Source organism: Sphaeramia orbicularis, chromosome 22, assembly GCF_902148855.1.
Source record: "Sphaeramia orbicularis chromosome 22, fSphaOr1.1, whole genome shotgun sequence".
Taxonomy (NCBI): Eukaryota; Metazoa; Chordata; class Actinopteri; order Kurtiformes; family Apogonidae; genus Sphaeramia; species Sphaeramia orbicularis.
In genome coordinates, this window is record NC_043978.1 from 41,839,710 (window position 1) to 41,911,798 (window position 72,089).

General features: G+C 37.7%; 4 protein-coding genes and 1 long non-coding RNA gene across 12 annotated transcripts in view; 2 read left to right on the forward strand and 3 right to left on the reverse strand.

Annotated features, from left to right (window-relative positions):
* Nucleotides 1-4,852: 4,852 nt before the first annotated feature.
* On the reverse strand, nt 4,853-23,166 carry wdr43 (WD repeat domain 43). Its single transcript, XM_030127198.1, has 18 exons — nt 22,960-23,166; nt 22,016-22,150; nt 21,718-21,839; nt 19,257-19,377; nt 18,207-18,325; nt 17,958-18,060; nt 16,754-16,818; nt 16,247-16,406; nt 12,589-12,675; nt 12,298-12,423; nt 11,331-11,480; nt 10,942-11,028; nt 10,705-10,736; nt 10,435-10,498; nt 9,685-9,798; nt 9,135-9,204; nt 5,885-5,943; nt 4,853-5,750 (listed from the first exon to the last, which is right to left on the reverse strand). Exons 1-18 carry the CDS (start codon nt 23,164-23,166, stop codon nt 5,607-5,609), a joined length of 1,965 nt encoding a protein of 654 aa, XP_029983058.1. The 3' UTR covers nt 4,853-5,606.
* A 971-nt stretch (nt 23,167-24,137) lies between these two features.
* trmt61b (tRNA methyltransferase 61B) lies at nt 24,138-30,335 on the forward strand. Of its 2 annotated transcripts, none has more exons than XM_030127558.1 (8): nt 24,138-24,203; nt 24,302-25,205; nt 25,297-25,399; nt 26,840-27,030; nt 28,269-28,360; nt 28,455-28,654; nt 28,740-28,808; nt 30,215-30,335. In XM_030127558.1, the coding sequence occupies exons 2-8, from the start codon at nt 24,393-24,395 to the stop codon at nt 30,247-30,249; spliced, it is 1,503 nt and encodes a 500-aa protein (XP_029983418.1). In that variant the 5' UTR covers nt 24,138-24,203; nt 24,302-24,392; the 3' UTR covers nt 30,250-30,335. The 2 variants fall into 2 exon arrangements, with proteins under 2 accessions (XP_029983418.1, XP_029983419.1); XM_030127559.1 differs by having other exon boundaries at nt 24,153-24,198.
* Nucleotides 30,336-30,682: 347 nt separating this feature from the next.
* On the reverse strand, nt 30,683-35,942 carry spdya (speedy/RINGO cell cycle regulator family member A). Of its 7 annotated transcripts, none has more exons than XM_030127562.1 (9): nt 35,767-35,942; nt 33,448-33,743; nt 33,284-33,342; nt 33,089-33,174; nt 32,807-32,978; nt 32,480-32,638; nt 32,279-32,384; nt 31,481-31,513; nt 30,683-31,248 (listed from the first exon to the last, which is right to left on the reverse strand). In XM_030127562.1, the coding sequence occupies exons 2-9, from the start codon at nt 33,698-33,700 to the stop codon at nt 31,187-31,189; spliced, it is 930 nt and encodes a 309-aa protein (XP_029983422.1). In that variant the 5' UTR covers nt 33,701-33,743; nt 35,767-35,942; the 3' UTR covers nt 30,683-31,186. The 7 variants fall into 7 exon arrangements, 6 of the variants coding, with proteins under 6 accessions (XP_029983422.1, XP_029983423.1, XP_029983421.1 ...); XM_030127563.1 differs by lacking the exon at nt 35,767-35,942 and adding an exon at nt 34,186-34,691; XR_003934599.1 differs by lacking the exon at nt 35,767-35,942 and having other exon boundaries at nt 31,481-31,757; nt 33,448-34,691.
* Nucleotides 35,943-41,457: 5,515 nt separating this feature from the next.
* On the forward strand, nt 41,458-46,559 carry pcare1 (photoreceptor cilium actin regulator 1). The gene is made up of 2 exons (XM_030126385.1): nt 41,458-45,178; nt 45,870-46,559. Exons 1-2 carry the CDS (start codon nt 41,826-41,828, stop codon nt 45,991-45,993), a joined length of 3,477 nt encoding a protein of 1,158 aa, XP_029982245.1. The 5' UTR covers nt 41,458-41,825; the 3' UTR covers nt 45,994-46,559.
* Nucleotides 46,560-69,527: 22,968 nt separating this feature from the next.
* Nucleotides 69,528-72,089, reverse strand: part of LOC115413344 (uncharacterized) — a 4,218-nt gene continuing 1,656 nt past the window's right edge. The window contains exons 2-3 of the long non-coding RNA XR_003934453.1: nt 71,516-71,521; nt 69,528-69,658 (exon numbers count right to left, since the gene is read on the reverse strand). This is a non-coding gene — a long non-coding RNA (uncharacterized LOC115413344). The remainder of the gene's footprint in view (nt 69,659-71,515; nt 71,522-72,089) is intronic.

The following is a 72,089-nucleotide window of genomic DNA, read 5'->3' on the forward strand; positions in this document are numbered from 1 at the left end:
TGTACACCCTCTACAGTAACATAAAAAAAACTGGACCTAAAATTCTTAAAGGTGTTAAGTTTAGGATGCTCAACTGTCTTGTCAGACCTGAAACACACACTTAGAACTTCTTGGATTCTCAGTTTTATCCAATATGCTCAAACCACATTCAATATTTTCAGACTTTCATTCCAATTTCTCAGTATTTAATATTTGTTACATCTGCCAATATTTGTTGGGCTTTCATTCCATAATCTCTAACTTTCTCTTTATATCTTCCTGCAATGAATCACTCTCAGTATTTGACAAACCTCACTGCTGTTGCTTTGTCAGATGGAGGATCTAATTCTTTCAACACTGGACTGACACTTTTACTTGTTTTCTTACTTTTGCTGAGCATCGGTGTCATATCATGACCCGTGGTCAGCTCACACAGCGCTGCTGAGGGTTTGTTGTTTTCAGTACACCTTTCCCTCACAGCAAAAATGCGATGATAAAGGGAGGGTTTCATGCCTAAAATGTACTGTTAAAAAGTTTGAACTATTGTAGCTGTAGCTTGAATTATGCATGGCATCCATTATTTATGATTACTCATAAATGCATTATTCAGTGTCCACAAGTTTGGTGTTCATTCACACAATTATAGCTTTAGTGGAACGCTGACATTTTATGTAATAGTTCATGAATGGTTAACCACTTACACCGGCATCTGATCATTTAGAAACGACAGAGTGGTTTTGTTTCCTGAGATGAACTCAGCCTAAACACAGTTAAAGCACGAGCAATGTTAATGAGCTAACTTCTCCTCTGTCCCAGGAAGTGGGGTCAGCAGTGTGACAGGTCCACTTCTCTCTTGGGGGGCTTTGATGGATAGTGTGGACAGCTCTTGCTCATGTCTAAAAGCATCAGGAAGAATTCAAGGACAAAGAGAAGACAGGAAGACAGAGGTCCTCAAACCTGCATCTGACAACAGAGGAGTCCCATGGGAGACTGGGAATAGACAATTATTATTATTATTATTATTATTATTATTATTATTATTAGTAGTAGTAGTAGTAGTAGTTGTAGTAGTAGTATCGTTATTAGTAGCAGCAGTAGTATTATTAGCATTAATATTATCATTATTATTATTATTATTATTATTATTAGTAGTAGTAGTAGTTGTAGTAGTAGTAGTAGTAGTTGTAGTAGTAGTATCGTTATTAGTAGCAGCAGTAGTATTATTAGCATTAATATTATCATTATTATTATTATTATTATAGTTGTAGTACTAGTATTAGAATTATTATTATTATGTTTATGTTTATGCATTTGGCAGACGCTTTTTTCCAAAGCGACTTACAGGGGAAAACCAATTAAATCACTGAATCAATCAAATTTTATTTATATAATGCCAGATCACAAAAAAAGTTATCTCATGACACTTTATATATAGAGTTGGTCAAAAACCAGACTTTAAGCCAATTTACAGAAACCCAACAGAATCCTCCAGGAGCAAACACTTGTGACTGGTGACAGTGGGGAGGAAAAACTTCCCTTTAACAGCAGAAACCTGGAGCAGACCCAGACTCCTGGAGGATGGACGTCTGCCTGGACCAGTTGGGGTTAAAGAGAGAGAGTAAAGAAAGAGAAAAAGAGAGAGCGATAGAGATAGAGACTGGGGGAGTAGGGGGAGACACATGGAGGCAGTTGAGGATAAGTGAGTGGTGATGATGAGGGCAGGGAAGAGGCAGGACCACCGCAGCAGGTCCAGCAATAACCCTGGAAGAATCTGTGATAATCCTGGGAAAAACCTTATTAGAATATTTAAGATGGAATGTTTGAAAGTGTTAGGATAGGAGGTGCTCTCGGAAGAGCTGGGTCTTCAGGAGCTTCTTGAAGATAGGCAGGGATGCCTCTGTTCTTGTAGCACTTGGTAAGGCCCATGAAATTATTAGTATTATTATGATTGTTATTATTATTATTTGTAGTAGTATTGTTATTTTTATGATTGTTATCATTAATATTATCATTATTATTAGTAGCAGTATTATGATTATTATTAGCTTACCGGCCAACAGGCCTTAAGCTATTGTCGTCATGCAGCGTCCGGCGTCATTGTCTGTCGTCGTCCGTTACAAAAATTTCAATCGTCTTCTTCTCCGAAACTACAATTCCGATTGACTTCAAACTTGGTATACAGCTTCTTTATGATGATGTCAACAAAAGTTAGAGAAATTATTTGGATCCGGATCTGATTCTGGATTTGGTGCCACTTGGAAAAATGTCCCCATTATAACAGATAGGAAGTGGATGGATGCAATAACTCAGTAAATATAAATGATATCCAGTGTAAATTTCTACAGTCCAGCCCTGATGGGGAGATGACCAAAACATAATGGCCACATGCTGATCAGGATCTTCTTCTGGATCTGGGAACTTACGGAAAATTTTACATGGGCTCTTATGGGGAAAAAATTTCAATCGTCTTCTTCTCCCAAACTCCAGTTCTGATTGACTTCAAACTTGGTATACAGCTTCTGTATGATGTCAACACAAGGTATTGACATTATTTCGATCCGGATCTCATTCTGGATTTGGTGCAACTTTGAAAAATTTTCCCATTATAACAGATAGGAAGTGGATTGATCCAATTAATCGGGAAGTATCAATGATATCAAGTTGGAATTTGAATTTTTTACAGATCTGATTGGAATATGACCAAAACATGGGCTATTTCTGTAATAGAATAAATACACAGAACTGGGTGATTATAAATGGAATCTGGATACATTTCCCAAAGCTTTTAAATTGGCCGGTAAGCTACAGGGTCATTGGTCCTATTTTTAGTATTATTATCATTCTTACTATTGTTAAAATTATTATTAGTAGTAGTAGTAGTATTATCATTATTATTCTTAGTATCATTATAATTATTACTATTAGTAGCAGTAGAATTATCGTTATTATTCATATTATTATCGTTATATTTATTAGCAGTAGTAGTATTATCGTTATTATTCATATTATTATTATCGTTATATTTATTATTAGCAGTAGTAGTATTATCATTATTATTATTATTATTATTATTAGTAGTAGTAGTAGTAGCAGTATTATTATTACTGCAGAAAAACTGCTGGTTCTATCCCTGTTTAAGAGGTGCAGTAAGGACTGGATGGTCAGTACACAGCTCACGATCCTCTGGAGGAGCACCGGGTGATAACACATGATGGATAAGTGAGAATCATCCAAAAATGACCCAAAAAAAAAAAAAAAGACTTCTCAGGACATTTGAAGCATTGAACCGGCCTACATTTCAGTGTGTCCTTATCCTTTCCAATAATGAATTCACTCTTCTCTAAATTAAATTTGGATATTGATCACTGGCAGGTATGATACAGGAACTTATTTTGAACTGAAAACAACCATTTAAGAAGAATAAAGCAAAAGAAAAAAAAAAGCATGTACATCACATCATATGACAATATTGACTTTTTTTTTTTTTTTTACTGCATGACTCTTTAAAGGTCATTCTGAATGAAACTAATGTTTATTAATGAGAGCCTCAAAGCACATCCTTTATTTCCTGTAAAGCCCCAATAGGCGGATCACTGTAACTCCTTCACAAACACACAACGGGAAGTGGACGTAATGATAATAACTGTAGCAGTGTGCCCCTGAACAGACATATACAATGGAAATGAAGCAATTACTTATTAATTATGCCTGTTCTTTTTCCTGCTGTAATAGATCCAAATGGCTGCTGCGTGAAAACCCCATTAATAACATTGTCTTCACACAATTCAGTTTCAAGCTGCAGGAACGATTTCCTGTTTTAATAAGCAAAGTTAAATTAGCCAATCATGATGTTGCCCCCCCCCAATTTACAAAAGAAGTTAGGAGCTGTTTAAAACTATACAGATTACAAAATCTCAACTTGTTCATGCAGGTTTGGAAAATTTCATTAGTTTTTTCTTTGGTTTGGTGATGAGACAGACCCATTTTATTCCATTTGCGTATCATTTGTCAGTTTGGTTCTATATTAATGTGACTACTGCGATAAATAGTTTGTATAATCCCAGAGTTTCATACATTTTAACAACCGTACTTCATGATTTTAAGAACAGACAATATCTTCCACCACCATAAACTGGGACTACACAAACAGAAGTGTACTGAAATTATTAAAAGAAAATGTTTATTCTCCAAGTGTTACTTTCATACTCATGAAAACTATGAAACTAATAAACTAAGTAAAAATACAAGTCATTTAGGCAAAAATGCATTTGGTTTAAGGCAAATAAGGACAACATAATCATCCCAGCTTCTAGTAACTCTCCAACTGTGGAAAATGAACACCAAACATTTTTCCATTAGCACTCATCTACATCTGACATTGCAGATATGAATTCAGGGTTGCAAACACATCAGGAGTGAAAAATGTGACAAAATTGGGTGGATTTCCAGTAGATATTTGGTTTAAATTGCAGGTAAACCTATGACCGATTTTACTCTCAAAAATGGCTGAAAATGTAATTCATTTTGCCAAAGCTTAATTTAAAGGACTACACAGGTATAGAAAATTACATTTTACTTGTGATTTTTATTGTGAACTAGTTATAGACATATTTGTGTCAATAAAACCAATTTGCATCTCTAATTTTAACTTAATGATTCTGTAAGAAATGTTTAATTCTTAACACAGTAACCCGTTAAAAAAACTATTCTCCTATTTGAGGAAATAACATTTCTCCTACAATTATGGGTTAAGGCAGTACACATTAGTACATGCCTATAAACCAAATCAGGAGTTCAACACAACATGAAGTCCATAAAACCCCCCAAAAATTATTAAAAAAAAAAAAAAAGAAAAAAAAAAAAAAACATTCAGGAGACTTTACAGGAGTTCATTTAATCCAAAGGGTCATTGGGGGGAGCTGTAGAGGGAAGAGCCCATACAAACACTTCACTGTACAAACAGATTTACATTGTGTGGGGACATGATGAATGGTCTTGCCTAGCAAGCCCATCTCTGGAAGCAAGCAGTATTCTGTACAACAGCCAGGGGTCTGAATCCCACCACGTCGCCTGCCTAGGTTTGCATTTTTTAGGCTCCACTGGACAAGGTGAGGGTGAGTTCCACATGGCCTACGGAGCTGGATAGGAACGAACCAATCAGTGACAGTGTGCCGTCTTGTCAACACACCGTATACTGTAATACTATTTGTTACATAATGACATCAGTTGGAATGCAGACTGCAGTGAAGGCAAACTGGAACGCCAGCAAATTATTGTTTCAGTCGTTTTCAATGCAAACTCAGGAGGAGACAGAACTGGGATGCAGACTGTCAAAGCAGGAAAACTTGCATCAATTACATTTAGCAGAATGTTTTTGCCATCCACCCCTAAACGCTGCATCTGTTTCTCAGTTGGAGGGGAGACAGGGGTGTGACTCATCCCCTGAGTGTCTGGATCGAGTGGGTGGTGGTGGGGTTGTACTGCTGGAGCTGCAACCTTTGTCCCTCGCTTCTGTAAAACCACACTTTGTTCTGATAATAAAATCAAAAGCATGAAAATAAAATGAAAGTATATATAACTCTTTCAGGTCCATTTTGTGTATGAACTGGCATTTTCCTCATTCATTCTCATTCCTCTTCACTCTCGTTTTCATGTTCCATGTCTTCCTCGCCGTTAGCTTTGGATTCCGTTCTGCTGTCTGGATCCTCTTCCTCGTCGTTGTCTGATTGCTTCTTCTCATCTTCCTCCATTGTCTCCTCCTCTTCCCAATTCTAAGGACAGAGAGAAAAGAGGAAGGAAAAAAAAAAAAATCAGCATCTTGGCACTCGACTCAAAAGCAAAGAGCTTCATTAAATGTGTACTACACTACTAATCAGGCAGCATTGCCAACTTCTTTGACCCTTACATCAGAGTCTGCATCTTGAAGACCTTCATCACCAGAGGCTTCATCTTCATCAGATGATTCTACAAAAGGGAAAAAAAAAAAAAAACAAGAACCAAATACATCAGTTCATGATCCTATAAACCTGTTTTATCACATTAAACAGAGGCAGGGAGGTTTGACAGCGAGGGCAATGTCAAGGAAAAGCTGTTCAAGGCTTCACTTGTATATAATGTATGTTGCTTATGGAGAATTGGAGGGTATTTGCATTTCAATACCGCAGTGAGGCCATGTGCTTAGGACGACAATACTGAGAGAAATGTCAGTGCAATTTACTGTGGCTGCCTGCCCCACTGGATTGACCAAACACCATCTGCTGCAAACTGTGACTGGTTACTGAATATTACACTTTTCAGATATAACTTAATATATTTATACATTACAGAACTGTAAAAATGAGCCAGAGGGTATTTCCAAATGCACATCTCCTGGGACATGAGGTCATTTTGGGGTAAAGCTACAGCCTCAGACTGGACATTAGCCTCATCCAGACAAAACTGAGAAACGATATACAACGGGGTCATCCAAGACCATTTTTCCATCTCTGAAAAGTAAACAGCAGTAGGAACACAAACAGCTTCAGCCCGGTCAACCTGAGCCCATTACAAATATCATCACGGTCCTACCGAGTCAGATTTACATCAGTGGAATTAGATTTGGTTATTCAATATCAAGATTACAGCCTTCGTTCTTTTTCTGGTATCAGATCATTCACAGTCAGGACAAATCCAGAGTCCTAGGAATATGTTCTAAAGCATTTAGAAATCCATAAAGAGACATGTGCTTATAATATTTGCCACCCCATCACAAACAGTTCCAAAGACACCCCTGCTGGGCAATTACCTGTCATTTTCATTAAGACCTGTGGTGCTCAGGCACCGTTAAATCTCAGAGGGATTCTAGCCTAGAGGTGTTCGGCTCTACAGGTGTCTGTCGCCTTCAGATACCTGTGGTACTGTTTGACAGGTGAACCACTGCAGCATGGCCTGGTACAGGCTCTCACAAGAAGCCAGGTTGGGTTAAAAGTCATTTGCTCTAGGGTTGGGCCAGTGTAAAATCTTTAAAACTGGTGTGATAATAAGCCAATAACAACACTGGACCAAATCGGTATACCAGACTTTACCACTAGGTGTTGTGCTTCTACTTTGAAGAGATAAAAAGAGGCTACAAAAGCCTGTATGTTAGTGCAGCGACTCTATTCCGAACAGTCTGCCAGTAGCGTGGCTTTAAGGTGCTTGGCTGACTGTCAGTTAACACAATATAATGAGAAAAGGCAGCAGGAGGGAAGGAGGACCACCTTTAGCACCGACCAGACATGGCAGGAAGACGAAAGCAGCACTAGGTTAGTTTGACACGGCCTTTTCCTGCCGTGTTTACATCGTTCATTTTTTTCGGTTTGTTCCTTTTGTCAACTGCAGTTTTAGTCTTGTGTCAAATGTGATGAGTAATTTGTTCAGTTCAGCTTCTCTCATGAGTCAACCATAAGCCCTTACAAACATACATTCAATCAGACCTGTGTAACAATGGTGTATAATTATCTGAACTCCTGAGTAATATTTGAAAATGTTTTGTGAGGGCAGAGTGACCTCGATCACCCAATTCTAATCAGTTCCTCCTCCAGTCCAAATGAACATTTGTGCCAAGTTTGAAGAAAAGAATTCCTCAAGGTGTTCCTGTGATATTACATGGTGGCCACACGGACCTTTGTCCACCAAAATCGATTTAGTTCATCCTTGAAGTGAACGTTTGTAACAGTTGAAGACATTCTGCCAAGTTATTCCTGTATCATCACATTTTTAACATAATAGACTGACTGATGAACCAATGATCCTTACTGAGATGAATGGATGTGACGAGAAAAAAATCCTTATATAATATGTGTTTCATCCACTTACTGTAATGCAGACTGACAAAAACACATGTTCAACTTAGCCGAGGTATCCTAAAGATGATGTCAATTGTCAACTATCAAAGGGAAGTGTTATCTACGATCATCATCTTTTACAAATGTAAAATGACGACATAAAAACAGGTGGCCCTGTTTCCTGCATCAGCCCAGGGCGACTGTTTCTACAGGTCTAAATCTAATCCTGTACACAGACATGTCTGTGCCTTTACCTTTGTTCCAGCTCACACTACAGAACAGTTAATTAATGTATGGTTGATTAATGTAACACCTGCAGGCAGCAAACAGCACAAATGCGAAGTACGACAACTGTTAGTACCTGACAGTTCAATTCATCACACCTATTGCTACAAACTGTGCAGGCTGTCCACACAACCCGACTTTACTTTTACTCATGAAGCGTTCTGGCTCGACTCTGAAGCTTCCTGTCAGAGTCCCATGCGGGTTTGTGATGGACCCATAATAAACCCAGCGCAGAGCTGCATTCACACAGGACTCCAACATCCTCCTGCTCAGCTCCGCTTTATGAACTTTTTTTTTTTTTTAAATGAACCTTCACATCCTGGACCAGTGACACGGGTATTGGAACTCAAAGCGCAGCTTAATTATTTCATGAAAGCCAATTTCCTACGTGTTCAATAAAGGGTTTTATACAGTACGGTAATGAGAAATGAGAGTGAACAGAGCGGGGCCTTGTTGTTCCGCTCAAAGGGGAGGATCTGAACGCTGCCGGTCAGGTTGCCAGGCAACAGGAGTCATGTTTGCGTGTGGTGCATTGCCAAAGAGCGACTGCATGATGGGCAAGAATGCCTTCATAAATCTTAACCAATTTCATGCGGTCTTTATGCTCTGTCCCCAAATGACTTAAGGCAAACATGTGTGATAATGAGTGTCAGTCAAAATAATGAGGGGAGAAAAAGTTGGTTGTCTGTGCACATCACCATTTAATCATCATCAGATCCTTCAACTTCATGCACCTTTTCGAGATAATTGTTTGTCCAATTTAAGACCTAGTTCTAGACACATCTTTTTCATCTTCCAGCACTGTAGATAAATATCCGGATAACCATACATGTGATCTGCAGCAGAGGTAGATTTTACACTGAAATCCATTAGCGTTAGTCAGACTTTTCTATTGAAACTGCTCACACCAACACTGCACACCTGACCAATTCATTACTGAGCCAGTCCAAGGTTCACACTGTTACATATGAGAACCACAAGAAGGTTCAGAGGAGCAAGGACAGCTGGGAAACTCAAGGTTTACAGGCCTGAACATTAAGAGGGATGTCACAAAGATACACTTACCCTCTTCATAAACCAGCTTAGCCGTGTGGTCAACATCTGTGACTGTGGTGCTGCTGTCACTTGTCGCCACCTAGTGGTCAAGGACAAAAGAGGAAGCAGAGTATGAGAGCTCCAAACTGGGGTTGGTGCAGGACATGATGTTTTTTAGTATTTAGCATTTTCTTATTTTCACCACAGGACAATGGACTGTTTTGTCTGAGGGTTAGTCGTCCAAAATATAATAAGGTATGGCAGATATATTAAAAAAAAAAAAAAAAAATCATACTTGGAGCAATTTTCAACTATTGTAAAAGTGCATTGGTTTTCACAAAACAACCAGAATGAGAAATCTGACAGAAGCACTCGTTGCACTAGATACACACACTGATCACCGTAAAACAAAAACACATTTCACCCTTTGTCATGATTTTGCATATTTTGTCTCTGTAATTTTACTCTTTCAAACACCTAAAGATACATTCTAAGAATTTAACAATTTTCCCAGCTCAGACATGTCTCTTCCACCATTTTATGGACAACCTTGTAAATCCAAACCATTTATGATGCGTACCTGTGTCATGAGGAGATGCAGTTTCCCATTAAGTTTGGTTAGTTTGTGAAACATCTTCACTCTGGTCTCGATCATGTGATAAAGCACTCCCAGCTGGGTAACCAGGTCTGGCAGCTGTTGGACAGAAGGATTAAGTTGATGGAAAATTCTGTAGAAAAAAGTCAGCTGCAGAATACGTACAAAGAGCACAAACTGTAGAAAGATATTGATTCTGAGACCACTACTATTAATGTGTTGCAATGTATTCACAGGTAACTGAATTCCCATCCTGCTGCTGAACTTGTATATTATTCTGATGGGTAACACTACAACAATGGGGTACATTGAGACAGTGCTTGCAAACAAAGTAAACAGTTAAAGGCCCTTGCATGTTATTAAATATTGTCTACAGGTATTAATCATTTACTGTTACAGAAAGATTGAATGACAAAAAAAAAAAAAAATTACATCCATGTGCAACCGTTACATCTGTATGCGTTGTCCAAGTCAGTTATGGCTGTGTGTAAATCATTAGACAGTTATAAAAAATGGTCAAGAAATAACTGTATTGTTTTGCCTTTCCATGAATATGCAACGCAACCAAATATTCAGCTGCTGCTAATGAAGACAATCTGGTCCCAGTCACACAAAGAGGGTCCTCTGTCATGTAATGTACATCAGTTCACACAATGCACTCAGCGTGTCTAACCAGACCCCATTAAAAAGCAAGTCAATCAGCGCCACACACTGTCGTTGGTCAAATGGACTCACCGATGCAAGGTATGATGTGTGATGCACCAGCACAGCCTTGAGCCACCGCACAATTAGCAAAGCCCTGTTGAGGGAAATGTACAGAAGTTGTCAAATCATGCAGTAATTACGCCTCATTTTCCTGACAATCACTTCTCACATTACAGCTGATCAGTGACTTGGATATGACATTGATGGATTAATTGTTCCTGCTGTGAAGTCATCTTTGTATATAAACTGTACACTTAAAACAATTAAAAGCTTCGAGCCAACTGTCAGGTTTTCACTTACGTGCAAGGGTGTCCTTGAAGCCTCTTTGTGAGCTGCAGGGAAGGAGGAAAGGGACAGATTTATAACTCCAGAAATATATATCAGACTTCCAAAAACTTCAATGAGAAATACTGATATGCTGTAGGTGTAGACAGGTTAATGCAGCCTCACACTGTGCGAAAAATGAGGGAAAAGGAAGTCTCATTCAATGTAAAGATGCAAGCGTTTCCTTCTGCCGATCACGAACATCTGACTCACCTCTTCCACAAAAGGTAAAACAACGGGGAGGGGTAACCGGGCAACAGTTTTGTTTATCACCATGTCTTTGCGAGTCTGCAGAACTTTCTGTAGGAGAGAAAAATAGGAGCTTTGTCAAAAAACAAACCCTGATTTCAGCATTTGTCATTCAACAGGCTTCAAAGAAACACTGACTAGAATTCATTAAATAACTGTCAAGACTGTAGATTTTAAGGATCCCTAAAGATGTTCTTAGATTAGTATTGAAATATGATATATAATATATGGCTCACATTACACACTATGACACTTAAACTTCTCAATAGGAAATAAGCTGATTTTCTGATTTCGTTTCTTTATGTCTGGCCAAAGCCAATGTTCAAAGACACTATTGGGGGAAAAATACTTACATTTAAGATGCTTGCGTCCTTGCTTTCCAAGCCCTGCACCAGCAGCACCGCAAAGTTATCGGTCTGTAAAGAAGCTTTGCCCTTAAGAGCTCCTTTCTCCGTGGAAACTGTAGACAAATCAATCTCACCTAGTCGTTCCTCTATTGACATCTGCAGGAGGACAAAGTTATTTTAGGTAAGCAGAGACTGACTTGCAACTCCATCTTAAGCAGCATTAATACCATTAATGTCATCTAAAACTGGTAAGAAAGCAGACCACGATGGTTCTAACAGAGTTAAAGAAAAGGAATAGAAACTAATACAAGCATGCTGTCAAAACAAATGTCAGTGTACATTAATCAAAGTCTCAAATTGTGAAAGTTTGCTCTTTACGTTGCGCCAAAATTAGTTATGACCCAGTTGTGAGAGTGAACTTTGTAGACAATATGTTGTTAAGACAAAAAGGTATCAGAGGTTGGAGGAGAAACAGGATTCCTATGGGTTTCTACAACTTAATTTAAGGCTTCTTAAGACCTTTTAACACTACTTAGAAGATAATTTAAAGACCATTTCACAGCCTATTTACTGGCCATACTGGCAAAAACTCGTGACTCCTAGAATTTAGGAAAATATTTTTATTTACTCCAATGCCTTGATTCTCACCATTCCAAGTCATTTTTCACCGGGGGCTGCAAAGTTAGTGATAAGTGGTTCCTAAGTTTAATATAGGTTGTTGGGTTGGAGAGGGTGGAACTGAGGAAATGAACGTTACTTTCTTTACAGCTTGGAGATTTAAACACAACACAGCGAACAAGTTTATTGCAACATAACTTAAGACCTATCATATCTCATTTAATACCTTAAAATACTTTTTTAATGGTATTAAATCAAGATCTGTAAATTCAAGACTGTAGAATTTTTAAGACCCCGTGGGAACCCTGAGAAAGATGCTGAGTGTTTGTGTGTTCAGTACTTGCAGTAAGCCTACCTCTTTTGTGTCTGTGTCCTTTTTCCTCTTCTCTGACCCCTGTGAGGTTCCTTTTATCGGGGCTTGGTGACCTGGGAGCCCAGGGACCAACACTTTACTCTTGGCGTTGACAACAGGGGTTTTCACCTGGAAGGACCCACATACATTCATACATTTGTTCATCATCAGTGCACGAGGTGATGGATGAGCCCAAGTAATACAAGATGACTCAAATATGTCTGTGGAGGTAAGTACATGTATGTGTGTGGAGAGGCTTCTGTGCTCATTTTAAGATTGAGTCCTGCCGGTTACCTTGGAAACGGCGGTCTCCATGGAAAGGGACAAGCTGGTGTGAATATCTCGGGTCAAACAGACATGTCTCTCTGCTGTGTTGATCTCCTGTAAGGTAAGACGGCAGCAGATGCATGAAAAGTTCCTTACATACTCAGGCACTGGCTTTCAAGGCTGATATTAATATTATTCTAAAGGATTCAGAGATATTGAATATTCCCTGTTTAGCATTTCACCAATAAAGACAAGAGCACTTTCTCTTCATGACAGAGAAATTGAATTGTCAGGACTTAAGTGCATCTTTCACCTGGAACATTCAGTGGAGATCATGTATAAAATAACCTGCTGCAACTCTTAGGGCGTTTTCACACTGCGTATCCGAGTCCGTACCGTACTTGGATACGTTCACACCTTTCCCGCAGGTGTTGCATTCACAAGCATGTATCGTGGCCTGTGCCCGAGTACAAGTGGGTGCTACAGGGCCAAAACAGTAGGTGGCGGTGTGGAAGGAATTCTGTTGCTATCCAACAAACGCAGAAGTCAGAAGAAGACAAACCCTTACGTCATACACTGAGCTACTGTTCTGTCCATTTGTCAACAATGGCGGCAGTACTTGTCTATCTGTTAGCCTGTTGGAGGAGGCAAAGTGAAGAAGAGTGACCTTTGTTGTCCCCGATATATCACCGAGTGGATCGGTCGGTAAGGCGAGTCTGTGCCACGCAGATCAGAGGCTTTTTCAGGAGACAACAGGAGCGTCATCTATGGTCTCGTGGTGATTATGTCACTTTCGTTGTCGGAGCGGTGATTATGTCACTTGCGGTCTCAGGCATGGATCGCTTTCACAGTGCAACGTACCATGCTAGAGTCCATGCAATCTGCGCCCAGGACTACCCTCTCAGCTGGACTCGGGTGCGGTGCTCGAACACAGAACGTTTGAATTCACACTGATGAAATTATGTGGACCTTGCATGGACCATGTTCCTTCATGATAAACTCAGGAGCTCCTTGTCAAACATGAAAACCCTGACTTGATGTCATTAAAAGCAACACAAAACACATCGCTTGTTATGTGGAGAACAAGCCACAACCCCATGTATTTCCAAGAATATAAAGACACTATTTTGTTCTTTTGTTAAAGCTTCAGAATTATTAACACAATTATCATAGATATGTTTGGAACTGTTTTGTAAAGAAGATGTTTTAAAAGGAAAGATGCTCTGAATAAAATGCCCTCTCAAATCAAGTCATAAGAATCCCTGCAAGTAGGATTGAACCAAACTGGTTTAATATGAAGCTGCACACAGTATGAAACCGATATAATGGATTTTACTACTACGTACTGCATTTCCACTCAGCAGAAGAGAAGAAATAAGACTATGGACCAATCCTGACCTCCACCTTGAGCCCTGATCACTAAATCCCCACAGACTCATGTCACCTGGTCATGTCTATAAAGCCCATAAAGCCTTGTGACACGAGACATTACCTTGACAACACCAAAAACCAGTGATAAAGACATGAGATCAACTTTATCAATCCCGTCAGGAAAATTCACTTGACAAACTATGCTAAAAATAATTTACCGTAAAATTACAAAGTACTTAATTCTTTGTTTACAAATGTACTCCCACGAGTAGATAAATGTCTGTGGGTTTGGACTTCTCACTCATCAAATAATCATTTGACAAAAACATGACCAGATTTTTTAAATTTCTCAACTTCATGTGCTATACGCTATAAACAATTGCAGATCTTTGTTGCTGTAGCATTTTTCTGTAAATTTCGGCAAATCAGTGCATGCCTGTTTATTTCTTATTATTTAATGGTTTCACTAATGCACTTCTCAGTCAGTTTGCCAACTGCCAATAAATGCTGAATAATAAGAGGCAGCAACAGGAGCAAAGCAGCGGTGTCTCCAGATAAGACTTGCTATGTGAGACTAAAGCAGCGCCATAATCAGATTTGTAATGATTTGTATGTTTTTCAGCTCATTTCTTTTGTCAGGTTCAATTCAGCCACTTTGCGATAGTGATGCAGGTTTAGCCTCTAATGTCTCTTCTGATGTTGGCACAAAAATTACATGAACAAATAGTAAACAAATACCCCCCTTTGCTGAAACTAATGAAATCACAATTCAGACAATAACACTTTCTTTAATGCACAGTTATGCTCATTTAACGTATGTAAATAGGTACGTCCGTTTCAAATGTCATCAAGTGCAACTAGGGATGCACCGATACCACTTTTTTCCAGACCGAGTATGAGTATGATTACTTACATTTGAGTACTTGCCAATACCGAGTACCGATCCGAGTACTTAATAATCCCATTCCAGTTCTTAGTTCCTTTTGTAAATGTGCTTTATTGTCATTATCATTAGTCTGACTGGAAAAAAAGTGCTGCTACTGACACTTAATGTGTTGGAATGAGCGTTTCTCAATTAATCCACCAGGGGGCGCCGCTCTGAATTAACCATACTGGACAAATACCACGGAGAAGAGCAAAGTTTTTTGAGGAGAAGATGAACAAAGTCAGTAATAAACATGGAGAAGACAGAGGTAACACTAATGTGATACTAATATTGCAGCGTTTTCACTGGTAAGGTTTAAAAGCTTAGCTTCAGCAGGAAGAGAAAAGAGAAATGAGTGATAAGTTTTGTTTTCACTTCTGTTGGCAGGGGTCTGCACCGCTCTGTACACCCGCTGGTATTCTCATTCTGTTTATGCATCCACCAGCACCTGGTAAACGGATGGAATGTACACAGAGGACGGACAGAACGCTGCATCCGTATCTGTCTGTGTTTTTAACGTTACTTGCAGTCAGCGTTACTTTTATCACCGTCATTTATTTTGAAAAATCTCCACACATTATTCCTCCTCCTCGTACCTGCTGTACTGAACTGTGTATGTCACACGGCCTTAAGTGGTATCGGTGCATTTGTATCGGATGTCTTTTACAAGTACGAGTACACAGACTGAGTATTGGAGCCGATGCCGATACTCGTATCGGTATCGGAGCATCCCTAAGTGCAACTGCCTTCATATGTGTCCATTGTGTTGGAAAGAACTTTGTCAATCAATCCACTAGAAGGCACTGCTCTGAATTAAAATACTGATCAAATTCTATGAGAAGAGTACAGTTTTTTTTGAGACAAGAACAAGAAAGTCAATAACAAACATGGCGATGACAAACAAGGCTTTACTAATGTTAGTATTGAAAACGGCAGTTGTCATAAATATGTCGCCAACAACTCACACAGTTGCTCTTTGAAAAGTTCCACAATTTCTGGAAATTATTCTCTTCAATTCTCAACACTGCCCCCCCTATGGTTCCCGGTGGTACTGCCATGTTTCCTCTGTTGGGGTTCACATCTGCAAACTCCCAGAGGATGAACAGAAATAAGTACGTAATTAACAAAGGACGAACAGAACGCTTTGTCCGTGTCCGTGTTTAACTATTACTACCACCAACTTCATCACATTGTCATGTCGGTTAATGCTGATGCAAAACTAGTTGAATTTGCATTACGAAGACTTCACTGTTATGTTGATGATGCAGGACACATTAATTTTGACAAAACCTTTCATAATGTCAAGCGTCTTTTCAGTTGATATGAATAAATCAATGTGGTTAAAGTGTCTACATCAAACTGGACAAATTCTAAATCAACCCAACTCACCGCTCTCTCCATTACAGGCTGTAGGTGGTTGCCGTACGCCAGCAGTGCAGACCGAGTATCAGCTCCCAGAGCCGCCGCCAGCAGGGGAATCGGCGCAGGAGAGTCCTTGGTGTCCGACATCTGTACCGTACATGAGGGTGACAAGGGCTTCTTGCAGGGTCTGTGCGAGAGCCATTTAGACAAGGAGGAAGCGAAGCAAGTACACAACACTGATTAATATTTACTGCGTGACATTTATTTGGCAACAAAAACAGCAATTGATGTGACACACTCTACAAAAAAGTAAATTACTGCAGAGGGGAGATGTGAATATTCTCTGAGTGTGATCTGTTGGCAGGCCCAGGACGTCTAATAGCCATTACAGAGTAAACAGACAAACTTTCCTTTTAACAGCAGGAGGAAAATGCTTTTTCTGGGTGCAGTAATTTCCCCACACAGTTATTTGATACTACCATATGGAGACATATGAGTTACCTAGAGCAGTTTACACTCTTTAGGGGGGCTTACCCATTTAAAAAGTGCTCAAACAGATGCAGCTGTCCATCTTTACAAACCACTGCCAGCCTCACCGCCTGTGAAAGTAATGGCCACACATCAACACCTGCATATGGGAAAATAGGCAACATATCTATAGACTCGGCATAATTACACTGTATGATGAAACATACTGCTTAAATCACCTGTTGTCTCGATAATTACGGATATATGTAAATTCATTCAGTCACTTCCTACGGTTAATACTAATGTCAACTCATTGCAGGTCGACTGATCAGTCTCTATAAACCATCTGCTGTGGTGGAACTTGGTTCTTGCACATAGTGGATGTCAAGTTCACAGCCCAGTTCAGCTAGAGAGAGAGAGCAATGTGTATTTCAAGTAACCTAAAAATCCCAGTTACAAAATACTTCAGAGTTTGGTCGTGAGAAAGAAGTTGTATGTATGCAAACTAACGACAAACCAGACTATAAACTACAGATCCTGCAATTATACTTAGGTGCAAGTGTATTTTTTATATTACATAAATTTTGTCGCAACACTTGTAAATATGTCACTGCTAACAGCAATCAAATGTAGGCAATACCCTGAATTATACTATGTTTACCAACAGATATAGGACATGTAGGATAGACACAGCACAACTTGACTGGAATATCTGTTCTATACTGATTTTTTTATTGGTCGGGAAAAATCTCTTAAAAGACATGTTTAAATAAACATATATATCAGTAGTTATGACCATTGCTGTACTATTTTGCTGTCTTACAGAGAAAATGCATAGAAATAAATATTTGAATGGTCTGGACCTTTATTTTTAAGAAGAAATACACATATATCATTTTGGCCAATTTTAACACTAATGCGCACACTTTAAGACAGGGACCTAATTTTACTTATTATTTGAGGACCCTGAATAAATTGTCCTCTGTTGTAACAGATGTTGAATTTACATGTAATGAGCCAATATGTTGGTTACAGCTCCATAAACAAAGTCAAAGTAATGTCATTAATATCTGCTGATTAATTAGCTTTGTGGCAATTATGTCGGCCTTTGAAAAATCTTTCTTGGTTGACCTCTACTGCCCGTAATCGATTGGAAAACTTCTAAGATAAGATAATAGATAATTTAATCTCAAAGACTGGTTGCAGTTCAAGGGATTTAACTATAAAAAATTTTATCCTAGTGTAAAGTTGAATTTTTTTCTCTTCTGACCTCTTCCTTGCTGTTGGATGGAACAAGGTCGACATGCTGTGGCTCATCTGTCAGCGTGAAGGACACCACTGAGTTTTTGTCCCGTCCATCCTCCCGTACTTGCCTACAAAGACACAAATCAAAATCAGTTCAGCATAACAAGCTAGCCTTATTAAATCAGGACGACAAACATTTGCGACATGACACGAAAAAAAAAAAAAAAAAAAAAAAAACTGCATTAAGGAGGATGAGCTCTGGTCGTCGTCTCACCAAACACTGAGCAATCGATCATGTTCTGCTCCAGACAGGAAGTAGAGGCCATTGCTGTCCGGAGGTCGTGTTGTGGCAAAGCACAGGGTCGTCACAGCTGTGGAGTGGCCTGTGAATTTCTGCAGAGACAAACAGCGTAACAGATGAGCCACTTCTGGTTTAAAGGTCATATTTAACTGCTTTATTAAAGCCATTGTTTCCATTCCATTGTGCAAAAAGATTCTTTAATAAATCCTAAGCATCTTCCACACATGAACTCTGGGCAAGATCTGGAGATAACTTTCACAAACTTGGCAAAGGAAAGGGAATTATGCACCAGCCATATTAATATTAGGGAAAAAAAAGATTGGAAGAGGTTTAGGCATAGGGTGTAGAAAGCAATGAAACAGAACATGGAAAAACAAGGCTGCTGCAGATCAACTTCAATCAAGTGATCAAGTCATCCATGATGGGAACAGGTTTTGTGTTTGATACTAAATCTTATCAAACGTATCATCCACATTGGTGAAGGAGTAGAAAATCAAAACAGTCTATGGACAGCAGACATTTTGCACAGACAGTGCATAAATGTTCCAATAGCACAGCGTCTCCTTTTTTCCCCCTTCTATTCTGTTCTCCTGCTGTGCACTTGGTTGGAATAGTCTGAACAATCTCCTGCCTCCGTTCACACATCAGCTCACCCAGGCAATGCCCGAACACTGTGTGTATGACAAGGCAGGGAAATGTCTGAGTCAAATTCCCCAGAGATTAATATCTGAGAGTCACTTCAGACTTGAAAGGAACTTGATAAACTATTTAATGGGAGATTTTGGTCTATTAATCAACAATCTATCAGATTACATACATCTCTTCTTTGGATTGTTTTACATAGGCTGCATAATCTTCTATAGATTTTTATTACCATTCTGATCTCTTATTCTTTTAACAGTTAAATTTTCCTCTTTATATTCCTTTCATTTATATTTGCCTTTATGTGTTAAATGTGCTTCATAAAAAAAAAAAAGAAAAAAAAAAAACAACGTTCCTTGCCTGACATCAACCGAGACTCACCCTGTAAACCTCCTTGGTGTCCAAATCCCACATCTTGATTGTACGTCCAGCTGAGAGGAGGAGTTTGCCATCAGGACTCACACACAAACTCGTCACAGCCGCACGATCCGCCTTCCAATTACTGAGATGGCAAAAGACAGAGTCAGTATGTCAGGAAAATGAATCAAGAATGTTATTGGTGGTGCACATGCTTGTTTGTTTCAGCAAAGGCACACACTTAAAGCAAACAAGTTACATGTTTATGGGCCTCAGTTTGTTCACATTACTCATGAATCAGAAGCAACTGCTTTGCTCTCTGTCGGTGTCAGATTGAGAAAGCACTTCTGCCAATGTGCTCATTGTCCCAGAATTTTTTCAGATGCAATAGCTGTGTTTTGTTGAAGGAGCTGAAACTTAATAGGTACATTCAACTCCTTTTCACCACTGGTGCATCAAGTTTACCCAAAGCAGAAAATATACCAGCAGCTATCACCACTCTCAGTAGTTTTCAATAGGGATCTAAAGATCGCATCAGCTGCCGATGTGGCATTTTTTAGGAGATCGGATTTAGTCACAAGATCGGGCCGATCCAGGCCATCCTACCCCCTCAAATTATAGTTTCCGAAGGTAGGGAAAAGGAAAATGAGCTGCACAACAGTGGGAGACTTGGAGGAATAAGTAGAGCACCTTAAGTTTCACATCGTACAGTCGCATGGTCTGCACATACTTACTGAGGTACGTACAGCACAGAACACATCCCCTGTATAATCCCTGCATGGACCTGTCCATAGATGTGCTATAGCAGGGATGGCAAACATATGGCCCGGGGGCCAAAACCGTCCCATCAAAGGTTCTCATTTGGCCCACAGTATGAATTTGGAAAGTGCAAGTATTATACTAATGTTATTAAGAGTCTTAATAGTCTTAAACTTGTTTTAGTTCAGGTTCGACATTCAGCCCAACTGTGATCTCAAGTAAAATAATAGCATAACAACCTATAATTAATCACCAAAATTTAAATAAAAATTTCATAGTAAAAAGTATCGTATCGGCAAAACTAATCATAAAAAAAAAAAAAAAATCGGACCGGAAGCAAAAAAAAAATCCAGATCGGGACATCACTAGCTTTCAAGAGCACAAACAGTCTTTTAAGAGCATCTAGGGAGGATTCATGATGACATGAACTTCAAGTTCTGTTTGGTGCTTGTTGAATGTGTTTCAGCATATGTGGACATACAGGGGTTGGACAAAATAATGGAAACACCTTCACCTCAAGATGATAATGCCCAAATCCATACAGCTAGAATTGTTAAAGAATGGCATGAGGAACATTCTAATGAAGTTGAGCATCTCATATGGCCGGCACAGTCCCCAGACCTCAACATTATTGAGCATTTATGGTCAGTTTTAGAGATTCAAGTAAGACGTCGATTTCCACCGCTATCGTCTCTAAAAGAGTTGGAGGGTATTCTAACTGAAGAATGGCTTAAAATTCCTTTGGAAACAATTCACAAGTTGTATGAATCAATACCTCGGAGAATTGAGGCTGTAACTGCCGCAAAAGGCGGACCTACACCATATTAAATTATATTTTGTTGATTTTTTAAGGTGTTTCCATTATTTTGTCCAACCCCTGTATCAAGTCATTATCTTTGAAGCAGTTGCCAAGGACTTTGGTGCATTAATGATCTACATCAAGTGTAAAACTGACAGAAGTTGTACAGGTGCAAGACAATAAGCAAAGAGAGGCACCAACATGTGCAGCATATGAAAGCAAATCCACTGTCATGTAACAATCTGAACAGACAGTACTGTGAAAATAGAAAGGTGAAATAACAGTGCAAACATTAGAGGATAATCTTATTTGTGCCCATGATTTATCACCTTTTAACATCCCAGCTTCATAGCTGACAAAAAGAAGAGTATTTTTTTAATTCATTAGCAGCAGTTTAAAATAAGTTTGGGAATCCTTGACCAGCAGAAACTCTGAGGTAGACAAACCCACTGTACTTGAGATGTTGATGAATAAAGCTGCAAGTAACATATTGTTAGTTCTTAGCGTGAACACTGGCCTCTCCTCCAAAACACAGTTCTATGTCAAGACTCATTAATACCATAAAAACAATTTAAACCTCTGATTGACTGCACTGTGTTACCATTAAAGCAGTGAGTACAAGTGTGAAAGACGCACCGATTTAGTTCCCAGCACACTTCAAAGTAAGATGCATTTCATTTCATCAAATTCAAGGCCATTAATAAACTAATACAAACTCTGAATTTGCAGTTTGAACATATTGTTAAAGGAACCTATTTGTCCCAAGGCTGAAATGAAGTTAAGAGAAGGAAGAAAAAGGTAGACTGTGAGCATCATTTTCATGAAGAACATTAAAGAGCACGTCTTTACAGTCTGCAATAAAAAGGACACTATACAGATTTTACATTTGAAAACATACTACAACCATAGAAGACTGTAGGTACTGACCTTCGTTTCTTGCCTGTCTGCAGGTCCCACTCTACAATGTGTGTATCATCTGAACCGCTGTATAATAAACTGTCCTCAGGGTGCCACTGGACACAGTTTACTCCTCCACTATGACCCCCCTCCTGACAGCAAAACAAACACATATGGTCAAGAGTCAGAAGATGTTTACATTTAATAGCAAATGTGTGTGTAGTTTGAAAAATGCCCATACATAATTGGTGAAATAATGTGAAATGGTCATATTCTTCCAGTAATGTAATCAACCACAATTTCAGGGTATACAACAAAGTGAACTCACCAGAGTACAGTGCAGTGCTCCCTTTGCGGTACTATAGATGAGTACAGTGCCTGCAGCTGTGCCCATTGCCAGCAGGTCAGCCTTCTCCTCCACCTGACCTGCCTCTGATTTCCTCTTCTTCCTCTGGGGTCCCTCCTGAAGCACACGACATATGTACAGTTCATCAAACTGAAAACACTAGCACATCTAAAAAGGTTTGACTGATTATCTCCAAAGCTTGATCTGTGCTCCAGTCTACTACTCCTAGCTGGTTTGAGACTGTAGGGCAGCACAGGGGCCAGTGACTGAAACAGACCACCACTAGTTGACGTTTTAAGACTTGTTAAGCGAACTATAAGTACTGGAAAAGTGCCTAAAATCATTACAAAGACAGTAAGGTGTATTAAACCGTAATTAATAATAGTTTGGCAACTCTAGACATGTAACTTAAGTTCACTCATGTAAAATACTACAGCAAGTTTACATCAAATTAAAGTTACTAAATCTGTTCAACTTGAAAGTGTCATGGTGGCACGCGACTCCAGAGCTTTGCTGGGCTAATGGTAACAGATATACTACGTTTATTTACCCTGTTACCCCTCAAAAACAATAACGGGCCTTTAGTTGTATGAGTGTTCATGATGTTAAGGTTATTTGTGTATAGTTAATCATTAGACACAGTTTCATGATTGTGTCTCAATATCTAGGATTGCCATGTGGGACAAACATGTGCGTTGTGCGCAGCTGTTGAGAGCTAACTTAGCAAAGAGCTAAAGTGTCTGCCGCGTTCAGCCAAGTCATGTCTACTGGCGAGTACACTGACAAACAACCAGCTGTAAGACATGTATTATAATTCGGTAACTTTAAAGTTGAAACTTTTATGCCTCCCAAGCGTGCACTTACATCGGAGTGTCTGTTCAGGCCTCGCTAGCTAACGATGCTAACAGTAGAGTAGCCTCACTTACCTTGACTGTCCGGCATGGTCCCCAGGCAATGCAGGTACAAGTGGCACTCAGATGAGCTGAAGGCACGTATTCTTGGTGAAGTGTTTTGCTATCTGTGTTCCATATGCGAAGTCTGCCATCCTGGGCACACAATGCTAAGTACTGTCGTGATTTGGGTGAAAAAACGCAGGGTAGCTGCAACGAAGCCCTACTACCATCGGTCGCCATTTCTGAAGCGATGCTTGCGTCTGCGTGCGTGCGTGCATGCGTGGTTTACACAAACCACGTGTAGCTGATGCAGACATGCGTGCTAGCGCGCCAGGTTCGCCCCTCCCACTGCTGCCCCTGACAACAAGCATGATACCTTGATGTTTCTTCATCACTCTGTTACAGTTAAATATATGTCAAATAATATTTAGGCTGAATAAGGAAAATAATAATAGCGCTAACTTAGCGCTAACTCATTTCATATTCAGTTTGTTAGACATGTCTGAGGGTTGTAGTTAGCAATATGTATGGCTGTTTTCTACATTATAAACAGCTTTTATAACTTTAATGCAATAATACCAAAAGTGTCTTCAGCACATATATTTCATGTTCATGGAAAAAAACAGGGCATTTTATCATGAGAGGAAGTCTAAATGAAGAAAAACGCTCATTAGGTTTCTGTTTGCAGGAATTTATTTTTATTGTTCCATGAATCCTATATAACCTACAAATACAACAAATGCATTAAACTATCATAAGAAAATGTAACAAAATAATTTCAGATGTTAGAAGTGTGTCACACACTACAGGTAACATAAGTGAAAGAATATGCCATATGGAAGTATTTTTTTTAATTTTATTTACAGATATGTATTATTTATTTTATTTTATTTTTTATCTACCACTGAATTTGACTATTTATAGACCAAATATGTGCATTACTTGGCATGAGCATGAGTTAAGAAAGAGCAAATGGGTAGTGACGTCCAATACATATAGCCTTGAGGGATTTGCTCTAATCACGTGTATATTTATTTATTTTGCCCTGAATTTGCTCTAATTTCAGTCCACAATATGTGTTGCGCATACAGGGTACACACACCTACATGTACACACTTGCCAGGGTTTGCGATGACAGATAACTTCAAAATGTCGCCCTCTGCTGTTAGATTTGGATTAGTGCACCTGTCGCTTAGTTATGACGTTATTAGCGCGTGCTTTCTCAGCATGGTGACCTCCTCCTGGTAAACACAGCCGGGCACGGAAGGAGAGGTGCAGTAAGTGGATATTCAATAAGGTTTATTGCTGTAATATCTTTGATTTTGTAGGTTTTTATACTATATATTATGACAAGTGTTTTTTTTCCACTTTGTAGGTGTTTATTTGCTTCGAGGGCAGTTCATTAATAGGGAGACACTGCCACATGTTTTATATGTACACATTGTTATTGTCTATAATCTGTGATAATGGCTGCACACAGGACATTTGGAGGTCTTCTGCTTATGCACAGACTTACGCAGGTTTGCACATCTAACTCAGGACATCATAGATGCATGAACTTGCTTAGAGAAGTCATTGACAGGAAGAGCAAGTTAAGATTTTTCTCCACTGGCTCTGTGAATTGTAATGATGATGATGGAAACAAGTCAGACCCTTCACCTGTAGACACCAGGATGACCCCCAGTCCCAGACATGCACTGCTGTCCAGGAGGAGGAGACCATTGTCCCCTCTAGAGCGGATCAGCAGCCTCCTGCCCCAGGAGGCTCTGAGCCCAGAGGTGGAGCAACTGAGAGAACCTGAAGAAAATATGGCGGACCAAAAGGAGCTGGGACCACCTGAATTTACAGTCACACAATCCACTAAAGAGGAGAGTGGGTGTCCAGAGAGCCACACAGCAGAGGAGGCAAAGTCTAAAGAGGAGGATTCAGTGACACATCATACATCAGATGCAGCAGCGGAGGGGTCCATGTCAGGCACTGAGTTCAGACATGAGCAGAGGATGCCCACTCTTCCTGGGGAGACCTTGCTAGTCTTTGGGGAGGTGCTTGTCGCTGAATATCATAAAAAAGGGAAGGCAGAATTCACAAAGATGTTTCAGCTTCAGACCAGGACACGTCTTGATAGCAGCTGGGGCATTATCCTGCATGACGACATCGCTGGGCAACCTGCAGGATGCTTCATGAAGACTAGCAGGGGCGTTCCCATCCTTATACGGCGTGCCAGTCTGGAGGATTATGTGCTATTTATGAAAAGGGGTCCCGCCATCGCTTACCCCAAGGTACTTTTTCCCTATATTCCAAAATATGTCTCATAGAACTTGTGTTCCCCTTAACAGCATTGTGAGTTCTTGTTTTCTCTTCTTTTCACAGGATGCAGGGATTATGCTGATGATGATGGACGTCACACAGGGAGACTGTGTGCTGGAGTCAGGCTCAGGGTCAGGGGCCATGTCCCTGTTTCTGTCCAGAGCAGGTCTGCAACAGATGGTCACATGATCTCACTTACATTTAATCCTTAGGTTAAATGTAAGCCCTCAGACCATTTTTGTACATTTTTATCATCACTGTACATCACTTTTACCCCGCCCCCCAAAGGGGAGGCAAGGGATTTTGTTTTTGATTCAGTTTTTTTGTTTGTTTGTTTAACACTCTAGCAGCAAAACTATTGGTTGAATTTACACCAAACTTGGTTTATAGATTGCCAGTGACCCAGAATGGATGTCATTACATTTTGGGAAAAGTAGGTCAAAGTTCAAAGTTTGGATGATTTTTCAAAACTTTCCCATTTCCTTATAATGGTTGAAATACGTGCAAGGGGTGGGGTTTGTTTTACGTGGGACCACTTGTTCTGTGTTCATTTTGTGATCATTATGGCCTTGTTACAGCTTATGGCATGATATTCGGCAAGAATGTTTCTTTTTCAATATATTTATAGAATCTAAAGTCAGTAACTCCTACAGGTCTATTATGTGCTACAGACACTTTTTTCACCCCCAGGGGACCTTTGTACCAAACAATGTACAATGTAAAACTATTATGAAATCCTTTTATATCAATATGGTTTAAAAAAAAATTTCTGCAGCTCTACTTAAAAATACCTAATGTCCAATCATTTTAAGGATTTTAACCCTTTGTATGTCAATTTGAATGCATGATGCCACTTGTTTTATAAAAAAATAACACAAAATATGATACATTTCCATGTAATACATAGTGGAGGAAAGTGGCTTTGTTGTTAATCACTGACATATCTCTGATATAAAACAACATTGATTTTATTTAAATTATTTTGTTAATATTGATTTTCCAGCATGATTATTCATAGTAACCAAAACAGTAAAATCTTTTTGAAGTGTAACTGATACCGATTTGATGTTTGTTAACTATGACTTTGACACTATGGTGATATTTCAGCATTTGGTACTAGAAGTATAATTTAAGTAGAACTCCTATTGCTCCACATCACTTAAATGTTATTATTACTATTGAAATAATTTGGACAAAGCTTCAGAGCCAGTTATTGTTAAATTTGTAGCCCCCAGTGAGAAGTGACCCGGAACAGTGGGAATAAAGGCATTGGAGTAAATAAATATATTTTCCCAAAATCTAGTTGTCACAAATTTTTGCCAGTATGGCTGTGAAATGGGCATTAAATTCCGTTTTATGTAGTCTTTAAAATATCTTAAATTTAACTTGCAGAACCCTGTAGGATCCCTGGGAAAAGTAGTTTAATGAAAATCCTTAATGGACATGAACTAATAATAAAGAACAATGAACAATGTTGTAAGTGGACTAAAAGGGGATTTGGAAAACCTGAAATATTTCTACGTCAGACACCTGATGTAATGTGATCCTGGACCGGGTCTGGGCTGATACTCCACATTATATGTTCTTTACATTGTACTTTTTGCAGTTGGCTCCAGTGGTCGTGTGCTGAGTGTGGAGGTCAGGGAGGACCACCACAGGAGAGCCCTGAAGAACTACCAGCGCTGGAGGACGTCATGGGCACTGCGACGGGGGCAGGAGTGGCCCGACAACGTTGAGTTTGTCCGCGCTGACCTCTGCACGGCCTCCTCTCTGCTCGCTGGTCGGGGATTCAATGCAGTCAGTATCTCAGTGTTTTTCAACCTTGGGGTTGTCTGAAATTTGTAGTAATTGATCAAAAAAATTACTAATAAAACATATTTTTTTTAATGATTCAATATACAGGGTGGGGAAGCAAAATTTACAATGAACATTTAGTTGTTTTTTCTCAGCAGGTACTACGTCAGTTGTTTTGAAACCAAACATATACTGATGTCATAATCATACCTAACACTATTATCCATACCTTTTCAGAAACTTTTGCCCATATGAGTAATCAGGAAAGCAAACGTCAAAGAGTGTGTGATTTGCTGAATGCACTCGTCACACCAAAGGAGATTTCAAAAATAGTTGGAGTGTCCATAAAGACTGTTTATAATGGAAAGAAGAGAATGACTATGAGCAAAACTATTATGAGAAAGTCTGGAAGATACTATTAAAGAAGAATGGGAGAAGTTGTCACCCGAATATTTGAGGAACACTTGCGCAAGTTTCAGGAAGCGTGTGAAGGCAGTTATTGAGAAAGAAGGAAGACACATAGAATAAAAACATTCTCTATTATGTAAATTTTCTTGTGGCAAATAAATTCTCATGACTTTCAATAAACTAATTGGTCATACACTGTTTTTCAATCCCTGCCTCAAAATATTGTAAATTTTGCTTCCCCACCCTGTATATTTAATTATAATTAAAACACCACACACACTTTTCCTAATAAAAATCAAGTTCAAATAAAATGCAGAATATAATATCTGAGAGGGCATATCTTGAGTGACCCGATCATGTGACTTTCAAATATTCATTGTGGTCGGTTTCAGATGCTGCAGCTCCTTCATAATTCATAGTTTGAGTTCTTGTTTGTTCAGTATTAATTGTCAGCCTTGTAAATCCAAGCTGGACTGACTGTACATATCCTGACCAAGGAAAATAAAATTCTCACTTTGTGCAGTAATCTACACCTGGCTTTTCTGCCTCCATCCATAATAATATACATTATATAGACTAAATGTGGTCTAAAATTAACATTTATTTGCAACATAGTATTGCAAACCATTACATGATTACATTTGCACAAATTCATTTCTGCAAAAAAATGTCTCCATTTTGAATGTCTGGGGTCGCCAGAAATGTATGATGTTAAAGTGGGGTCATGAGCCAAAAAAGGTTGGGAACCACTGCAGTGTCTGGTTAATCTGAGCCATCAAACTGTACAAAGTCTGTTAAAACCAGTGAGGACATCTGGTGTGTGTCTGTTACAGGTTGCCCTTGACCTGATCCACCCCCACCTTGTTTTACCCACTGTGATTCCCCATCTGCACCCTGGAGGTGTGTGTGTCGCCTACCTCGCCAAGTGTGTATCTCTACCTGACACGAACTGGAATGAATCAGAAGTGTTGTCCTCTGTTGTTGTGCTAATTTCCTGGGTGTCTCGCTCTATAACTCAGTGTAACACAGGTCATTGACTTGCTGGAAGGGCTTCGGTGTCTACCCCTCCCACTGCTGTGTGAACGCATCATCGAGGTTCCACTCCGTAAGTGGTTAGTGGGCCCCGCCATCCAAAAAGATGGACAGTACTGTGTCAGGAAAGCTCCAGGCATGGATGACAACCAGCAGGAGAATGATGCTTCAAATCAAGACGTTAAAGGTGACAATAAATCAGTGTGTGTGTGTGTTTATCTGCCCCTGTCGTCCAAGTCGCTTACCTCACTGCTTTATTTCCCATGCCACAGAGGAACACCCTGCTTTTGGACATGTTCCCTACATAGCCAGACCTCACCCTGAACAACTGAGCCACACAGGTCAGATATCCCCTTATTAACCCATAAAGACCCAGTGTTATTTGTCTGGCACTTCCCAAGTGATTTTTCCTCTTCTTTAAGTGACTTATCCCCATTTTGTCATAATAGTATATTCTGCATTTTTTCCAGAGAAAAGCATGTATTTTCCTATGTGGGTGCTTCTGTGAAACTGGTCCCTAAAAACAGGACAGAAGGGCTAAAAATTCAAACTAGATGTCGACTAATGTTATGAAGCACTTTGGGTCTGTTTTAAAAATAAATACTTACTGAGATAAAAGAGAAACTATTTTTCAGATAAAACACATTTTTATATTATTTTACATTATATTTAATACAAAAATTTGCATGTAACAATAAAAAGGACAAGAAAATTATGCGCTACTATTTTTTGGAATATCTCTTTATTCTCTCACAGGTACATTTTGCGAATTGAACTAATTATGCAAGGCAGAGTGTTTCACAAAAATGACAGCTGTTGCATAATCATTTGCTATTTATATCCGTTTAACTGGGCAGGTTCTGCATGTAACACAAGTGGACACGATAGGTTCCACACAAAACCTGGAATGAGACTGAGATTCATGAAAAACCCACGTTTGGATTAGAAAAACCACTAGGATCGACAAATTTAACACAGTGTCTTTATTTATGGCGGTATATAAGACTATTTACAGCCATGTTTTCCAGATCAAATGCACTGACACCTAGGTAGCTTTTCATGTCCCAATTTTGGTCCTATTTTTGGCCCCAATATTTTATTAAAAATTCCTTGATTTTGGGATGGCTCAGAGCAAGAGTATAATTTTTTGCATTTATCTGAGGTCATCATTAGGTACATCCTGGGGGGAAATATGTCTAAATTTACCTTTTATTATTGGGTCTAAAAAGCTGGCAAAGTGCCAGGTACCAAAATGTACCCCGTTTCATAGAAGCACCCATATTTAATTGACTGATCATGTTCTTTAATCATCATACTGATATTACATTTGAGGGTTATTATATCAAAAACAGAGAAAACTGAAGAAAAACTTGACTTTTTCATCAAAACATATCATTAATTGAACATAACAAGTGTGTCCATCCACTGTCATTGATCCAACTCCATGGGTTTTACTGGTGAATCAATGTCATAGAAGACGGTGTTTCCACGTTCACTACAGAGACTGTGAATGTCCAAACAGGTCATATCTGATGACCGTGAAAAGATGACAAACTATATTTTGCACTAATTATTTACATGTATTGATAGAATTAGTGGATCATAAGTTATTTAACATTTTATATTGTCAATGCTTTTGGTTGCTTGTGGCTGTTTGGGTCTTTATGGGTTAAATATGCCTTTATCAGCTTTGACAGTTTTCACTCTGCATATCACATACACTGATTATCTACCCTTTCATTTTCAGCTTTCTTGGTAAAACTGAGGAAGTGTGTGGAGTAGCTGCTCTGCCTGAGGAACTGAGACATGGTTTTCTTGTGCTCAACGTGGGAAGAATTTAATAAAATATCTCACTTCTGTACTTTGAAGTGTATTTTTTTTTTACCATAAATTGAGTCATGCTGTTTTAAGGCTAATAAAAATAAGTATGCCATTTGCACTTTTCTAATTTCATAACTTTCAAAATGTGTTAAACTGTGAACAGACATGTTCGCACATAAAAACTAAGAGATTGGTGTGCTCGTTACCACTGTTCTCAGAAATCTGTCGTTTTGTGGTATCGCAGTTTTGCTTGTGGACTCTATCACAGATTGTCTTTTTATTGAACTCTGTCTTTCATGGAGCTGCTTTTAGAGTTACAGTGAAACAGTGTGTACTTTTTTTGTGATCTCATGGTCATTCAAGTAGTAAGCAAAGGATTATAAATGATCTCAAACAAATCACTAAGCTTTTATTCAGAACTCAACAGGCAACACTGGGCCATTAAACAGGCACGTTGGCAACAGTACTAAAAACACACCCAGTTGAAGCCCGGTGTGTGATTTTAATCTTCATTTCATTTTAGACGACTCTTCAATGACATTTTTTTAAAACATCAGTGATGAAAGAGTTGTCAGAAATATAACAGAAGTGCTTACATAAATAAAATAGATACAACTCTGAAGAATATATTAAATAAATACTTAACGTGAAAACAAACAGCCAACTGATGTACAACGTTGATCTAGTTGTACATCTATCAGTCATTACTACAGCTATTATAGTCACTTAAATGACTGGCTCCGATCAGTTCCATATTTGCTTTAAAAGAGGTAAACACAAAATTCTGAATTGCACTTGTGAGTCAAACCTTTGTGTTTTTTTAGCACACAGGGGAGATGTAAATACACAGAAGTGCTCCATCAGTGTAAAGGGAAAGCCGCTCAGATGATGTGATGCCCTATTCCTTGCTGATCCAGTCCATGGAGTGGTCGTATGTGGAACCGCGAGATGATTCATCCCCTAACAAAGAGGGAGATGATGAAAAAGTATCTTAATGTCAGTGGGAAGTTTTGATCAAACAGTCAAGCTACTTAAGAGTTAAATCACATGGTTTCACATAGGGTTTTTTTTCCCCTAGCTGAGTTTCTAAGCCTCATGCATTGCATTTTCACACAGTACTTACATTAAAGATATGGAATTTTCTGTCTAAACCTCCTCATCTCTTGTGCCTTAAAGCTAATGTGCTACGTACCCGAAAGTTTATAGTGCCAGACTCTATGAAGCACTGTGGGAAAGCAGATAAAAGGGAGGTTGGGGAATGATACAGGAGTCTAAATCCTCTCTACAGCAGGCACACTAATGTAATTCCATCAGGAAGTCTCTAAGCAGACACTAGGTAAGATAACTTTGAAAAGAAACATCAAAGATATTATATATATGATTTTATTCAAAGCCATTACCAGCATGCAAAATAAATCCTATTTGTAGTTTCAACAGTCTGGATCACACCCAAACACAATCAGATATTACTCAGATATGAGATGAAGAGAAAGAGACAAACAGAATTTGATCACAGTACGTCAAGGCTTTCATCTGACTTCACCATTGGTAGCCGGGAGCAGAACATACAGGGGTTGGACAAAATAATGGAAACACCTTCACCTCAAGATGATAATGCCCCACTCCATACAGCTAGAATTGTTAAAGAATGGCATGAGGAACATTCTAATGAAGTTGAGCATCTCGTATGGCCGGCACAGTCCCCAGACCTCAACATTATTGAGCATTTATGGTCAGTTTTAGAGATTCAAGTAAGACGTCGATTTCCACCGCCATCGTCTCTAAAAGAGTTGGAGGGTATTCTAACTGAAGAATGGCATAAAATTCCTTTGGAAACAATTCACAAGTTGTATAAATCAATACCTCAGAGAATTGAGGCTGTAATTGCTGCAAAAGGTGGACCTACACCATATTAAATTATATTTTGTTGATTTTTTAAGGTGTTTCCATTATTTTGTCCAACCCCTGTATGTGGTTTAGTGTTACGTACTGGGAACAGCCTCTGAACCGCAGCAAGGGAAACATTGCTCCTTGTTTCGAGTATTCTCCACTTTCCTGAGAGAGGTAGTGGTCCTGGGCGGGGTAACCTCTAGACTCTGGGAGAAAATGAATGGAGGTGAACATGTGGGGTCTAATGTTTGGGCAGAAAAGAGCCTCTGAAGGGCGACGAGGAGCCAGGGCCATGGTCTACCTCGGTCTCATGGGTACAGAAGGCACAGTAGACGGGAGAGGCTGATGGTCCGCGGGGCATGAGGGTGTTGTCTTGGTGACCGTACTGCCGGTGGGCGCCGCTGTGGTGTTCTGACCGCTCTCTCTGCCACACAAAGTGAGACGGCAGAATCGCCATCACCTGATCAGTAGATGCAGAGAGAAAAAAAAAAAACAAAGGCTCAGCAAAAGAAAGAAAGAGAATGAACTTTTTGTTTAACATCAAAGTAAAAAAACACTACACAGCAAAATACAAGACCCTGAGAATGGCTGTTTATTAGTGTCCTCTGGCTATTAAACTTGATTGTACCTCTTCGCAACAGCGCCTGCTGACAGCAGCTCTGTAGTCGATGCGAGCCCACAGCTTGTCTCGCTGGTTGAGGAAGTGAGGAAAGTGTTTCCTCCAATTCTTGCCCAGAGCCCATGGAAAAATCTCATACTTGTACTGCTCCTCATCTTCCTCCATGGTGTTGGCAAGATACCTGCAGACAGGGCACAAGAACCAATTTCCTTTTACAACATGCTAAAGGACATTAATACAACAATAGGGGATAAAAAAACAAAACAAAACACAAATTTACTTTGAACTTACAATGCCATGAAAAAATTTTTCCTGGTGTATTCAACAAGAGTGAAGTGGGCTCTTTTGAAGTACACAAAGGTCATAGCAAGGAGGTACTGATGAATTAGAGGGAAAGTGTCAGTGTCACCGTCAATAAATTAACTGAAGGTACCATAAAGGTTGCACATGAAGATGCTGTCACTTCAACTTAAACAACTACGTTACCTTGTCTGTCATTTTACAGCAACAGTCCATCCACAGGAAGTCTTGGATCAAGTCATCATCTGTAAAAACATATTTCCTTATTAAGTGAATCTATGTTGAAATTTTCCATCTTTAAAAAAAAAACCATTAAAATGCATTACATTGTACTTCTGCTATGCATTTACCAAAAAGTTTGAAGAATGATGCCATTTCCTGGCGCTGGATGACAATAGTTGGGCTCATGGTCATTTTGGAATAATACATCTCCCCCTGATGCTTGGTGGGTTGACTCTTCCCTGGTGGACCCTGAACATCCTGGCCATTGGCTCTTTTAAGCCCAAGACCTCTTTTGACTTGGTGGGAGCGCGTGCTGGTGGGTTTGACTCGGACAGTCATGGAGGGGGGAGTCTGGCACCACCTGAGTGTATGCTTCATCATGCTTCAGTGTGACTCATCTATAGTGACAGGTCTCCTGTGTGCCCTCCATGCAAATGAAAGGAAGAAAAATAAAGACTGTATGTAAAATGCCTCTGGAATTTTACACACCACAGTCGACACTGAAGACCATACTCAACATCCAAGTACAAACTGTAAATTTTTACTTTAGAAAATAAATGATTTTACAGTCCAAAAAATACCAGAAATGTATTAATTCAGATTGCACTATGTTGAAAAAATAACTGCCACAAATTTTTAGCTTGACTGCATGCCAATGCCATGAAAAACACTCTGAAACCTGCACTGCTTGTAGGATACATTTTCTTGTATAAATATTGATTCAGTTTTAGTTTTGACATGAGGGATATTAATATGCGGCCACATTTTTTCCATACCTGGAATTACCTGGAATTGTGAGTACTTGTTCACGATGCACAAAAATCATGGCATTCATATATAATGATTTCTCACTTTTATTAATCAACTTTTGTCTTGCAGAGATTAGCTATGTGGTTAACTCATGGAAAATACTATTTTCTGACTTCACACTCTGCAGATTGTTGTCATTTGTAACTGTTAATGCAACATTATGCCAATGAGGTGCCACTCTGTAATAAAATATAATTTACAGATAGAAAGGTGGGTGTTAAACTGTATTTTAAGTTGCCAAAACAGTTTCTTATCACTTTAAAAATGGCTCTGTCTCTTCACACCACAGGGATTCAAATCTGTGATCACAGCATCTTTATATTAAGTGATTCTATTTAATTTATCTAAGTGCTGTTCTCGCTAAACTATTACCATATTTTTAGGTGACTGATGTGTTCATCAACCACCAGGGTTGGGAGGGTTACTTTAAAAATGTATTCTAATAGTTACTAGTTACCTGTTAAAAATGTAATCAGTAAAGTAATCCAAGTACCATAATATTAAAGTAATATAACTATTACTTTCAGTTACTTTTGGATTACTTCAATACCAAATATGCTAACAAGAAAAGCACTTGGAGAGTGCAGACCTCCACCAAGACAGATCTGCCCCCCCCGATCACCACCAAAATTTAATCATTTCTTCCTTGCGTCAGTATCAATATTTCCTGAAAATTTCATGAAAATCCATCCATAACTTGAGTTATCTTGCTAACAAACAAACAAACAAACACATGCACGCACACAAAGCAAAGCGATCACATTACCTCCTGGCGGAGGTAATAATGACAAAAGAAACTAAATATCAGTAAAACTACTAACTTTTGTGTATTATTTAAGACAACTGAATAATGTACCTTTGTAAAAGAAATTGGGACTTTCAAAATAAGAACAAATGCATGAGAGATTATGAAAACCATAAAGTAAATATAGTGAGTAGGCTTATGAACTATAATTTAAAGTATGGGCCTACAGAACAGTATACAAAATAGACATTCTCCTTTAACAAACACAAAATGCTCCTTTTTTTTTAAAAAGTTTAATACACAGATTAAGAGCACCCACAATACTTTTAAGCAAATAAGGTGTCTACTAAGTTTTCAAAAATGAAATAAATAGACCGTTAATCAAAATTAAATTGTAAAGTACTACAATTTAAGGTGATAAAGCAAAACTTATGAGGTAAAAAGAAAAAAGCATCTGCATTCACAACTGCAGTTTAGTGTGTAGGAGGTAGGCACCATTTAAAAACTCTATGACTGGAAATGTGCAACCACATACTTATTATGATACCTAAAATATGTTGCAACACACATGATCAAGGTAGTACCACCTGTGCTTCATTTTTTCTTAACAAAGAAAATCCTGTTTCTGTAAGGTTAAAACAAATTCTACGCCTGCCTCCAACTACATACATATCAAAGCTAACCTACATACAGGTTATGTATGTGACAGGTCAGACTGACAAGCATGTCTTTACACTAACTGACTGTATCTATACTGAGGTGAAAACCAATGACAGAGGTTTAATAAGTCAAACACAGTGAGACATGAAGCTAACGTTAGCAAGAAACAGACCTGAAGTTCACAGGTGTCAACATAAACACAGAACACCTGTAGCATTAATAGCACACTTACACTGGACTTCTAAAGCGACAAACGCCCGTTTTGTTTAAGAAAAGAATCGAAAAGGGAATAGTTCACAGCGGAAATACCCCTAAAGTGAAAATTATTAGACTGAATTGGAGACAGTAAACTGACCACAGGTGACGGACGATGGCACGCGCATCAGTATCAGCGCCAATAATCCGGCTGTTGCACGCGGGGGCGCGCATGCGTAACACGACAGTTGGGAAGTTTGGCTCTTCTGTAGAGATGGGACTGTTGGCTCTGTGAAGGGAGCCGTTCAAAACACTGGCTCTTTTATGTTTTTGGCATTATTTTGAAACACCAATATTTTAATGACTAAATAGGCTACATGTAATGATTGACATTACATTTTAAAGGTGTTTAATTGGCGCGGCAGTAAATATTATCTTACTGTGAAAAACAATAGTTAGTTCAAATGTGTGGACTAAATCCATGACATGAGAGGTGACATTAGGCAAATGCTGGAACTGGACCAAAAACATCACAGTACATTATGTGGACTAGTCTGTAGCCTAAAAATGAAGAAGAAAATAAAACATTTCCTTGTGAAATAACATTTTATTCTCCTCAAAACAAGAGCAATAAATGTGTGTATACGGAAAAAATTGCACAAAACACAACAGTGATTAATCGCTGCAATTACTTAAATACCTGAACTATAGTGCAATTCTCAGAACAAGAACAATATATTGGAGAAAAATGCTTGAAAGATATATATATATTTTTGCAAATATTGCAAGTTGCATGCCCATCTTTTCTTTCTGAAAAGTGTATCCAAATACTCCTCCTTTTTCTTGGGCTCATTACTCACAGGTGGTCATTCACTCTCTCAAACTTTTCTCCGGTTTCGACCAGTCTTCCAGCTCCGCCTCCTCAAGTATGCTCACCTCGCGCTTCAAACTGTTGTTTTTTTTGCTAACTTTTTTTTTGCTAACCAATGCCTCCCCAGTGACACTAAATTGACAAGCAATAAGACACTCCCTCTTTAAAAAAAAAAATTATTAAAAAAAAAAGATGAACGGCTCTTTACAAAGACTCGGTTCCCATCGTTCGTTTCAAAGAGCTGTTCAAAAGATTTGATTCGTTCGTGAACGTCACATCACTACTCTTTTGATACAGTTCCCAAAGAAGAGCACCGGGCCCTTCGACTCCGAAACAGTTCTTTATTTAGCATCATTTATAGCCTCATATTTTAGCCAAAGTTGGCAAATATGAATGGTTTGTGCACTGATAAACTGTTTTGCATTCAGTGTTTTTATGAGCCTTATAATTGGCTTATTTTGTCCATTTGTTTTGTAACAAAGGAGTCTTTCTTTTGTTTATTTTGATTAAACTTTTAAATGTACGGAAGCCGAGAATGGCCGTGGATTTACATATTATTTTATGGTCGAATTAATTTGTTATCACGAGATAACAAAGATCGTTTTCTCATGAAAACAAACAAATTCATTTCATTATTTCGTAATAGAGAACCATATACAGAATTCAGATGTGAGCAGGTTCAACATCCTCCACATCCAGCCTTCAAGAGCTGCTGCTGACATGTGCTGTACAGAGCAGAACACACATTCAACAACAACTTACAGGTAAGTTACAGTAACTAGGAGAAAACAAACTTTGTTATCTCAAGATAATGAATTAATATATTTTGTTATTATGAGAAAACGATCTTTGTTATCTCGAGAAAACAAATTATTGGTTTTGTCATAAATAAACCAGACAACATGCCAGTCTCCTGATGTAACAAGTCTAGCTGCTCTCATCTGTGTGAACGTTTAGCCTACATTCTGCTTGAATGATTATGATGATTGATTTATTCCCATCTTCCTTCTCTTTCTTCCTACTTTCCTTTCCTTCTAATTATCAACTGATTATTTCTTAACAGGTGCTTGTGGAAAAAGCCAACATTTCCAATTGAGGACAGGAAAGGACAGGCAGCAAATAAAACGCAAAAAAAACCAAAAAAAAAATCAGCCAGTTTGGTTTTGGTGTAAACGAACATAATCACAAACACATGAGACATCACACATTAAAACAATCATCATAAATACACCATGAAGTTGTTTTAAAACAAATCTGACACATTTCAACTAAGTAAAAAAGTATATACAATAAATACATAAAAAAAAAAAAAAAAAACAAATAACAAAACACACATGATGTGATGTGAGGTCATTATAATGTCACTGGAACTTAAATAAAGGTCTTGCCCTTGAATTTACCAGGACAGAAGCAGTAGAAAAGTAGGACAGATCCAGATCAAACCTAGACTTGAAAAGGACACAGTGATTCTATAACAGCACAGATACAACTTGTTGCTGTAATGTGACAAATACAAATCTAAGTTTCAGGCATGTTTTTTTTGTTTGAGTGTCAAAATAATAAACAAAAATTAATGATTTGGAAATAAAATAATATTCAAATTAAATGTTACAATAATAATTAAATAATAATTGCTCTCATGTCTTGTATTCTGTATGAAGTTATGATTTGAAACACACAATTTTTTTTTTGGATTTTCCAGACATTAGGTGTATTTGTGCAAAGTATTGGTATCGGAGCAGCATTGCCAATACCAGCCTGAATTCTAGTCTGTATCGGATCGGAAAGGAAATCCGTGGTACCGAACATTACTAGTTGGGGTTGGAAGAAGAAGAAGAAGAAGAAGAAGAAGAAGAAGAAGAAGAAGAAGAAGAAGAAGAAGAAGAAAGTCAACAATAACAAACATGGCCATGACAGATGAGGTATTACTAATGTGGATACTAATCTTGATATTGAGGAGAAGGGTAGTTGTCATCAATATATCAGTAGTTTTTTCACTAACTCACACAGGTGTTCTTTGACGAGTTCCACCATTTCTGGAAATTATTCTCTTCAAATCTCAACACTGCCTACACAGTTCCTGGTGGTACTGCTCTGTATTCTCCGCTGGGGTTCACATCTGCAGACTCCCAAGGAACAGACAGAAATACGGACGTAATGAACGCAGAGGACAGACAGAATGATCCGCCTGTATGCACATGCCTCTTTAACATAGAGCATGAATGGGACTTAATTACAGCTACTTAAGCTAATTAGCTGGGTAGCTGTCACACCAGATAATTCAATACATATTAATGCTAACATTAGCCTATGCAGCTACATTAAGTCAGTAATTCATAGATGTCAAACTCATTTTAGTTCAGGGGCCACATACAGACCAATTCCACCTGACATGGGCAGGACCAGTAAAATAATATTATGATAACCTATAAATAATGACAAACAACAAAAAAAAAAAAGTTAAATTACAGTACACTGTAAAGTACAACATTTTGTTTTCAAATATGACAGAAAGGACTGCCTTAAATGTTTACATCAGGTGAAAAAAAACACAACTCCTGTTAACATAAATCATGTTGTCTTAGTGAAATATCCCTTGTTTTGTGTATCTCTGTTTTTTTTTTTTTTTTTTTTTTTAAACACTGATTTGTTAATTTGTTGAACTCTTGGGGTAGTTGTTTGAACTTAAGAATTTATTGTTGCTAAACTAAAAATCTTCATCAGTTTTCTAGTTTGGATGATTTAGATCTGTCATGTGACTTCAACCAGTCCCACCCCCACACACCCTGACACTGAACCAGCCCCACTGATACATGAAGGAGGTGATTTTTTTTTTTTTTAATGTCAAAAATATGTCTAATGGCAGTAGGAATGTGTATTATGCTGCACACTAACTGTTTTATAATAATACATTATGATTATTATTCTATTTCACATAATGATCCATAGGCAAAACAAATACAACCTACATTACTGATTGAATGCTGGACAGTTTTAGTCATGATGTTATTTTGAGCTCTATTAGGGATATATTATCAAGTGTATCACTGCATTCTGCAGAATCATGACCATGTGTAGGTGACACTGTTATGCCACGAAGAAGTGTGGAAGTGGGGGAGAATTGAAGGACTGCACCACTAGCAGCAATACAGATGATGAGGAAGAAGCATATGAGAGAGGAGAAAAAGGCAACGTGAAATTTACTCCCATCCAAAAAGTAAAACTAGATTGTATTTGTGTATATTGATGTGAAAAGAAATAACACTGTTACCATTAAAAATAGTAAAATACAAAAGATGGCTTGCACCTTTCTCATCACCCTTACATGAAATCCTGACATCTATTGTAAGCAGAATATGGATCCATGCCTGTACAGTGTTATATTTTTAGCATTTGCATGGTTTGCAACATTAAAATGGTGAGACCCAAAGCGGCATTTTTTTCCACAGTGACCCAACATGTTTTAATTCAGGTCTTGTGCTAATGTTGTAAAGGCAGCCATAAAATGAATCTGCATAAGAGAAAATCTGTTATATTTTATCTGTACACAATTAGAATACACTGTAAGGTAGGACTACAACAAATAGCATAAATACAAATAACAGCAAAAATGGCATAAAAACATGTAGGATGTGTTCATTTAGTGAAGAAAAAAAAACAGAGTAAAGGCAACAGTTTTCCACTATAAACTGTTATTATAAGGAATTGCAGATACAGATGCAGATAAAGTTTACTGATAATCAGCTCAATAAAATAAATAGAAAGAAAGAGCGAATCATTAGATTGAGGTCTGGTAGAGTCTGATAGCAGTGGGCATGAAGGATCGTCTATACCCCTCAGTTCTGCATCTTAATGATGCAACTGCTCCTCTGGTTTGTCAGAATAAGATGAAGAGGATGATCTGGATTTTTCAAGATGTCTTCCACCTTCCTCAGAGTGCATCTCTCCACCATAGTAGCAGTGTGCAGTTTCTGTCCAAAAACAGAACTAGTTTTTTTTTCACCAGATTGTTCAGCTATTTTAGATCCATTTGTCTGATACTATAGAATATGGAGACAACCCATCAATTTATAGCATTTGTCAAAGGACCAAAAAGGATTAAATAATTCTTTTTATGTATGTATGTATGTATGTATGTATGTATGTATGTATGTATGTATGTATCTATCTATCTATCTATCTATCTATCTATCTATCTATCTATCTATCTATCTATCTATCTATCTATCTATCTATCTATCTATCTATCTATCTATCTATCTTATTCTTATTTTATTTTATTTTATTTGGTAATCCATAAATATTCACTCATATTTATTTTTTGTCTAAAGATTACCACCATTTTTTTTCTTTTTTCCATTTCAAGTGTAATGGTTGGCAACTATCCTACTCTAGAGAGGCAGAGGCAGGGAGGGAGTTATTTTAAAAGTTGCCTTACTGAACTGATGCTGGATTTAGCAGCAGTTTCAAGATCAGCAAATCACCAAAAATACATTGTCAAGTTTGTTGGCTGATATTGAAGTTCATGTTCATGAGAAAAAGATGCGATCAGTATTTTGATAACATTTAACTGTCAGTATTTATAGAATTTATATTGGAAAACAAAACACTTTTGTAAAATTATTGATATTGATGAATACTACTGGTGCATGTTTTTAATGCGACTGAATGTGACACACTTTCACTTTCATATTAATATGTTTGTTTTTCCCTTTTTTCTATACAAATAGACCAAATGGCTACATAAAGAGATATTGTTGTGCTCCTATAAAAAGCTACCTGAGGCCAGCCCTCATTACCCAAAGGAGCTTATGGTCTTACAAGTAGGTGAGTTTTATATGCTTTAACGTGGCATATGTGCATGCCGAGGAGTTCACTGAAAGCCTCACTAATCCTATCAGCTCATCAGCTCCTCGTCCTCTGTCAGGTACATTGGGAAGAATGTTTTTCACACGACGCTATGAGAGTTGTTTTTAAAGCGAGACAGTGGATTCTTGGATTTATTTTACGTCTACATGACCTCTGAAGATTTGTAAAATGGATTTATCACCATGTTTTTTCAACAGTATCCTCAGGAAAAGTGATCTGATGAGGCACAGCAATCTCGGCCATCTGAACATGACAGCTACAGCAGGTGGATAAGGACTTTGCCTCTTATTTTTTTTTGCATCCTTCGGTGCACTTTCTCTTACTAAGACATAATTATCATCTTCAAAACATCGGAAATGGGCTGCTCACCATCTAAAGGTAACAATTTTGGGACTTTGGGTCCTTTAAGGAAGGGTCGAATGCTGCCTCCGGCACCTCATGAAAGCCAGAGAGACTGTCAGCTTGAAGATGGACCAAACTGTAACTTGATTGAAGCTACTGATGGAGATACAAAGGAGAGGAAATCAACTGGACAGGCCCAGTTATCTCAGAAAGAGGTACTTTTGACCCCACAAAAAAAGAGATCTGTGACTGAGCTAGCCCCTGAAGCAGTAAACATGGACAAATTAGAGAGTCAGGGTAAAGATGGCAATGCCTTGTTACAACGAAAGGAGAAACATGGGGAGAAGCTAGAAGCGATAGACAAAAAGAATGCTAAAAAGACAAAGAAAAATGCAAGAGGTGTGAAGACAGTAAAAAAGAAAGAAAAGGACAAAGACAAATTCAGTACAGATCAAAAAGTGGATTTCCCAGAACCTCTGGTAAAAGCTCACCAAGCTGCTTATGCCTTTTTGAATCCTAGCATAAATAGATATGATGCATTACTTGGACTTTTGGAACAAGCAACCCAAACTCAGGTTTCTGTGCAGCCTATGGTCGCTTTTATGGCTTTACGTTACGCGGAAATAATTCAGGGACTTGAAGAAATGGCAGATGAGGGGGAAAAAGTGTTAAAAGAAAATGGGGAGCATCTTGCATGGTCGAGCCAAATGAAAAACCTCTCATCTTCTCCACCTCTGAAGTCTGGCTCTGTTAATACTGAGCCCCCACCAGATTTGCTGCAGCAGCTGCTTCAGTACACCACACAGAGAATGCGGAATGTGTGCCAGACAGTTGGTGGACTTGGGGATTCTGCTTTAGAGGAGGCGGTAGAGTACTTTGCTTCTGTCTCAGAGCTTTTAGAGGAGAAACTAAGAGTCAAACGTGCAGCCGAGGCACGGCTATTGCATCTTTTGTCTCGCATTGAACTGGCCTCTCTACGCAAACCTGGACCAGAGGATTCTGCTCTCTTTAGTGAGGACAGTGGTATTGGGGCTGAGAGTGAATCTCTTGCTGGATCTGATAGACAGCGCAGACGAAAGAGTTGTGAGTCCACTGGGACAAACAGAACTACTCCTGTCAGCCCTATGGGATATAACTCTATTAACATTAGGCAAGGAGCCTCACGGCACACATTTGCAAGTCAAATAAGTCCAAGTGTTTCCCTCACATCACTCAACTCAGTAGGTTCTACATGTACCATACTGGCTAATGAACAAAGAGACTCGTTGCTGGGGTCTGTCTCCTGGGAGGGGGACGATGACGATGATGAAGTAGAAGGAGGCATGGGAGATACACAAATAGGTTTTAGACAGCGATCAAATTCGTCACCTATGCACAGTGGACAACCACGTCGACTCCCCCCAAAGCGCATAGAAAATCCTAAAAATGTAGAAATGACTCTTAAAATGAAAAATGCCATAAGTGGCAGAATACAGTTTGTTGCATCACCTAACGCTGGTGCCAAAACAAGGATAGAAGGCAGCCCTAAAACTAATAGACGTCAGTGGTCAGACGATACAGAGCAATATCCAAAGCGACCTCAAACAGCTGCACCTACTCGGAAGGCAGTGGTGAAGAAGAGCCCAGTAGCCAAGCAACGCCGAACTCAGTCAGCAGAATCACTGCGGAGCCGAGGTGAAGATGCCACACTCCTTGAACTGGAAAGAACTCAAAAAGATTTAAGTCAGAAGTTGCAAAGAATGGCTAAAAGTAAGGCAGTAGGGAATACTAAGACTGTTCCATCTAAGCAAACTCCAAGAACCTCACCAATGCAATCTCCATCACGTAATCGCAAAAATCCCCCAATAGAGAAGAATGTTCAAACACCCAAAGATAAAACAGGCCTTACAAAAAGCAACAACAAAACACAAGAGGTAACAAGTGATGTTGAAGAAGATAATAAACAAAAAGACAAGAAACCACTCAAGGGTCCTATAAAGGCTACCCCACCTCCTAGCCCTCCTTTATCACCACGGCCTTCTTCAGGCCTTCACCGTGGAAGGAACTCAGTCAAAAAACTGATTGATACATTTAGCCAAGGAATAGAGGAACTTGATGGTCCTAAAGTTCTTGGGCCTCTGAAAGGTGTAAGGAAGTGTGGTGTCCCTGTGTTACCTGGTTTAGGAAATGTGGAAGCTGTGCTTAGCAGTGGGATAACCAGCTGTAGACCTGAATGTGAATCAGAGAAAAATGAGTATTTGGATCTAGATAGTCTTCCTCCACCTCCACTCGAAGTGTTAATGGATAATTCCTTTGAAAGTGCCCATAGCCTTTCAACTGGTGTAGCAGATGATGGGGCAACAAAAGTCAGCAAGTCACCAATGATAAAAAGGGCTGTCGTCTCACAGCGATTAAGGGCCTCAGTCCAGACAGTGACTGTGCTGCCCAGTAAAGCAGGTCTGCTACAGGGTTCCAAGGTTATTTCTCCCACTCAGGCAGCTCAGAAAGATGCATCATTATTGTCAAAGACCAGTCAGCCAGATGTTCAACCAGAAAATGATGTTAAAAAGGAAAATGATTCCTTGTACCAGCAAGCCAGAAAGATCATACACCTTAGAAACTCTTCAGGCCTTCAAACTGTAAAACCATTAAGTTTTGTAAATCCATCTGCCAGTCAAGAACAATCAAGAAATATTGAAGATGATGGGAATCCACCAGTGCCTGGACCTAGCTCTACAGTTTCTGCAGTGCCTCCTTTAGTATTAAATAGTCAAACACCTGCCACCCCACCAGTGTCAAAGGTGCGAATGTTACCATCTACACCCTCTACACCTAGCAGTTTACATCGAAGACTTCCCAGTCCCCAGAACTTCAGAAGGCAACCTACTCCACCCTCCTCAGCTAGCCCCCCTACCAACAGGAAACTTCCCACACCACCAGCAGTTCAGAGGAGACTCCCCAGTCCACCTGTAGGAAAGCACAACAATTTAAACTCAAACTCAGTCTCTGCATACCCTTTCAAAGCTCCATCACCACCTGCTTCTCCAAAACTACAAAGGTGGTCGAGAGAAAACAGCAGCGAAGACTTATCTAGTGCTCGAAAATTCAGCAATGCACGTTCTGTCTTCTGTCCTGCTTCACCATCCCTGTTTGAGGCCCAACCCAGCCCGGGTCCCCAACCCCCTCAAGCGTGGACATCTGCTGGGGTCTCTTTCCTCTCTCGTTCTTGGGGGAGCCGTGGACGGTTTCCTGTATCTGTGCAAGGACCTCGGCCATTTATCCGACGGAGCCATTCGGACCGGAGGCCAAGTTTGAGCCTGCCATTACGGTCGCCTGGCATCTCAGTGGCTGAGACATGTGGGAGTGAACCAACAATATGTTCCCAGGGGTGAGTGTTTTACTGTCTTTTACACTTTCACTTAATGCCACATTATTTTGACAATTAGATACGGTTTCCTGTAATTTACCCAAGTAACATAATCTGCACACTGTTGTGTTGTTGAGACACAAAAATAGTATAATTTTCCACCAGTCAAACATTACTCTACTAAACTGGAGTTCCAACATAATGTCACAACACAGTACTTTGAATATGTCTAATGAGCCGTTCATATGCATTCATATGTTCATATGTTTTGAAACAAGCAGATGTACAACTTCATCTTAAGACATGAAATGTCTGGGCTTTTCCTGAAGACATCACCATTTTAAGAATATCATGTGTTTTGAATTAATACTTTACCACACATATATGGGATAAATTCTAGTGCTTATTGAGCTATATTATATTTTAGGTCTCTCCGCTCCTCTCTCTGCATCATATTAGTCTCATAATTTATATGTTAAATATATGTATTTTATTATTATGCTGTTTTAGAACAAATATGTTTGGGTAAAATGACAATTAGATCATGGATTTCTGGACCCACATAATGTCTCACATGATTGTTTAAGACTAAATGAGTTTACTTTACTTTATTGGGGGTGTTCTCTCAGTAGTATTACTGTTTTTTTACAGACACAAAGAAAGACCCACTTCCCTAATTGCTTATGGCCTCACTCTTTACTCATTCTTACAGGCTGGATGATGAACCAACCAGGGAGGATGATCTATGGGGTAGCCAATCAGACCTCAGAGCCACACCACGCTCTGCATCCCATCCAGACCTGTGTGTTGTTGGACAGGGCTTGCACAGAGACTAAAAGGGGCCAATGAAAGGCCAGTGGGATTATGGATTACCAGGTTTTACCAGGGATTTAAGGTGATGCTGTTTATTCCACTGCGACGAGAGGAAGAGCTAATTTCATCCTGCCTGTGGTGCCACACCTCACAATGTTTATATGTTTATATGTTTATTTCAGAGGTTTATGTGCATCCATATTTTTGGCCATGTATTCTGTATATAATATTCCTAGAGTTATATGTTCACATTTTGTAAGGACGTCACAGGTTGTCATCAATATGTCAGGTGGTTGGTTGGATCAGTGTCTTTCGAAACATTCATCAATTTGCAAAACAGAAAAAAATAAGATAAAACTTTTCAAGTTTGCAATTGTTTGGTTTTGGAAAATTAATGAAAAATGACTTTTTCAGTGGTTTGACATTTTCCTCTGCTGTCATTTTTTACTAGTAAAATATGTGGCCAACTCCCAAACAATTTATTCAGGTGTTGCCTGGCAGTCTTTTTATTTCTGAATTGTTATGATTCTGTGTTTCTTGATTTTTTATTTTAAGTATTTTTAATAAAAAGAAATGGCTAATACAATTAGGATCTCCTGTCTTAAATTTCTGTTGACAAATGTAATAAAATTGATGATAATGATGATGATTATTTTTATTGATGCAGTATAGATGTCAGATAAGTGTACCAAACTTTTTTTTTTCCAAAGTCGCAACTACGTGCACTACTGTAATGATTCAAACATGATTTTTTTGGTATATAAACATAAAAACATTATTATCATTATTATTATTATCATAACTATGATGAAGTCAAATATTTTGTGCTTCACTACAGTGACATATGGTAGTGATGGACAGCATCAGGTGAGTCTTCACTTCTTGTCACACACTGTACATGTTGGAATTCGCAAGGCTCAAAACTTCCCTAGAGCCACAAAAACCTCAAGTCTAAGAGAACGTGAATAATAACCTTACTGCATTGGCTTTGGATAAAACTTTTCTATCATGATATAACTATAAAAAGTACTTTTTTTTCTTTTTGTTTGCAGATGATGAGATCATTTTCAGAATATATGCCCACCTTCTTTCAGGAAATATTGAAATAAACTTTGATTTTTCTTCCTCTGTCACATTTGAAAATACAACTGTAATCAGCAGCAATACACACTTGCCAAAGGAACAAATCCATGAATAGACAGAGCACAATGCCCTTTAACCAAAACCAGTTAAATTACTGTCACTGCTCAGAGAAAAGGTGAACACATGGGTCATCTAATTGTACAGGGAGAAGCAATAAATGTTACATTAAAGTCCACTGGGTGGTGGTAATTGTGCTACAGACCTTTAGCATACTGACAAAATCCTCATTTTAAATACCAGACGTGTGGTTTGATTCGGCGGAGCCAAAAACGGTTTGTTATTAAATGTCAAAGGGAGGAGGGTTCAAAGATTTTAGCTCTTTTATTCTCACATAATGGATCGAGAGGAAGTACCCTTAACTCAGCCTGTGGTGATGTGTAGGACTCAAGATTATCTCTCAAACTTTGCCACACCAACAATGTAATCAACACAAAAGTCTCCAGATTAATATCACTCTGCACTTTCAATCATTACTCAAAGTGTAATATCATAATATCTGCACCTTGTTTTCTGGCCCAGTAAGAGCCAGAAAGTGGAATTAGTTCTCATCCTGCACCTGTGACTGAGCACCAGGTTGTGAACGACAGGCTAAAAATGCACATTCAAATGAGGGTGTAGATTGTTTTCCCTTTTCCTGAATAAAACATGTACTTTCACTTCAACAATTGCAATTCATATTAGAATAGCACAACAATGATGTTCAGCCTCATTGACAGCCAAATACTGAGACAGGTTTTAATACTGAGATACTGTTTGTTTCATGCTGTTTTTCTTACAGTATGACGTATGTCTCACACATTTTTAACCCATAAAGACCCTGTGCTACTTTTTTGGCAGTTCCCAAATAAATGTTTCTCTCTATTTAACCTTTCTTAAGTAATTTATCACTATTTATTATAATATTACCTTCTGTATTTTGTGCTTTTTTGGTGAAAATCATCTACTTTCCAATATTTGATCCACTGATCATGTAGATGTAAAGCTCAGACTGAGGTTGAAGGTTATTATGTCAAAAACAGAGAAAACTGAAGTAAAAGTGAGTTTTTCAGCAACATATCAGTAACTGAATGTAAAAACAAATGGCTCCATCCACTGTCATTGATCCAACTCCATGGGTTTTACTGGTGAATCAATGTTGTAGAAGATGACAGTGTTTCCACGTTCACTACGGAGCCTCTGAACGTCCAAATGGGTCATATCTGATGACCACGAAAAGATGACAAACTGCATTTTACACCAATTATTTACATGTATTAATATGATTAGTGGATCAGCAGGTATTAAACAGTTTACATCAGTAGATGGTCTGTGTCTTTATGGGTTAAGTGAGAAAATCATTATATACTAACTACAGACATCTGACACACAAGTAACATTTTTACAGGGAATGAATGGCAAATTACTCGAAAAAATGTAAAAAAAGAAAAAAAACTTTTTCAAATATTGATATTCAATAATCAAATGTTAATGTAACATACAATAAACACTGCAAAAAATTACATTAACTTTACATTTCCCCATTATTCATTGGGTCCATTGGAGGTTTTTTTCCCCTCTTTTTTTCATTTTTTTTTCTTTTCAAAGCTGCCTTGCATTATCTTCGGGAGACATTTAGAAAGAAGCAGCAAAGATGATCCTCTCCAGACAACCATCTTTCCCATCATGGTAACCCGCTCTGTGAGATGATGAATACTGACATGAACACAAACTCCCCGCCTGTGCACCCACTTGACCCTGACACACTATCATTCATGTTGCTTTGGCTCCACACTTGCAGGGGTTGCTCCTGGTTTCTCTTTATGTAATCATCACCCTTTGCTGCAACATTTTGCTTCACTCTTCCAGTCATAGAAATAAAATCATGGATTTTCTCTTGCGCTGTGATTCAGAGATGTAGAAGCAGATGTAATGTAGACCATGAATAAAGTGAATCACTGGACCATACACAAGGTTGAAGACATTATATTATGAGTTCAGCATTTAGCTTTAATGGACACAAATGCCTGGCTTTATTGAAGATGTACTGAAAAGAGCCAAAAGGGCTTATTTTCTATAAATTCTAGCTTTTAATTCACAGTGATGATGAATTGTATAACTCTGAAATACTGTAGGTCTAGATTTCGGAGTAAACGCTGATCACTTCTCATGATCCCGACTGCACATTTAGGCACAATTTACACCAAAACTGAAAAAAAAAAAAAAAAAAAAAATCAGCTCTACTAGAAAGAAGCCACATTTTCTTAAATATACTCATATTGTGCCATGACCCTCATGAGGACGAAGCGGTCCAGAAAATGGATGCATAGAATAATCTACCTATGGTAAAGTAAAATTTGCTATTGGTTTCTTAAAATTAGAATAAAAGCCTTGGTGCTGAAAACAAGACTAAAGCCAGTGTTGCCAGGCACAACAAACCCCGCCCCTCGCACGTATTGTAACTTATTTTGGCGTCGATCCAGCTGATGTCATCATGTCTATGCATGTGCTTATGTGCACATATCAATTGCTTCTATATATGTGCCAAGTTTGAAGTAAATTGAAACAAAATTGATGTTTTTATAGATATGTAAAATCTTGCCCATTATAAGTAAATGGGAGAAGAAAAAAAGATTTTAAAAATTTATAAAAAACTTTAACTTTGACCTAACTTTCCCAAAGTATAATCATATCTATTCTGTGTCACTGCCAATTGATAAAGCAAATTTGGTATGAATTCAATCAATAGTTTTGCTGTTTAACAAACAAACAAAAAAAAACAACAAACTGAACCAAAGGCAACACCCCTTGCCTCCCCTTTGGGGGGGGCGGGGTAATTATATTAAAACTAAATTTCACAAAAGAAGGAAAACAGTTGAAAGGTCATTGTTGTAGCTTAACCCTTTCATGCACTGTACACTCCAGTGGACAGTTATTTTCCAGCTGTTCTCTTGTATATTAATGGGTTTTATTGTTTTAGTTCCATATCAGCCAACACAGTGGACGCTTATGCACCATCCCATACACTGTAATTCAGATCATTACTGTAACTTTACTGTTCTTGATAAACCTGATCTGCAGTAACATGTTTGAGTGTAAATCAATTGTTATTTGTCAGACAAGAAGTTTTTTTTTTGCATATTATCTCCATGAAGTGAGTAATTACTAGCATTAGAATATGTTAAAATGTGAGAAGACATCAGATTAGCAGCATTAAAAATGTTTTTATTTCATTGTTTTCATATCACTTTCTGATATTGGGTTTTAAACACATGTTTCTTTTCTTCAAAAATTAAATGCATGGATATTTTTGTAACTCCACAGAAAAAAAAAACTCGATCGCATTGTTTTTTTCATGGCTAAACACTGAAGAAAAAAATCTTGACTAAGGTTCTCATAATTCGTGCATGAAAGGGTTAAAACAATATACAGTTTGGCTTATTTCAGACCAAGGTTGGTGATAATTCTTTGCTTGTTGCTTCTGTCCTCTGTTCAGAAGCGTTATTGAAATGCCAGTCTGTTTGTTTGCACCATTAAAAGGCTGTGAATTAATCCAAATGCTCCAAATTTATTTATTTTTCTTCTTTGTTTTACCTTTTTGTGAGTTAAAGCTAAGCTAATCTACCTCAACATTAGCTTACCTTAACATATATTAATATAAAGTAAAATATACAGTACTGCGCGAAGGTATGAGGCAGCTTTTGGCTTTGCTGGGTTTTTTTAAGGTTGTAATGGGTGTGTGTTAAAGACAATTACAGCACATAAATAAATTAGTGTTCAAAACAAAACTGCTTTTAAGAAAAAATATGAAAATTGTAGAAGCTGTATGAATCAATTGGAAAAAAAAAAAAAGAATCAAAAGACCATGAGAGGCTCTGGGACATTCTGAAAGTGTAAAATATAACACAGAATTAAAAAATTCATGGGAAGGAATGCTTCTCGGACCAAAAAAAAGAGTTTGTTCGAGGTGCTCTTTGGAAAAAGGGATTCATAAAGTAGATATCAAACTGGAAGAAAAATCCAAGGCACTCTCTTTAAACATTAAAATGCCTTTATTAACATGGCACGGTCTTATCTAGACCCAAGATAAGACCGTGCCATGTTAATAAAGGCATTTTAATGTTTAAAGAGAGTGCCTTGGATTTTTTTTTCCAGTTTGATAACACAAAATTATTTCAGGAAACATCCAGACAGTTCAGAGTTCAAGAGAGCTGAAGGTTTACTGAATCTAAATGGAAGCCTGCAGAAGCTGATAGATAGATAGATAGATAGATAGATAGATAGATAGATAGATAGATAGATAGATAGATAGATAGATAGATAGATAGATAGATAGATAGATAGATAGATAGATAGATAGATAGATAGATAGATAGATAGATAGATAGATAGATAGATACATAGATACATAGATACATAGATACATAGATACACACACATACATACATACATACATAAAAAGAATTATTTAATCCTTTTTGAGAGAGTGCCTTGGATTTTTTTTTCCAGTTTGATAACACAAAATTATTTAAGGAAACATCCAGACAGTTCAGAGTTCAAGAGAGCTGAAGATTTACTGAATCTAAATGGAAGCCTGCAGAAGCTGTTATATAATTTTTGAACATTGAGACCCAACGTATCAAGTATGATACAAAATTTAAACTCGCACATGAAAATTAATATTTGAAAAAAAAAATCGGGGGGGGGGGTGTTGTTCAGAAGGCCCAATAATGGCTCTGGTTTCACAGAACTGGAATTTTCTGTCAATGATTTAATGGTTTAGGCTTTACAGGGTTAAGAGGGGTTGAGAAGCTACTCACTGCAACGATAGATAGATAGATAGATAGATAGATAGATAGATAGATAGATAGATAGATAGATAGATAGATAGATAGATAGATAGATAGATAGATAGATAGATAGATAGATAGATAGATAGATAGATAGATAGATAGATAGATAGATAGATAGATATGAAGTATGAAGTGTGTTTTTCATTTGTTTTTCTTGTATGCTTTCCCAAGCCCAAAGCATTTCTGCATTTAGGACAGCGTGTGTTTTTCCTCCACCACTGATCTCACCAACACTCCAGTCAGTGTAAATGACAGTAATCAGATTAGTATGTGTTCTCTGTTCGACTCATGAAGGCTGCAGTAACATCTGTCCTCCACCAGAGGACTGTCTCATCCCACAATCCATCTGTACTCTGCAGTCAAATGACACCTGATTAGGATTCAAAGACACAGATGGAATGCAAATGTAATTCAGCGTAATCTCACTTTGTTTACTTGTCATCCTGAGATTATGAGACAAGCATATACCATTATCGCTAAATTCTCTGATGCGCTAGACAATGCTCTGAATAAAATACACAGCCTCTGAAGCAGCAAATGTTGAAAATGTTGTGATGACTCAGTGGAATATGATAAATAAGGTGGATCGGATTCACCTCCTGGGGAAAATAAATACAAACAAGGATAGATTATACCAAAGGAATTCTGCTGAATAAAATAATCTCTGGTGATAAACTAACACAGTCACATGAATAATCAATTTAGTAATATCGCTGCCCTAGATGTCCTCATTTTCATGAACCCCTCAGAGAAGCAGTTAGGCTTTTACATCAATGTAAGGCTTCTTTTTCTGTATGTATTAATGAAAAATACAATAAAAATGTGGTGTTTCACTTAATATGGTCATTAATTCATAAAGGGTATGAAGTTCAGGTTCATGAATGGAAATGATTTAAAAAAAACCTTCACATAATACACTATATTTGGCTCATTCATCTCCATTAAAATTTCAATTAATTTTTTGGCTTACAAATCTCAATACCCCCCCCCCCCAAAAAAAAAAAACAAACAAACAAAAAAAAAAAAGCAAAATTGAAGGCAATGAAAAACCAGAAAAGTTTATAAAACAAACATTAGTGAATTTCCCTCTGGGGATCAATAAAGTTCATCTGTATTTGTATCTGTATCTTCATTAACAAAGGTTTTTAAACATATTTTATATTATGCCAAATGTTAAACATTCCTGACTTTTTTTTCCCTCAAGGTTTTGCTGGAGATTCACGTCACACTCACCTGCTCTGGCATAAATAAGGTAGCGCAGTGCAGATTGTTCCAGTTTTTGCAGGATAGGATAGATGATCATTCTTCAAATCAAAACTGACCTTTGAATACATGAAGACATGAAGACATAAAACTACAGTATGTGCCTCTAGAATCTAGAGGCTTTTTCATTCAACCCACCTGAGGAGCATAATTTGTACTCAAATTTAAACATATTCAAAAGACCTACATGTGTTTTATTGCAAATAAATCCGACCTTGCTCAATTTGCCAGTAAAATCAAAAATCTATGATGAAAGCCATACATCAAAGGTTTGTCCCCTTCTGAGCATGTGCAGTAATATTGTAAGGCACAGTCATTAAAGGGCATTTTAACTCTGTGTGACTCATTCTGTCTTTGGAAGGTCACAGCAGGAGCTTTCAAATCTATTCTCAAGACCCAAAAGAGAAATTAGACGTCTCCTAGGGATAATAGAAGACATTGTTTCTCCCCGATAGTCATATTTTTATTGCTTATTGTTCATTCACAAACATCCATCCATCCATCCAGTTTCTGAACCAATTAGGGCAACATTTTTCAACCTTGGGGTCGGGAACCTACATGGGGTCACCTGGAATTCATATGGGGTCACCTGAAATTTCTAGTAATTGATAAAAATAAAAATAAAAACTTACTTGTGAAAAATTTGTGGTGAGTTGAGAGAGACAGTCACAATACATAAAAGACATGACAAACTGTGAAGCTGAAACTGAAGCACTGTGGTTCTGTTTATCTGTCAAATGTTCATTGTGGTCAGTTTCAGATGCTGCAGCTCTTTCATAATTCATAGTTTGAGTTCTTGTTTGTTCAGTATTAATTGTCAGCCTTGTAAATCCAAGCTGGACTGACTGTACATATCCTGACCAAGGAAAATAAAATTCTCACTTTGTGCAGTAATCTACACCTGGCTTTTCTGCCTCCATCCATAATAATATACATTATATAGACTAAATGTTGTCTAAAATTAACATTTATTTGCAACATAGTACAGCAAACTATTACAAATTAGTTTTAGCAAAAAAAAAAAAAAAAAAAAAGTCTCAGTTTTGAATGTTTGGGGTTGCCAGAAATTTGTGATGTTAAAATGGGGTCACAAGCCGAAAAATGTTGGGAACCACTGACTTAGGGGCTCTGGAGCCAGTCCCGGCTACCTTCATGTGAAGGTGGGGTACACCCTGGACATGTCCTCGGTTCATCACAGGGCTGACCCACGACTTTCTTGCTGTGAAGCGATTATGCTAACCACTGCACCCATTCAAAGTCAATATTGAATAAATAAACTTGATCATTACACTGGTCAACAACAAATTTATTGTTTAAGTTTTTTGAGCTGATTTAGGATCATTTTGGTGTGCTGAATCCAAAAATCACATTAATTTTGCTCAATCAGGTCAACTTTCTGAACTATGCTACATATGGGTTTTTTAACATTTTTGCTTACATTTATGGGCATTTTCACATCATATGATACAAAATTCTTTCATATTTCTTGCAATAAACGAGTTCTGAAGATTTTACTTTTGCCAATTTATGATTAATGTTTTTTTTTAATATTACAGGTGAATGAAATGGCTTCGACTAGAAGATCTTGCAAAAATAAGCCTGACGTATTCTGCTCCATCTGGGGTGAATACACCATTGTACCTAACAGGAATCCTGTTAGAAAATGATTTTTTTTCTCTTAAAACCTATTTTGGGTGAGAACTATTTAAAAAATAAACTGATAAAGTCACAAAAATGTAATCAATTTTGTGAGAAGATCAATTTTTTCAAAATCAAATTAGCAAAAAAACCTGACCTGATTGAGAAAAACAGATGTCATTTTTGGATTTAGCGGTGCAAAATGGTCCTAATTCAGTTGAAAAAACCTAGACAACTTGCAAAAAACATTTTTTTGTAACCCAGTGTTATCCACATAAGGATAAGTTTGCAACCGCAGACAGACATTTGGAATGGAAATCACAGATAGATAATGTTGATAATGTTGTAATAACATTTGCTTCTATCTCAGGAGATCTCATCTAAGTTAAGCATAGTTAATTAAATACATTAACCCATAAAGACCGAAAACATCCACCGTTGACCAAAAGCATCAGGTGATCTAAACTCTTCATCCACTAATTCTATCAATCCATTGTAAATAATTGGTGTGAAATGCAGTTTGTCATCTTTTCATGGTCATCAGATATGACCCATTTGGACATTCAGAAGCTCTGTCGTAAGCACCGTCATCTCTACAACACTGATTCACCAGTAAAACCCATGGAGTTTGATAAATGACAGTGGGTTTATGTTCAGTTAATGATAGATTTTACTGAAAAAGTCACTTTTTCTTCAGTTTTTTTTCTGTTTTGATACAATAACATTTAACTTTAATCTAAGCTTTTATGAACATTTACATGATCAGTCAATTAAACACAGGAAAATAGATTATTTTCACCGGAAAAAATGCAAAATTCAGAGGATAATATCATAATAAATCACTTAAAAATGATTAAAAGGAGAGAAAAAATCATTTGGGAATTGCCACAAAAGTCACACTGGGTCTTTATGGGTTAAGTTTGATACTTAACTCTAAATAATAGGGTAAGTTTTTAGACACTATTTAAAATAGATCTTTAGACCATCTATTGACAACAAAAACTGTAGAGAAATGAAGCGATTTGTGATTTTAACTGTGGCTGTTTTCTGTCTAAAAACTGAGCTAAGATAACAAAGCTATTATGTAAACAATGAGGATTATAGATGAGGATGATAAAAAAGTGTTATTTTAGCTGACTATCAAAATAACTGGATTTGAGTTTTAGTTTGAAGAAGGAAAGTGCCATAATACAGATATGTGTGTAAACAACAAGCTTTATACTTCACAAGCTTAACACTTAATGTATTAAATGTACCCTAAATATGTTTAGGAAACAAACAAGATGAAACATTTGGAACATAAAGAAAGTACTGAAATATTACAATTAATACTTTTACTACTAATATTTTTTTTGTTGGTGTTACTGGAGGTATTGCATATTCATTACTTTACTAATCACCTGTAACTGTTACATTAGTACATACTTATTACCAAATTATTATCCCTCTATTCCCATGTTGTTACTGAGCTGTGATGTAGTGTTGTCATTTTATGCTGTAAACACAAAACATAACTTATAATCATTATAATTCTTCTCTGTGCGATTTATTATGTCGTTATTACTGTACGATGATTTTTTTCAGATCAGCAATATTTTAATGTGCAATAAAAAATATATATAAAATAAATATGACCTGCTGTAGGCTGTTGTTTTAAAGTTTGATTGTCTTGAACTCAAACACTTGAAAGTTTTACGTTTTCATGCTAAATTAAAGATCTGAAAAAATACACCATCTCCTAGCTGAGGAAACCAAATACAGAACCACACCTTTTGTCAGTGCAGTCAATTCGTTTGCAAAGCAATTTCCATCCCATGTACACTCCTGCTACAAATGTGGAATGCTAATCAGTGGAGGTAAATGATGGGTTAAATGGTGTATTAATGTTGTTTATTATTTTGGGTTATTTCTCTTTTAATGAGATGGAGCTAAAATGATATTTACTGAATGAGTTCCTCTCGTAATTGCGTACTCCACATTGTTATTGCATATTTGCACGGCCTGTTAGGAGGTGAAATCAACATTTGCCTTGCTCTCCGTCTGAATAGATGTCACGCTTCTAACAATTGCATGTAGTCTGGGCCTGGCTGGTTCAGTCAGTTCATTTCAGTAGAGTTCCACACAGGGTGGCAAAGCAAACACCATTCTCAAACAACAAACAACAAACACCAAAAACACATTAATAAAGACATAATCAAATATAAATGACAATCTCTGTATCTATAAGGATACTCTGCTATAAGAAATGTCTGGTCAGCAGGTTGTCGGATGATAATGTGCTCTTTCAGTGCTTGAAGACTTACACTTGATTAAATTTTTATTGCTGAAAGATGATGAAATACAGTAAATTGACAGTAATGCACGTCTGAACTTCATTCTTCGCTTCCTTTCTGTTGCAGGCTTCCTAAGGGGATAGAATTTAGATCAGATAACTCCTACAATCCTAATCAGTAATTCTCCAACTCTGGCTCATTGTGTTCAGATGTTCTCTTGATAGCTACAGTAGTTAAAAAGATTGGATTTTAAAAATAGCTAAAAAATGGTTTACTGTGAAAAACATTAAAGCTGCTTTTCATATCTTTATATTAACAGCGGATCAGTCTGTTAACTTGTGGGACTGCCCCTAATGTCACCAAAAAGTCCATTTAGCCCACACAGATGTGACGGTGAATTAAAGTGGAACACTTCCTCCAGCTTCCTATTTGCTCAGAATAAATGGGAAGCGATTGCCGGCTTGAATGTGGATGAGTTGCTCTCACTGACTAAATCAAACAGATTGCAATTATATGACCTTTTCTCCAAGCATTCACCACTTGTTTTTCTTTCAGATTTGTCTTTTGATGTATAATATGGTTCAGCGGCCTTTAATAGCAAACAAATCATGCCCTTCTCAGGTTTCATCGAGGTCTCCAATATGATACCTATATGAGTACCGTTAGAGGACGTATCAGACGGAACAGAAAATCCAAGTATCACCACATAAAGCTCCCTCCACATTGCTCAGCTGGCCGGGATTGCATTCATTACATAAAATCCAAGACCAAAGTAAATAGATAAATCTGCAGTGTGTCTGTTTCCCATTTGCACAGCCACTCCTCCGGTTGGCTTACAGCTACTGAACTCCCTGGTCCACTGGGGCCGAGGGAAAACATGACCCACCAGCTGCCATGGATGCCTCTTATCAGGGCCCGTGTTTGCCCAGCGCTGGTCTGAACATGGCAGCTCCCAGATTATACTATCTGATAACAGTCTGTGTCAAATGGCCCCAACCTGAAGGTGAACTCCAGCTGGGCTCTGCTGATGCACAAACGCAGAGACGCAGAAAACATGGTCTAATGGGAGTCTTAGGCGTGACCGGCATTTAAAGATTTTTGGCATGAGGGTGCAGGGAGACACCACATGGATACTGCATACAGCTATTCTTTAGAGCAGAGGTGTCGAACTCATTTTAGTTCAGGAGCCACATTCAGCTAAATTTGATCTGAAGTGGGCCGGACCAGTAAAATAATAAAATGATAATGTATAAATAATGTAAACTCCGAACTTTTCTCTATGTTTAAGAGCGGAAAAAACAAAAATTTACATTATGAAAAGGTTTACATCTACAAAGTATCCTTTCAAACAAAGTGAGTAACATTAACAAACTGAAAAAAATAAGTGTAATTTTAACAATATTCTGCCTCAGTTCATCATTTACACATGTACATTATATTGTAAAAAATACACAAAACATTTAGTAACAGGCAGAATCTTGTTAAAATTGTACTTACTTCTCTTGAGACATTTCAGGTTGTTCATATTTGTTCTGGTTATTTAAATTTTTTGTGAAATTATACTTTTTTTAGTGTAAATACATGAAAATATTTACATTTACAAAGAGAAAAATTTGGAGTTGTCATTATTTATATGTTATTATGATAGTATTTTACTGGTTCTGTCCACTTGAGAATGAATTGGTCTGAATGTGGAACCTGAACTAAAAGGCTTGCTAACATCTTAGTGTAAATTTGTATTTCACAAATTCATCCCAAGGGCCAGACTGGACCCTTTGGCGGGCCGGATTTGGCCCCCGGGCCACATGTTTGACACCTGTGCTTTAGAGAAATAAATGCATTTTATTTTAACCCATAAAGACCAAAAGCATCTACTGATCTAAAACGTTTAAAACCTGTTGATCCACTAATTTTAACAATACATGTAAATAATTGATGTAAAATACAGTTGGGATCTGGGTGGAGTTTGTATCTTCTCCCTGTGTCTGCATGGGTCCCAGTCCAAAGACATGCACCATAATGGGTTGATTAGTCACTCTACATCTGAGAGTCAATGGTTGTTCGTCTCTACATGTCAGCAGTATAGACTCCTGTCCCGGGTGGTGGTAGCTGGGAAAGGCTCCAAAGGATTAAATGGTTTTAAAATAAATCAATGAGCAAAACCAAATATATGAGTGAAGTTTAACCCTTTCATGCATGAATTGTGAGAACCTTAGTCAAGGTGTTTTTATTCTTCCTGAAGCGTGAAAAAAAAAATGTTATCAAGTTTGTTTGTTTTTTCCTATGGAGTTATAAAAATATCCATGCATTTAATTTTTGAAGTAAAGAAAAATGTTTAAAACCCAATATCAGAAAGTGATAACAATGAAATAAAAACATTTTTAATGCTGCTAATCTGATGTCTTCTCACATTTTAACATATTCTAATGCTAGTAATTACTCACTTCATGGAGATAATATGCAAAAAAGAAACCTTCTTGTCTAACAAATAACAATTGATTTACACTCAAACATGTTACTGCAGATCAGGTTTATCAAGAACAGCAAAGTTACAGTAATGGTCTGAATTACAGTGTATGGGATGGTGCATCAGTGTCCACTGTGTCGGCTGATACGGAACTAAAACAACAAAACCCATTAATATACAAGAGAACCGCTGGAGAAAAACTGTCCACTGGAGTGACCTATGCATGAAAGGGTTAAAGATATGGGCTTGTTCAATAAAAGATTGCTGTTAGAAACTCTTCTGAAGGACTGTTTCTAGGTTTAATATATACCAGGGGTGTCATACTCATTTCAGTTCAGGGGCCACATACAGCCTAATATGATATAAAGTGGGCCAGACCAGTAAAATGATATAAATAATAGGATAAGAACTGATAAATAATGTCAAATCCAAACTTTTCTCTATGTTTTGTGAGTGGAAAAAAGTAAAATTCCATAATGAAAATGTTTACACATACAAACTGTACTTGAACACAACATGAAAAAATATGAACAACCTGAAAATTCTCAAGAAAAAAGTACAATGTTAACAATATTACGCCTAAGTTGATCATTTATACATGTGCATGACAACTTAAAGATTTAGTAACAGGCAGAATATTACATAAAATTCCGCATACTTCTCTTAAGACATTTCAGATTGTTCGTATTTGTTCAGGTTATTCATATTTTTTGTGAAAGGATAGTCTGTCAATGTAACTTTTTTTTCCTAATTTTAATTTTTCTATACTAAAACAAAGAGGAAAAATTGCAGTTTTCATTATTTCTGGGTTATTATGATAATATTTTACTAGTCTGATCCACTTCAGATTGAATTGACCTAAAATGATTTTAACATCCGTGATTGTTAATATCCTCAGTGTAATTTTTGTATTTCACAAATTCATCCTAGGGGCCAGATTGGACCCTTTGGCGAGCCGGTTTTGGCCCCCGGGCCGCATGTTTGACACCTGTGATATACACACTTAACTCAAAGGCACTAATGTACATTTATTTACTATATGATCAAAACAAATCAAAATTCAGATTAGCTGACAATAACTGAAGAATAAAAAATCATCTGATTTACCTCATAAAGACCTGAACATCCACCAGTGACCAAAAGCATCTACTGATCTAAACTGTTTAACACCTGCTGATTCACTAATTCTATCAATGCATGTAAATAATTGATGTAAAATGCAGTCTGGTTCTGGGTGGAGTTTGCATCTTCTCCCTGTGTCTGCATGGGTCCCCGTCCAAAGACATGCACCATAATGGGTTGATTAGTCACTCTACATCTGAGAGTCAATGGTTGTTCATCTCTACATGTCAGCAGTATAGACTCCTGTTCAGGGTGGTGGTAGCTGGGAAAGGCTCCAAAGGATTAAATGGTTTTAAAATAAATCAATGAGCAAAACCAAATATGTGCGAGAAGTTTAAAGATATGGGCCTGTTCAATGAAAGACTGCTGTTAGAAACTCTTCTGAAGGACTGTTTCTAGGTTTAATATACACACTTAACTCAAAGGCACTCATTATGTAAATAAATTTACTGTATGATCAAAACAAATCAAAATTCAGATTAGCTAACAATAACTGAAGAATAAAAAATAATCTGATTTACCTCAGAAAGACCTGAACATCCACCAGTGACCAAAAGCATCTACTGATATAAACTGTTTAATACCTGTTGATCCACTAATTCTATCAATACATGTAAATAATTAGTATAAAATACAGTTTGTCATTTTTTCATGATCATCAGAGGCGCCGTAGTTACCATGGAAACACCGTCATCTACTACAACATTGATTCACCAGTAAAACCCATGGAATTGGATCAATAACAATGGATGGAGACACTGGGTTTATGTTTAGTTTAGTTTATTTGTCTAAAACTTTGAAATAAAATAAAATAAAAAAAACCAATAAAAGCAAGAAGTCAATTACATATGCACTCATCAATGGTCATTATTCACAGAAAAAGTAATGAAATACAACAAATTTAACATAAATGTACATATGAATCAACTCATTAACACAGTTTGAGAAGGGACAGAAAGAAACAAATGCTTATCTAGTCCTGCCCCTTCCTTACTTCCAGTGTCAGATTCATAACCAAATATATTTCCTTCATTTGCTATTTATCACATCAAAATAGATAACAATGAATAACTAGTTATAGCACCTTTGTACTGGTTGTATCACCACTGTGCAAGCATTTTGCCAGAAATAAAAATAAACAAATAGAGACTAAACTACACAGGATATAATATGTAAACCCCAAACTACATATAAACCCATCAACAATATCTGCCATTACACATACCAAAATATGAAAGTGGTCTGATTACTCAGTGAACTTGTATGAGTCGATTAACATATGTTTGTATTCTCTTTTAAAAAGCAGGTAATGATAGTTAATGATAGATTTTGCTAAAAAAAAAAAAAAGTCACTTTTTCTTCAGTTTTCTGTGTTTTGATATAATAACCTTTAAATTGCAATATCAAATGCAAATGGGATTGCCTGAAATTTCTAGTAATTGATAAAAAAAACCCCAAAAAACAACTTACAAATAAAAAATATACGGTGAGTTGAGAGAGACAATCCCAATACATAAAAGACATGACAAACTGTGCAGCTGAAACTGAAGCACTGTGGTACTGTTTATCTGTCAAATGTTCATTGTGGTCGGTTTCAGATGCTGCAGCTCTTTCATAATTCATAGTTTGAGTTCTTGTTTGTTCAGTATTAACTGTCAGCCTTGTAAATACAAACTGGACTGACTGTACATATCCTGACCAAGGAAAATAAAATTCTCACTTTGTGCAGTAATCTACACCTGGCTTTTCTGCCTAAGTCCATAAAAATATACATTATATAGACTAAATCTCATCTAAAATGAATGTTTTTTTGCAACATAGTATATAAAACTATTACATGATCAAAAGCAAATTAATTTTAGCAAAAAAAAAAAAATCTCAGTTTTTAATGTCTGGGGTCGCCAGAAAATTGTGATGTTAAAATGGGGTCATGAGCCAAAAAAGGTCGGAAACAACTGATTTACATGGAAACATGCAAAGTACAGGGGATGATATTGTAATAAATGGTGATATATCACTTAAGAAAGATTAACTAGAGAGAAACATTAATTTGGGAACAGCCATTAAAGTATCTCTTAGTCTTTATGGGTTAAATTTGCACAAATGTATGGCTCTATGTGCGCCATAAAAACAGACAGAGCTCTCTCTTCTCTCTCTCTCTCTCTCCTCTTCTCTCTCTCTCTCTCTCCTCTCTCTCCTCTCTCTCTCCTCTCTCTCTCTCTCTCTCTCTCTCTCTCTCTCTCCTCTCTCTCCTCTCTCTCTCTCTCTCCTCTCTCTCTCTCTCTCTCTCTCTCTCTCTATATATATATATATATATATATATATGGTTAAGAAGAAATCTCTTTTACTAATGTTAATAATACTTGTAGTGCTGCATGACCCTCTGACACAGAATACAATTAAAACATTAATACCTTGCAGAGACTGACCACTCATTATTAAACTGGATGATTAGCCACTAAACCTCTCTGCTGTATTTAATATGCAGGTTTTAAAGTATTCAGATGAATGTGCTTCAGCCACATACATACAGCCGTACAGACACATGGCTTTCAGACGCATTCCTCTTTATAAATATCAGCAATAATCTTTGACCAGGTAATGATAACATGCTAAGTCTCAGCTACACTTTATCTATCAAGAACAAATCACAGTCACAATCCTTTAACAAGAAGAGGTATTATGTTATATTTTATTTCAACTTTATGGGAAACAGTGTAGTTAAAATATTAACCCATAAAGACCAACTGTTACTTTTATGGCAGTTCTCAAATGAATTTTTCTTTATTTTTAACCTTTCTTAAGTGATTTATCACCATTTATTATAATATTATGCTCTGTATTTTGCATTTTTAAGTAAAAATCTGGTATTTTCTTATATTTAACCTACTGATTATGTATATAGTCCATGAAAGCTTGGGTTATTATTATCAAAATAGAGAAATTTTAAGAAAAAGTGGCATTTGTAGTAAAATATATCATTAATCGAAAATGAACCCAGTGTCTCCATCCACTGTCATTGATCCAACTCCATAGGTTTTACTGGTGAATCAATGTTGTTGTAGATGACGGTGTTTCCATGGTGACTACGGAGCCTCTGAACGTCCAAATGGGTCATATCTGATGACCATGAAAAGATGACAAACTGTATTTTATGCCAATTATTTACACAAATTGATAGAATTAGTGGATCAACAAATGTAGAGTGACTAATCAACCCATTATGGTGCATGCCTGCTTCCATGAAACTGGTCCCTAAAAACAGGACATGGGGACCAAAAATTCAAACCAGATGTTGACTAAGGTTATGAAGCAACTTTGGAAACACTTGGGGTCTATTTTAGAAACAAATACTGTACTTACTGAGATAAAAGAAAAGCTATTCTTCAGATAAGACACATTTTTATATTATTTTACATTACATTTAATGCATAAATCCGCATGTAACACTGTAGAAAGGACACGAAAATTACGTTCTACTATTTTTTGAAAATCTCTTTATTCTGTCCCAGGTACATTTTAGGAATTGAACGAATTATGCAAGGCAGAGTGTTTCACAAAAATGACTGCTGTTGCAAAATCATTTGCGATTTATATGTGTTTCACTGGGCAGGTTCTGTGTGTAACGCAAGTGGACACAATGGGTTACACAAAAAACCTGAAATGAGACTGAGATTCATGAAAAACCAACATGTCTGGATTAGAAAACCCACTAGGATCATTAGATTTAATGCAGTGTCTTTATTTATAGCGGTATATAAGACCATTTACAGCCATGTTTTCCAGATTTTTCCAAATGCACTGACACCTAGGTAGTTTTTCCTGTCACAATTTTGGTCTGATTTTTGCCCCAATATTTTATTAAAAAATGCATTAATTTTCGGATGGGTCAGAACAGGAGTTTTTTTTTTTTTTTTTTTTTTTTTTTCTGAGGACATCATTAGGTACATCCTGGGGGGAAATATGTCTAAATTTTTCTTTTATTATTGGGTTTAAAACACTGTCAAAATACCAGGTACTAAAATGAACTCAGTTTCATAGAAACATGTCTTTGGACGGGGACCCATGCAGACACAGGGAGAGGATGCAAACTCCACCCAGAACCAGGACTTTCTGCACCACTATGCCTCCCACAGTTTTGCTTGATGTGAAAAAACAATTAACACAATTATATATATATAAAAAATAGTTCATTTAACTCATGCACATCATGTACAATACAAGGTGACTATTCTTTAAATCAAATTCTTTGTTTTTTTACATTGAAGCTTGGTCCTTCAGAAATACATGTTAATGGAAATAATACCCCTTTTGATTTTTTTTGCTGAATACATAGAACAAGAAGCAAAAATAAGACAGTGTCGACAAACCACAAAACATGCTGCACGCTCTGAAGTAACTCAGCCTTGTGCTTTTATTATTAATAAGCCATATGGCACGTATTCATAGGAGGAATCTTCATACCAATTGCTCATACCAGTATCTTTCATCTAGATCAGCTGCTTCTTGTTTTGTTATCTACGTGCCCTCCAGCACTGACAGTCTTTCATCTCTTAACAATCTTGCTCTGACTGAACCTCGTGACGTTAATTTTTGCTGATCGCCTGCTAGGGAACACTCACACTGCCTACCCCATGTGTTGATATTTATGTAAATGACCTGATTATTAGATTATTTGCCTGCCAACCTCAGGTATTGCAGAGAGACGAAATTGATTTTACAGTAGCCTGATATATTTTTTTCCTGAAATGCAATCAAACACAAAGGTATTTTTAATATTGAGACCATTATATGAATGTGATTCAAATCTACATTTGATACTTTTGGCAGTTCCACATTAGTCCATAACGAACAGCTATTTTGAACACTCAAGACTGCGATTGTAAATTGCATTAAATTTGATTTCCCTATTAATGTTCCATGTTGCCCTGCTGTGGGAAAATGACTCATATGTCTTGATAATAAGGGAGGTTTGCAAGCTGCTCTCTGTTCATATGCCTTGCCTCAGTCAAGGGAATGATACAGCTCCAAGGAAAAAAAAAAAGATGTGATGCACATTCAGCAGTGACAGAAAGCAACTCTTAACACACACCGTGTTTGCTTGATTGTGGAGAAACTTTACTATTATATATGTACAAGGCAGCTACAAATAAATAAAAACCTATTGGCAAAACCTACTGAATATGTAACTGGTAGATGTTTCACTTACACAAGGCTGTTACTATGCTCCTGCCACGAAAACTTGTTGTATACTAAGAAATTTGCATATAGATAGCACCATCAAAGATCTGCAATAGCATGATAGTTTGAGTTTTTAGATTGCTTAAGTGTCAGAGTCTTGCCTGAATGAAAACAGATGATTAAGGCTAAGTCATTTGCCTGTACGATAATGACCTATAATGAAAACAGACAGGAAAAATGGAAACAGGTCATTGTTGTTGTTAGTCTGCAAAGGAGAGTGAATAATTTAATAACCCTGCAATAGGTTTTTTTTTTGACTTACAGATGCTCTGACTCTTTACAGACAAATTGCATGTTTATGTTGTAGAGGCTAAGCTGTTGGTTCTGAGCGTGTGCATACATCTCTGGGCTTTGTAGTCACTCACTGCATGAAGACTGGGGTCCCAGCACTGCTGCCATGCTCTGCATCTCAATAATAACATTAGCATTCAAGGTGTGTAAACTCTGCTGAGCTAAAAACTCCTGACAAACCAACAGTAGAGCTTGATTGGATTAAATGAAGTTAAATGTGGCTAATGTTCATGCTTTTCTCTTTGCGTAGTTTCTCTTTGGTATATCAACAATAAATAAAGTGATTCTGCTTTGGCTTTGTGTTGGTTCTGCTGTATCTTTGTTATTTTTCCACTGTGGTACTGAGAAGTGCTGCTGCCTTGCAGAACAATGGGTGTCATAATTCTTCTGAGCACTGGGTGGCAGTATTAGCAAAGGGATTTCTCCCATGGTAGTAGGCAAACTTTTATGATTATTTCCAGGAAAGTATCATTTGCCATTTCTTCTGCTCACTGTGTTTTGCACATCTTAACCTTCACTTTATGCTGAAAGGACACAATAAAACTAACCAATGACAGGTGCAACAATCAAGTGGATGACACCAAACATTCATTTTTTTGCATAAAATGATATCACTTTTTCCACTGATGTTAATTTGTCATGGGAGGTACTTGGATAATTAGGGATCCACATTTTGCAGCCCTACAACATCATTACACCGTTATCCAAGAGCACAAATTGAGTTGTTGTCAGACATGGCATTGTCTACCAATACTACTGAGAGTAGCTCTGTAGCACTTTGACACAGTGATGCCACAGCCTTTGTGAAAGGTCAGGTAAGCAGCTGTGACATTGTTCTACTCACCAAATGTCACAGTGTCTCAGGGGTCGATGTGAGTGACAGTGGACCTTATCTGGAGGGATAACACCGCTACTGGTGGAGGACCATGCAAGGGTCAGTGGGTTATTGGTGGGAGAAAGTAGGTGTTGAAGTGTTTAAGATTGAACATGACAACTAGTTTTAGAGGAGCATGTTGGGTTCCACGCTCTCAAATATATTTGGATGATTTTCATGAAGGATGCACAGTGGAGACAGACAGAAAGAAAGCATGAGAGGGGATGACATGAAACAAAATGGCCAAGCTGGAATAAAACTGGAGTAATTATATTGAATGCATGCAACCACATAAGCCAGGGGTGTCCAATCCTGGTCCTCAAGAGCTACTATCCTGCATGTTTTAGATGTTTCCCCTCTTCCAGCACACCTGATGGTTGTTATCAGGCTTCTGCAGAGCTTGATGATAGGCTTATCATTTGAATCAGGTGTGTTGGATGAGGGATACATCTAAAACATGCAGGATCATAGCACTTGAGGACCAGGAGTGGACACCCCTGACATAAGCCAATGGTGACTCCATTAACCCATAAAGACCCAAACAGCCACTGGTGACCAAGATTCTACTGATCTAAACTGTTTAATACCTGTTGTTCCACTAATCCTATCAATCCATGTAAATAATTGGTGTAAAATACAGTTTGTCGTCTTTTCATGGCCATCAGATATGACCCATTTGGATGTTCAGAGGCTCCGCAGTTACCATGGAAACACCGTCATCTTCTACAACATTGATTCACCAGTAAAAACAATGGAGTTTGATCAATGACAGTGGATAGACACACTGGGTTTATGTTCAATTACTGATATATTTTTGCTGAAAAAGTCACTTTTTCTGCATTTTTCTCTGTTATTGATATAATAATCCACATGTTTACTCTGAGCTTTTATGAACATTGGTGAATGATCGGTGAATTAAATGCTGGAAAATACCTGATTTTCACTGAAAAAAATACAAAATACAGAAGATAATATTACAATAAATGGTGATAAACCACTTAAGGAAGGTTAAATATAGAGAAAAAATCATTTTGGAACTCCCACAAATATCACATTGGGTCTTTATGGGTTAAAAAATATGTTCTGAAGTTTAGGTGAGAGTCGCTTGCTCGTTTCTGCATCAGTGTGGGCGTACCCGCTGTGTTTTTAACCGGTCACATATCAATTAGCAGTGATTGCTCCACAGCTGCATCACCAGCACATCCCCCTCCTCCATCTTCTCTTTTCATCCCTCAGTTGATCTCAACCCTTTTATGTTTCCTCTCACCCCTGGTATCACCATTAAAATAGTGTTTTGACTCAGCTTCTTCATGTCCTGTGCACACTTTCAACACATCTCTGCATTTGAACCACAGCTGTAATACCTGAAGAGGTGAAGTTAAAAAAATATAAAAGGGGAGACAATAAATTGGAGAGGTAAAACAACAGATCATAAGCGAATCTGTGCTCTACTTGGTCACCTTCAAAAGAGCTGTCATCACTTTTAGAGGACTGAGTTCAGTGAAGCTTCTGATATGTGGCTTACCCTCTGGGCATTCAATTAATACAAAGCTGTTGGAAGGTGAACTGCATTTTATTGTGTGGTGTGTACTCACTGTGTGATATAAACGCCCATAGCTACAAGGGACATAGAAGTTTGAGTTTCTTTGACTCCATCTTGCAATGATCAAGAGAATACACACATAGAAATGATACCAACTAGGTACCATGTGTCAGGATGGGTGAAAAACAGAAACCCAATCAAACAAACTAACCCTCACAAAGAGCACAATTAAAAGGCACATCTCAAAGTAAAGTACTTGAATCTAACCGAGGGGCTGGAAACTCAGCTTCAAACTGAAATCACCACTTGAGGATCTTAAAGTTGTAATACCACTGACGGCCACCGGGAGTGACAGCAAAAAGCCCTGGCTCTCATAAGCCACTTTTACACAGAGATCCCAGAAAAAAGGCGATATGGTGATCCCGCCTTTTTTCCACCATTGACCGATTTCCACAGCCAAGTCAAAAGGGTAACAGAGGTGAGACAGGCTGGACTTTTACACAGTGGACCTGCGATCAAAGGGGTGGTGACGCAGCTCAGTGTATAGTGTTATGTATAACTTGCACGTCGGAAGTACCCCGAGCGTAGTGGTGTTGCTAACCACTCCAGAGTCGGCCTGTCTTTCACCGTTCCACAAATGTTAGCATGGATAGAGTCCTCCTTCTGAAGTGACAACAGCTCGTGGATCTCGGCGTCTCCCCAGTTCAACATCTTTCTGGTCGTGTTGATATGTTTGTTAACCGTACATGGCCTGCCGGTGTGGGGGCTGCACACGCAATACGTCATCAAAACGACTCCTTGGTTGCAGAGTGAGAGATGCTCCTTTTACATAACGTTCCAGAATCATGATACTGTCTTTATCATGGCTCTGTTACTACCTCCACAGGTGTTGCAGAGCCGTGATAAAGGTGGGACCAAATGATCCCACCATTTGGTTTACACAGACGTCGTTACGGAATAAAAGCGAAATATTCCCGAAACAGAAGTGCTGTGTAAAAGTGGCTCTAGACTTGCACTGAACTCTCCAAAAATAAGAAGTAAATCATTTATTTCCAGAGTCATTCCAGTCTCATTTTATATGGAACTTCTAATAAATGATCTAGAGGCCCGTCTTTATATTATTATTTTGTGAATCAGATTTTGAGTTAAGTAGAAGGATTTGACAAGTCTTTATGACACTTGAGTCATAAGGGAGTTTTGATTTGCTTAATAATAACATATTTTTTCCTGCCTGACTGCTTGACTGTATTGTTAGTTAATATACTGCACTATCACAACTGTAAAAAGACTTTGCCACCCAATGCTTGATGAGTGAGTAAGCTAGCATTTAGCATCAGATCATATCTGATCTTTTCTCTTTTTTTTCTCTTTCTTTACCCTCTCTCTTTAACCCCAACTGGTCAAGGCAGACGGCCATCCTCCAGGAGTCTGGGTCTGCTCGAGGTTTCTGATGTTAAAAGGAAGTTTTTCCTCGCCACTGTCACCAGTCACAAGTGTTTGCTCCTGGAGGATTCTGTTGGGTTTCTGTAAATTGGCTTAGAGTCTGGTTTTGTCCAACTCTATATATAATGTGTCATGAGATAACTTTTTTATTGTGATCTGGCGCTATATAAATAAAATTTGATTGATTGAGTGATTTAATTGGTTTTCCCCTGTAAGTCGCTTTGGAAAAAAGCATCTGCCAAATGCATAAACATAAACATAAACATAAACTTCTGATACCTTGGGCTCCTGTAGTTCCACCCCTTTTGTCCAAATATGGTCATTTCTACTCCAAAATCCAACCAAGGTCATGGCCAAATCACAAACTACTAGATTCAAAACAGCAGTTAAGAAACTCGTAAGTGATATCATGAAACTGACCTATACAGGGCGGGGAAGCAAAATTTACAATGAACATTTAGTTGTTTTTTCTCAGCAGGCACTACGTCAATTGTTTTGAAACCAAACATATATTGATGTCAGAATCATACCTAACACTATTATCCATACCTTTTCAGAAACTTTTGCCCATATGAGTAATCAGGAAAGCAAACGTCAAAGAGTGTGTGATTTGCTGAATGCACTCGTCACACCAAAGGAGATTTCAAAAATAGTTGGAGTGTCCATAAAGACTGTTTATAATGGAAAGAAGAGAATGACTATGAGCAAAACTATTACGAGAAAGTCTGGAAGATACTATTAAAGAAGAATGGGAGAAGTTGTCACCCCAATATTTGAGGAACACTTGCACAAGTTTCAGGAAGCGTGTGAAGGCAGTTATTGAGAAAGAAGGAGGACACATAGAATAAAAACATTTTCTATTATGTCAATTTTCTTGTGGCAAATAAATTCTCATGACTTTCAATAAACTAATTGGTCATACACTGTCTTTCAATCCCTGCCTCAAAATATTATAAATTTTGCTTCCCCACCCTGTAGGTACAACTGTGTTAGGCTTTAATGTTGAAAAACTAAAGAAAGACTTTGGAATGTTAGTGTTTGCCTGAGGGACTATGAGCGCCAGCCAGTCACTTGAACGAGTTGAATAATGACTACGCGGCCAGTTTAATAAAGACGTGATATATGGTGACATGTTGCTGTTTAAGGCTTTATAAATAACTAAAAAACTGTGCCTGTTGTGCTTTACTGCTACAGAAGCTCATCCAACCTTTTCATATAAAATGCAATGATGAGTGGAGTTACTGTCAGCAGTAATGAATCTGAAGGCAGACTGCCAAACTCAATCCAGAGGTGCAAGAGAGGATGCAGCAGCTTTCATGTACGGAAAAGATGAGTAGTCAGTGATATAACCCGCAAACTTTTGATCTTGACCGTTTCCAGGGAGTGATAGCAGGTTCTTCAGCTTCTAAATGCTCCACCATGTTCTCCATCTGGCTGCTATCCTTCTCTGTCTGCAGATGTTTACAGCTGGGCAGCAATGGGTATTTAGGCCATTTTTGGTTAAACATTGAACATTAGCAGCCTGCTCCTGCTGCTGGAAATAGGAGCGGAGAGACAGAAAAACAACATTAACGGTGCAAATAGGGGAAAAAAATTACAAATATAAAAAAAAAAAAATAAATAATGAGACACTTTTAAAAGACACCCCAGTGTTGTGAAGAACTGTAATGTAGGGTGATTATTCATAATGAAGCAAGAGCAGTGGTTACATTTGATCATGTATTCTTTAAATACAGACACTGTGGTTAAAGTAGTAGCAATTCTATGCCTTTACCCAAGAAAAAATACAGAAGTACAAGCTCTGACATTTTATTCTACATTCCTACCAGATGTTTATGTGTGAACCTCATATCATCCATGTCCACAATTATTTCTGTCAGCACTAGACATGCCATTAAATAGAAACATGTTTCCTTGTCATCTGTTTTGCCTTGTTATGTCTGTCATATGTGATATGTACAAGTCTGTGCATGAAAGTGTTGTCTTCTTTTA

What these genes read in the sequence shown, in the direction of transcription:
- wdr43 (XM_030127198.1), bottom strand. Translation starts at nt 23,166, where the DNA reads ATGGCGACCGATGGTAGTAGGGCTTCGTTGCAGCTACCCTGCGTTTTT. An exon ending in GACCATGCCGGACAGTCAAG is followed by an intron (nt 22,151 to 22,959) that starts GTAAGTGAGGCT and finishes CGTGTGCTTCAG; the next exon opens with GAGGGACCCCAGAGGAAGAA. An exon ending in TGGAGACCGCCGTTTCCAAG is followed by an intron (nt 12,424 to 12,588) that starts GTAACCGGCAGG and finishes GGGTCCTTCCAG; the next exon opens with GTGAAAACCCCTGTTGTCAA.
- trmt61b (XM_030127558.1), top strand. Translation starts at nt 24,393, where the DNA reads ATGGCTGCACACAGGACATTTGGAGGTCTTCTGCTTATGCACAGACTT. An exon ending in CCGCCATCGCTTACCCCAAG is followed by an intron (nt 25,206 to 25,296) that starts GTACTTTTTCCC and finishes TTCTTTTCACAG; the next exon opens with GATGCAGGGATTATGCTGAT. An exon ending in CCTGTTTCTGTCCAGAGCAG is followed by an intron (nt 25,400 to 26,839) that starts GTCTGCAACAGA and finishes TACTTTTTGCAG; the next exon opens with TTGGCTCCAGTGGTCGTGTG.
- spdya (XM_030127562.1), bottom strand. Translation starts at nt 33,700, where the DNA reads ATGATGAAGCATACACTCAGGTGGTGCCAGACTCCCCCCTCCATGACT. An exon ending in AAAAATTTTTTCATGGCATT is followed by an intron (nt 32,979 to 33,088) that starts GTAAGTTCAAAG and finishes CCCTGTCTGCAG; the next exon opens with GTATCTTGCCAACACCATGG. An exon ending in CGGTTCAGAGGCTGTTCCCA is followed by an intron (nt 31,514 to 32,278) that starts GTACGTAACACT and finishes GCTTTCCCACAG; the next exon opens with TGCTTCATAGAGTCTGGCAC.
- pcare1 (XM_030126385.1), top strand. Translation starts at nt 41,826, where the DNA reads ATGGGCTGCTCACCATCTAAAGGTAACAATTTTGGGACTTTGGGTCCT. An exon ending in CCAACAATATGTTCCCAGGG is followed by an intron (nt 45,179 to 45,869) that starts GTGAGTGTTTTA and finishes TCATTCTTACAG; the next exon opens with GCTGGATGATGAACCAACCA.